The sequence below is a fragment of the Megascapheus bottae genome, chromosome 2 (genome assembly GCF_031878675.1).
Source record: "Megascapheus bottae isolate mThoBot1 chromosome 2, mThoBot2.hap1, whole genome shotgun sequence".
NCBI classification, from domain to species: domain Eukaryota; kingdom Metazoa; phylum Chordata; class Mammalia; order Rodentia; family Geomyidae; genus Megascapheus; species Megascapheus bottae.
This window is the reverse complement of record NC_143510.1, coordinates 51,787,570-51,859,658: the sequence shown is the minus strand read 5'-3', so window position 1 is coordinate 51,859,658 and position 72,089 is coordinate 51,787,570. Positions and strand designations below refer to the sequence as shown.

Genomic DNA, 72,089 nt, shown 5'->3' with positions numbered 1-72,089 from the left:
ACATCCCATGAAACTGAGAAAAGAGAAGGGTTGGGAGGAAAGGGAGGGAATGATAAAGGGAGAAGGTTGAAACAGGTAAAATTTATCACATTTAAATTTACTTAAAATCTGATTTGTTGAATGGAGACTCCTTTCTTCAATTACTTACAGAAACCCAAAACGTTGCTTTTTTAAAAAGTACACAGATATTAAGTTCCTGATGCAAAAATTTGAATAATAAAATCTTAAAAGGTAATAATCCTTTATTCCCCAAAATATTCTTGAAATATTGTGGTTTAATGGAAGCCTACATACATATTTGGTTTTTATCTGAATGATGATTCCAATATCTCCAATGATTTAGTTAGTATTTTTCTGGATATGCAGATTTACAGCTTTTCTCATTTTTGCTGATAAAAACCCATAATCAATTATTTGTCAGCAAGTCTGTCAGGTTGGGAAATAATATGTCTCAATTTAGTAAGTAAAAAAAAATGCTACTAAAAATGTTACTAGCCATAAATTTTCAGTAAGTTCTTCCTCTACTTTGTATGGAAAAATGTCATGGAGCAAATTTACAGTAAAGTTTAGACAAAGTTCTTTTTTTAATCATGCTGAAATATGACACATTCAAAAGAAAAGGGTCAAACTCCACATTTCACAGAAATAGTCATTATATTTTGTTTTACTGTTCAAATGGTTTAATTTGAAAAACATTGCTACTCCACCAAACCTTTAAAGCATAGCTCTTATGTATGACACTCTAACTTCTATGGAACACTTAAAAATATCTTACTCTTACTTTGCATTGCAAGTAACACAGAGCCAAAGACAGATTTCTACTTATTTTTGTTAACGATGCATCAGAGGCTAACAGTCTTTTATTCTCCAGCACTGTTCATAGTTTGTGTACATTGTATTTTAATTTTTACCATTACCAGATCATCTAAGTCCCCATAAGCCTTAGTATTTTATGAACATAATGATAATTATTTTATTGCATTTTGAAGACAAAACTAGCATATTTTGCAAAAACCTGGCAGATTCCAAGAATCAGTTTTGTTCCCTATAATTTCTACTGCATAATTGCTAGAGCCATAATGTTTTAACTTCTTTGAAGTTTCTTTATTCTTTTTCTGGAAATTCAAACTCCCAGCCTGTTTAACACTGTAGAAGTAAATAAATGATATTAAGTTGATTTGCTCCAACTTTCTACTAAACACTAAGTAAGAAAATAAAGTTCCCATTGTGTATCCAACAGTAATAAACATTTTGGGTACATGAAACTCCATGTAGAATGTGTGACAAGTTGAGTCTTGTCTTTCCATAGCAATAGAAAGAAGCAAGGAAAATCTAATCTCCCTGTCTCCCTCTGAGAGAATTTCAAGAGAACAACCACAGGAAGAAGAAAACACAAATGATTTCAACCAGAAACACAAAATACCTTTTTCTGTGTACTCTGAACATGAGGAGAAAACATAAATAAAAAGATTTAAGTTTAGGATTCAACAAAAATCGTAAGCTTAGAAAGATCTCCTGTGTCTTCAAACACAGACCCAGAAGAACTTTATAACTCACTCCATTCTTCTGGCTAATTTTCCAGAAAATAAATCTTAATAATATCCTTGAAATGATTCATTTCATCGAGAAAACTTCAATCCTTTTGGTCATGTGCTTCAAGGCGTCTTTCACTTGTTTGTTTCTCAACGTGTAGATGAAAGGATTCAGCATGGGTGCCACAGAGGTGCTGAGGAGAGCGATGCCTTTGTTTAAAGATACATGTTCCTTGGCAGAGGGCTTCACATACATGAAAATGCAGCTGCCGTACGAAATGGACACAACCACCATATGAGAAGAACACGTGGAAAAGGCTTTCTTCCTCTGTTGAGCAGAAGGGATTCTTAGAATCGTTCTGAGGATGTTGGAGTAAGAGAGAATCACTAAGACCAGTGTAACCAGAAGTGTGAAAATGGCTGAGAAAAGCATCATTAATTCTATTACATCCGTGTCTGTGCAGGAGAGTTGAAGGATGGGCGAAACATCACAGAAGAAGTGATCTATCGTGTTGGCTGCACAGAAGTCAAGCTGGAGGCCCATCAAGAGCGGTGGAAAGATGATGAGGAAACCAGACAACCAGGAAGCAAAGACTAGCACATTGCAAACCCTGCTGTTCATGATGGTCATGTAGTGCAAGGGTTTGCAGATGGCCACATAGCGGTCATAGGACATGGCAGCCAGAAGGAAAAATTCAGTTGCCCCTAAGAGAATAGTGAAAAACAGCTGGGCTGCACAGTCATTATAAGAAATAGTCTTATCTCCTGAGGCCATGCTGACAAGAAATTTGGGGATACAGACAGTAGTAAATGTAATTTCTAAAAAAGAGAAATTCCGGAGGAAGAAATACATGGGTGTCTTGAGATGAAAATCCAGCAGGGTGAGGGTGATAATGGTTAGGTTGCCCATAACACTCAACAGATAGGTGAAAAAAAGGAGGAAGAAAATGATCGCCTGTAATTGCGGATCATTTGTTAGTCCAAGAAGAATAAAGGTTGTCACTCCTGTATAGTTTTTCATAGCTGATTTCTATTTGAACAAGAACAAAAAAGAACGATCAGAAATGAAGCAAATATTCTGAATAAAGCGTTAAATAAGGGAAAATAAAATTATATAAAAGAAAGAAAAAAAACGAAAGGCCCAAATAGACCTTAATGCTTTATTCAGATCATTTTATCTTACAACTTTCATTTGATCTTATTGTTCTTTTCTTATCATTCAGGTGGAGCTTATGCTTTATAAGCTGACCCTGAATTCCCAGAATCAAGTTTTCCTTCTATCTTAACATCCCAATCCTCATGATCCACTCTGACCAACATCTTTTGTAGTCTTTTTGCTGCATTGAATTAGTTTCTTTCTAATTTGTGTTCCTGAGATTGTGTTACAAATATTTATATTTATTAAAAATTTTTATAAGTTGTAATCAAATGTAATAAATGGTTTTGTGTAAAAAAAAGAAATGAAGAAAATATGTCAGCATGAAAAGCACTTTTGTCTCAATATTGTTCATAAACTTGTCCACCCAAAACCCCTTAAGCATTCTGCTATTCAGTTGTAACATGTGAATTTTCCCTATGAATTTTGTTCAAAATTCAGAATGACTGTTAGTTTTGTTTTATTTCCTCAAGCTGCAATCTAAACCCAAGTATTCCAAGCAACAGAAATGCCATATAAGTATGAAATACACAGATGCACAAAATATACAATAATATTTTACCTTTTATCTTCTAGATTATAATATTTAGATTTTCCCAAAAATAAGGACTTTGAGCTGGGAGTATTGCCTACTGGTAGAGTGCTTGCACAGCATGCATGAAGCCCTGGATTCAATTCATCAGTACCATCTACACGCAAAAAAAAACCCAGAAGTGGCGCTGTGGCTGGAGTGGCAGATCGCTAGCCTTGAGTGTCCAAGGACAGTGCCCAGACCCTGAGTTCAGGCTGGTGACACATTCTTCTTTGCTCAACAAATCTTCTCTCTGTTTACTATATTTTTCCATAGACATTGCTATTTTCTTTTTAATATCAGTTTGAATCTAAGGTCTCTTTTAAAATAATCACTCAGTGTAATTAAACCTTGCTAGATTAGATACACTGGGCAGTTAGTATCTTCAAATAACCTTTGAAAACTCTCAGATTTGTCTGTGCATCTACTTTTGGTGCTGTTTTTTCTTTATCCTGAAGACTTTGCTTTCTTTGCTTTTAGTTTCCTTGTGTTTTGCCCTTTGTTTTTACCTTATTAATCGTGTCTTTTGCATACCTATTATTTATGTTGTTTTTGATAGACACATCATAATTGTATACATCTCATTTATTCTGGTTGTTTCCTTTTCTGTGATGTACATCCAAGCAGATAGAAAGCATATTTTTATGCATTGTGACTATATTTGCCATGTATGAATATTTGTAGTGATAAAGAGGGTTCTATGAAATAAAATACAATAAAATGATATCTGGATATCCCTGGTCATTTACATAAGTGATGTTACCTTCTTGCTTCTCCCTGCCACCTCACAGCTTCTTTTCTTCTGTATACCATTCAGATGCCCTCTCAGCTTCTTTCTGGCCTAGCATATAACAGCTAAAATTATGTTTTCTTTCTAATTTTTTATTGTTTTTCCTTTTTCCAGACTATGATTAGATTCTCATGCTTATAATCTCAAAAATCAGTCATCATTTTTCTAAAGAATCACAATACTTGGGGCTGGGAGTTTGGTCTAGTGGTAGAGTGCTTGCCTAGCATGCACAAAGACCTGGGTTCAATTCCTCAGTGCCACAGACATAGTAAAAAGCCAGGAATGGTGCTGAGGCTCAAGTGGTAGAGCTCTAGCCTTGAGAAAGTCCAAGGGAAGTGCTCAGGTGCTGAGCCCAAGCCCAGGACTGGCAAAAAAGAAAAAAAGAAACACAATACTCCTACAAATGATATTTGGAAATATTGTTTTAAAACATTGTCACATTTCATATAATATAATAATATTTTAAAATATCTACATTTATAATAATTAAAAATTATTATAAGTAAGATTTTGTGCTCACCTTTCTTCTCTTTTGATGAGTTTTCCTTATGTCAATATCTTCAACTAGTCAGTTGTATAAAAAATGCTTGCAAGTGGTACTGTGTCTCTAGAGGTAGGGCAGTAGCCTTGAAGTGATGAGTTCAGGGACAGCGACCAGGCCCAGAGTTCAAGCCACATGACCAACAAGAAAAAACATGCTTGAATTTCTTTATTCTGGTCATTTAAATATAATGTTTATTGCATTCATTAATGATTTTTTAAATTCATATTCAATTATGAATTTAAAATCAAAAGGTATAAAAATGTAAACCAACAAAAGATGAGTTAGACAGGACAGCTTCTTTAAAAAAATTAACTTACAGAATCACAAATAACTTTTATAGACTATTTGACAACATTAGTCTGCCTCTTAATCCCATAATAAAAGGCTTGCTAGTAAAATAGTCATGTGCTTCTAGCAATCATTATAGTCTCTAGGGCCTGTATGGTTGATCAGGTAGTTTATTACATAGCTAAGAACTCACTTTAGAATGTAAAAATTGGATTTTTCATAATTTAGAATTGTATTGCATTAAATGTAACTTCTTAATAATTGTAAGTCATAGTCTCAGTTATTCAGGACAAATTTATTTAACTGTCACATTTTACAATACAACTATCATGTACAGTAGAGACATGTTATAGTTATAGTTATAGTTACTAGGAAGAAAATAACTTGACATAAGTTCGTTTACAAACTCTGAAGAGTATTTGTCTGAAACTTGATTCTTGTAAAAAGAAGTTTCATGCTTTCTTTGGTGAAATTGACTTATTCAGCATAAGTTCCAAAAATAAGCTCAGGTTTATTTGATCACTAAAAAATCTTCAACTCTAGTTTCTTGCCTCATTATTTCAATGATTTTATTTAAAAAACTCGTTCTTGGTGTGTAGCTTCGTGTAATAAAGTTTGTATGATTAAAATAAGGTTATAAATTGCCAAATAAATCCCCAAACAATTTCATTCTCCTCTCTCTTGCTGTAAATCCAAGGACAAACACAATTTCTGGATATTTCACATCCAATATATTCTTATAAAGTGTTAACCACATATTTTTCTCTTGACTTTTCATCCAAAACTACACTGGAACCAAAAGCATACACTCAAGATGTAGAAATTCAAAGATTTTGTCATGACAAGAATCCCATGAAATTTTACCTCATGATTTTAAGAAGGGGAAAATGGTCTCCAATGTATGTTAAAATAAATGGAGGAATATTTTTCCTTGGTCATATATAAAATAAGTCTTCTGAAGTTTTAAAGTTGTTTACTCTAGATGTTTCACGATTGCCTTCATGAAAATAGAATGAATTTCATAGTATTTAAGATGTTAAGAGCTGTAATTCTTATGTACACTGTGCCAGTTGTCTCAAGAGGATTTACAGACCTTAAATTAAAAAGAGATGAAAGCAATTCCCTGGAAACCATTGCTCTGAGATATTAAAGTTTATTAAGATCACCTTATCAAGTGGATAAAGTTTTCCCTCCATAAACTAAAGATCGTAAACAAGATAAAAATGGCCTTTTGAATGGTTTTGTGTTATAAACCATTGTAGTTGGAAGTAATTACAGAGCCATATTTTTTAATGTTTGATTGGTTATTTATTTCCACATTGTATACTGTTCAAGATAAATCCAAGACCTTCTGTAGAAGGGATTTAATATTACCAGAATAATAAAGAACTGTACAAAACACATATAATATCAAAATGCTGATTATAGTCCCAAGGACTATAATCAGTAGTCAATTTGAACTTATATGTATATACATGAGGTATTCCAGTAGGAAATTATGAAAACTCTGTGTGTCACATTGTGTTCATTTTGTAACACCAGTGCACCCAAACCCATATTGCTTGCACTTGCCAAAATTTCATGGGAAAGGTGCTATTCTTTATGTGAGTTCCTTGCCAGGACATTTTAAAAAGTATTATTACAGTATCTCACTTTGTTATCTGATATATCGGATATATTTGTATTTGGTTATTTGAAATTGGATAGGGAAGGGGGAAAACAAGATAGGGGGTTGGGGAAGGTAATGGGGACCAAAACATGTGAAAGGGTATCAATGTATGTGAATTAATGCACCTTCTATCTGGCAAATATCATGTAACCCTTTTATTAATTACAATTTAAAAAATTTTAAAAAAGAGGTATCTTGAACTGGACAACTCTAAATATTTAGAAATCCAAAATGATTTCTCAAAGGGATCAGTAGTTTTCTTTGTGTGCCCATGGAATGAAACACACTGAATGAGGAACCTGAAGCAGAGGAGGGTATTTGGGCTACCCTCCTCTTCATACAACCACATCAGCACTGAAGACCATGTATTGGTAATTTTGGAGTCTAATCCATTCATCTTTACCTAGGAAAAGAAAGATGGCCCATTAGTCCATTTTCTGCATTTTTGGTGAAATTCTCAAGATCTTGTAACTTATAAAGAAAATAAATGTATTAGCTTGTATTGGAGGTTCATAATCAGAAACCAGACAATAACCGGTGACCAGGAATATGTTCTATTCATTCAAGGGTCTCTCCGTAGCAGATCCTAGCTTCTGATAAGCTGAAACCATGTAGCATTAATCTCTGGGGGCCGTATTCAAACTGAGTCCAAACCATGGCAGGCATGAACTGGCTCTAGGGACAAACGAATTCTCTAACTATACTTGATCAACAGTGAGTTTCCTGCTGGACACTGGTGGCTCATGCCAATCAGCCTAGCTACTTAGGAGGCTGAGACAGAGACATATTTTTAAGAGGTTAAAAAGATATTGTAGGGCGGGGAGTTTGGCCTAGTGGTAGAGTGCTTGCCAAGCATGCATGAAGACCGGGGTTCCTCGATACCACATACATAAATAAAAGCTGGAAGTGGTGCTGTGGCTCAAGTGGTAGAACTCTAGCCTCAAGAAAGCCTAAGGACAGTGCTCAGGCCGGAGTTCAAGGCCCGGGACTGGCAAAAAAAAAAAAAAGAATAAAAGATACTGTAATAACCCAAAACATAAGAGCAGCTAAGCTAAAGAAAGATAGTTTTTCAGATTGAGAGCTGAAAGTAGTCACCAATTAAATTCAAGTGTGAAAAGCAAAAGGCCTATGTGACAGTAGATAGGCTCTCACTGATAATAGTTTAATGGGTAAAAAGAGCTGACACAATCCCATAGATAACAGAGGCCATGCTCATTCAAAAGCATTTGTTTTTGTTTTTCATATGGAATCATTTCTATGATTCTCTATTTTAGGTTCTCTGATATATTTGTTTAGAATTTAATTTCTACCCTTCAGCTCATCTAGTGAAATTTGACTTTAGATATTACTTTTGATTATATTTTCATTTGCTATTTTTATGCACATGTTTAAATTTTGTGTTGTTATTGTATTTTATTGCAAATGGTATTTAGAATTGACACACATATTTAAGATTTACAGATGTTCCTAATTCCTTTCTTACAGTTTCAGGTTTTATTAAAACCTAGATTCAGCTTCCTTAAAACTGAAGAATGTTCCATGGGTTTTCATGTAGTTACTGACAAATACTCTATTATCTCAAAAAATGATTATTTACCTTCATTCTTTTTGTGTATGTTTGCCTGTCCTGGGGTTTCAGCTTGGGCTACCTGGGTGCTGTCCCTAAGCCTATGCCTAGTTTTTATCTTCATTCTTAAAAATGTATATAATTCTGATAATGACCATCTCTTACTATCACAATTAACTATTCCTCTTTGCTAATTACCTCCAGAGTTCAAGATTCAAGTCGTCAGTTATTCAAATTACTGTTTCTCAATATTCTTACTATGGAATTGTACCTTTTTTTCCTGGTCAAATTAAGTTTTCTCTTTATTTTTCAATGTTTAACTGTTAAGATGTAACAAAGTATTTTTAATCATATTTGGGACTGAGTTATCTCATTGACTGATGACATTCATCAAACTTGAGAACTTTGGGAGCACTGACTCTCAGACTTATAAAATTTCCAAGTTGCTACTGAAAATCAAAAAGGCATTGCATAAATTTCTGTGCTACCACTTGCCAATGCTGTTAGTTCCTTCAATATTTATATTGATTAAATTGAGAAAGGAAGATAGAATTAAGAAGAGAAGAGTATGAGAGAAAAGTTAGAATGGGAGAAAGAAGAAAAAGAATAAGGAGTGAAATGGAAAGGGAGTAAGGGAAGAAAAAGAAGCACTCAGATAATCTAGTTGGTGTTAGATCATATTGAAATTCATGAAAAACAGAAGCATACTAATAAATATACTAGTAAAAGAAGCAATAAATATCAAATTCATTTGAAAATTTGTATCTAAATTGAGTCTTGGTATCATTCAGAAAAGGTCAGTAGGTTTAATGGAAAAAATCCAGTTTAATGCATCTAATCACTTAGTTCATCTCCAGTACAGTTACTTTTGTGATCTAGATTTGAATTTTTGATAATACATGCATCAGAAAAAATCATATATGTATATTTTTATTTTTCTGAACCACTTTTAATATTTCTTTCAGGGTAAGTATACTCAGAGTAAATTTTGAATAATGAGTAATGAATTTTGCTGCTCTGAGTAAGACCAGATAATAGTAATACAGTAGTAGAGCACTTGCCTACTCTTTGAGACGCTCTGGGTTCAATTTCTACCTCTGCAGTACCACCAAAAGCAACAACAAACTTTTCTTGCCTAGTTCCCTTAACATATAGTAAATGTAAACTGTACTTTCCTTTAGGCTTAAGATACATTGTAATACTCATGCCTACATCTTGTTTCCTAAATACACTGGTAGAATATAGTGCTCATTTCCTTGTTTCCTCAGTGTGCATCCATGTATCCTCCCAGGGCCTATAAAAGTTGCTCAGTAAATATTTATTGATAATGAAGTCATTAGAAAAGATAATTGACAGTGAAGTCAGCAAAGTAGAACATGTCCCTTAAGGTATGAAACTGTTTATTCTACAAAGTTTCATGGGATTTATCTTAATGAAACTTCTACGTTCTCAAGTGCACAATTGATTCCATTTGGGCTGGATGAGCTCTTCATTGTATTCTTTTAGTGTAGGTGGTAGTGAAAATTTCTCCTGTTTTCTTTTAGGTAGAGGCATATTGCAGTTTTGCTATAACCCTGTTTTTTCAGCAGTTAACACATCAAGAGCTAATTATCTGAATAAAGTCCAGACTAAATGGTAAGTTGTCCTATTATTACACTCCCTTTCTATCTTATTTTCTCCTTCCTGTCATCCCTTTTTAATTTTTCTTCTTTTCTCTGATTCCTTGATAAATGTATTTTACTTTATTATTTTCTTCTAATTTTCAAAACTGTAACCAGGAAAAATGGCAAGTTTGTTAATTCTGCTTAAGGTGGATTTGTCATGCCATCAGAAAGATTTAGCTTTGGAACAGGAGGTGGTAACAGTGAAGAGTGGCAGCAGAAACAAAAGGGATAGCAACTGAGGGCAACACTGACATTGATTTGTTGAGAAAATGTAGAAAACCAAAAGACCTCAAATAAGTGAATAATTCTTAATCCTGAAGCTAGATTTTGAGAGTCATCTTGTTTTTCTCATGCATGCAGTCATCTACTTAAGGCAATTACCATCATGTCCAGTTTGGACATGATGGCAAATACTTGTCATACTAGCCGAGGCACAAAGATTGAAAGTTCAAGGCCAGCCTAGGTTACACAACCAGGTCTAATTATCTTGGGCTATGTAGTGAGAACTTATCCCAAATAACAAAAATAAGAATACATAGTTAGTAGTAGCTGTAGCTGTGAATAACGGAGCATTTTATGTTCTTATATACTGACCAGAATAGATATTTTTAGATGCATAGTCAGTGTTTCTACCTATCATAACTAACTAACCAGGATAACTAACCAAGATAACTAACCAGGATATGACCTATAAAATAATGTTTTCAATTCTGAAGATTAATTTTAAAAAACCACTTTTCTGCAGGCAAAGTAATAGATTTTACTGGAGTTTGCCTCACATAAATCATTTCAAACTAGTGCTTATTTGTATATATAATCAGTAGCCATTAGAGTGTGTCAATATTGTTGCAGCACCGAAGCAGATCAAGAAAGCTCAATGGAAAACCATACCACAGTGACAGTTTTCATCTTGATGGGACTGACAGAGGACCCCATGTGGAAGGTTGTTCTGTTCCTCTTCCTGCTTCTCACCTACTTGCTCAGCATCTCAGGCAACCTGATCATCATCACCCTTACTCTTCTGGATTCCCATCTCAAGACCCCGATGTATTTCTTCCTGCGAAATTTTTCCCTCTTAGAAATTTCTTATACGACTGTCTGCATCCCCAAATTCCTTGTTTGCATGGCAACTGGTGATAAAACTATTTCTTATAATTGCTGTGCCACACAGTTGTTTTTTGCCTTCCTCCTGGGTGTATCTGAGTTTTATCTGTTGGCTGCCATGTCTTACGACCGTTATGTGGCCATCTGCAAGCCTCTGCATTATACAACAATCATGAACACCAAAACCTGCATCCAGCTGGTTCTCTGCTCTTGGACTGCTGGTTTCCTCCTCATTTTTCCGGGACTCATTTTAGGACTTGGTCTAGATTTCTGTGACTCCAATATCATTGACCATTTCTACTGTGATACTGCTCCTCTGCTGCAAATCTCCTGCACAGACACATACTTGTTGGAAATGATGAGTTTCATCCTAGCTTTGGTGACTCTCCTGATCACTTTGGTATTAGTGATTTTATCATACACATATATCACCCTCACAATTTTAAAGATCCCTTCAGCCAACCAAAGGAAGAAGGCTTTTTCCACATGTTCTTCTCATATGATTGTCATCTCCCTTTCCTACGGCAGCTGCATATTTATGTACATCAAACCCTCAGCCAAACAGAGGATATCCTTGATGAAGGGAGTTTCTGTGCTCAACACCTCCGTGGCCCCACTTTTGAACCCATTCATTTATGCGCTAAGAAACCAGCAGGTGAAACAATCATTTAAAGACCTATTGAGAAGAATTCTATCTTCATCTCAGAAGTAGAATCTTAGTGAGGCATATGTGAAACATGAATTGTAGAAAATGTGGCTGGAGTGATCCCACATTTTCCTATTATCTATGTAACATAAAATTATATTTGTGCTTTCACTTCCCACTGACGTGTTTTGATGTTGCATATATGTCTGTTTAGTTCCAATAATGCTTTCCCTTCCCAAATAAAAAACACTTATTTTTTCTGATCCATTACAAGCATTCTGAAATCTGACTCCTCTCTCTTTTCCCTAAACATGTAGATAATAATCAAAATGTTTTTATCAGCTCAATATGTCAGTTCACTGAGGCTGTTATTTTCAGATAAATGTACATAATCAGTTATTAGATTCAATCTCCTGTCAGATCTCAATATGTTAAAACAATTATGAGATATAATATATTTGCAATTTTGATTTTTCTCCTGGTTATTCTTCTACATGTTTTCTTCTCTCAGATAATTCAAATTAGGAAATAAAAATTAAAGAATACATTATCTTTAAATTTTAAAATAGCCTTTGCATTATGCTAGCACAGAAGACTTATTGTGATATATTTATGCTATATTTTGTCATAATTATATAAATATTAAATCATGTGTTTTCACTTTGTGTGTAGATAACTGCTTTATTATTACTGTACATACATATATTATCCTATGATCATACTGGTTCCTGTATTACCCTAATTCTCCTCTCCCTTCCCCTTTCTCACTTTTAATCCCTAACAGTTGCCCCTTTTACTTCCATGTCCTTTCCTTCTTTTCCTTAAGTCCTACATATGAGAGGAACACACTGATAGGAAAATGGAGAAGAAAGAAAAGGGAACAGGTTGGTCTCTATCTGGACAACTGCGACTGTTTATTGAGCACAGCAGCAAGGCACAGCAACCTTCCCACAGGAATGGAGGTTGTACAAGAAGGTGGGATCGGAGATGGGCTTTTATGGGATCTGATGAAGGAGACAGAGGTTTTCCCACAGGCTGTTAGGGCTGGGAAGGTGGGGACTTTGTTAAGACCCACAATGGAATGTTGGTGGCAGGCTTACGTCAGATTGCCCTGCCTACACTTCAAGCATGTCCACACCATCTGGGTTTTTACCTGGTATCCAAATGTGCTTGGGATAATAGGGTGGGGATCAATCCTTTGTATTCCATCTTTAGATACATAAGAAGATTGGGCCAAGAGAAGAGTGGTAAGTGCTTCACATGTGACACTTGTCTTTGTAAATCTGTCTTTTGTTTTTTTGTCAGTACTGGGGCCTGAACTTTGGGCCTGGGATCTGTCCCTGAGCAATTCAACTCAGGGCTAGATAACTACCCCTTGAGCCACAGCACCACTTCTTGTAAGTCTGTCTTATTTTGTTCAACATGATTACCTTCTTCTCTTCTACCTGTTTGCCCAGAAATAATGAAGCTGTCTTTTTTATGGCTGAAATACAATTCCGTTGCATACATGTAAAGTAGGAGGGGTTCAATGGCTATACCCTTCATAGAACAATTATTCCACCAATGATTTTCCATGAAGCTATAGGTGTGAATTGAAATAGCAATGTAACTATTCTGACCATAAAATCTGAGGGCAAAGAAATAAAATATCCAATATTGGTTTTCAGTGCATTTTTTCATAGTCATGTGAGATATCAACCTCAAAACTATGTTATGTATTGTCTGGGAATGACCCAATTAGTAAATACATTATAGCATAAAATCTATGTTGCTTGCCACTAGAATCAGTTGTTACAAATAAAGACAGGAAGTGGCTAGAATGAGCACTAACAGAATTAGAAGCTGTGTATAAATGTATTGCCTTCGAGAAACAGATATAAAAATGGCAAGATGTACATGTGTATACACAGATGTAGTTCCAGTCTTTCCTCATGAAACCACCTAAAATTGTCACACTCTAATATTAACGAGTATACCTAGAGATGAACAATGTTTAATTTTGTAATAATTTGTGATTTGGAGTGTCAATTGGATTCTATGAGATTCGTTTTCTTTAAATACAAATAATAATTTATGTATGTGGGGAATACATTGTATGTATTTGATTCTAGATTACATAAATCTGTATAAATAACATAGTGATCTTAAAATAGATACCATAGAGAACTTAAGTGACTAATTGATGTTTTAAGTCAAGACTAGCATCATTTATGCTGTTTAGTGACCTTGTTCTGGGTCAGTGATAATGCCTGTAAGCAGGAAAAGAAGAGTGACAGAATGACCAAAACAATTCTGTATTCAGATCTATTTCTACTTCTCCTAGAGAAATGAACATCCAGCTGGAGTGAAATATGTGAATCAAATCCATGTAAAATTATATGGAATTATGAATCTGATTAGATAGGCTTTCCATCCTACATACTGAAGCCTGTTATCTGTGACTTATTCTACCATTACTTTAGTCTCTGAAATGAGTGAATCTTCTATAGAAACAATTCCACTTTTTTTGTTTTCAATAATAAAAGACTTAATATATGAATGGTAACACATTTCTGATTTATTATAAATTGAGGATGTTTTGTAGTTGTGCATGAATGCTGGCAATTTAGTAAGCTTTGACAATTGTTTAAATAATGTAATGTTAAGCTTAGGTTTAAAAAAAAGTTGGTAAACTGGGTCTTTGTCATTGCTATAAAAAAGGAAAATAAATGTGACTGTGTTTGGTGCAAAAAAAACCCCACCTTAATGTTTTTGAGATAATTCTTTAACTAGGACTACTGGAATTTCAGCATGATTATGCAAACAAATGTCTGTGGAACTAGTTGAGAATTGTGGCACCTGGGTAGTTTACATATTACTTATAGAAAAGAAACTAAAAAGCATTCAATTTTACCTTTAAGTAGATAATGTTTTAACTGATAATGAAATGATTTAAAAGCCTGTATTTGTTGCTTTAAGGAACATGACAGGCAAGTGCCAGGCCACTTTCAACTTCCTTGCATCATACACGGATACAAATTCAAGGATTTAAGAATGATTTTGCAATATAATTGATAACTTTATTAAATTAAGCAACATTACAGTTAGGTCGACATTAAAGTAGACTAAGCACCGTTTATCTTTAGCTCCTCCTCCTCCTCCTCTTCTTCTCCCTCTTCTTCTTCTTCTTCTTCCTCTTCCTCTTCTCTTCTTCTTCTTCTTCTTCTTCTTCTTCTTCTTCTTCTTCTTCTTCTTCTTCTTCTTCTTCTTCTTCTTCTTCTTCTTCTTCCTCCTCTTCTTCTTCATCTGGTCTTGGGGCTTGAACTCTGGGCCTGGGCACTGTCCCTGAGCTTTTCAGCTCAAGGCTACCACCCTACCCCTTGAGCCACAGCACCACTTACAGTTTTCTAGAGATTAATTGGAAATAAGAGCCTCACAGACTTTTATGATCCTCAGATCTCAGCCTCCTGAGTAGCTAGGATTACAGGTATGAGCCACCCAGCAAGCCTGGCTCTTCTTTTTGTTGTTGCTGTTGTTGTTTGCTGGTTCTGTACTTTGAACTCAGGGCCTGGGCGTTGTATCTGAGCTTCTATTGCTCAAGGCTAGCACTCTACCATGTAAACCACAGCATCACTTTCAAGTTTTTTCTGTGATTAATTGGAGATAAGTGTCTCATGGACTTTCTTGCCCTGGCTGTATTTAAACAGTGATCCTCAGATCTCAGCCTCTTAAATAATTGGGATTAAAGGTGAAAACCACCAGTGCCCAGCTCACCCTTAGACATTCTAATGTCACAGATTTCCATACCTCAGTGACTTTACTCGATAACCATTTGTCATTGCTCGTGACAGATACTTCTAATGACAGAAACAGGGAACTCCCATATCTTTATGAATCCATGGATCATAAACTAGGCTAAAATAGACTCTACTGGGCTATATCAGTTCAGCTTGGAAAAGTCCTCTTTTTCCAGCAAGCTCTGCTTAACATGCTCACCTGAGAATCATACATATACCAGTGTGTGTGAGGGGGAAGAATGCATGATATCTGACTCTTGCACTCTGGGAATTGCAGCAACTCTTTTGTCAATGACTAAATGTCCTCTTTGCAAAAGAAAGCAAGCCACATGTCTAGAGTGGATTCGAGGACTGAGGATAGACATCAACTTGCAGGACAAGCTACAGTGCAAAGGGCATGGTCATGTTTCTAACCAGCTACCGTATGATCCATGCAGTGCGATCTAATCATTAATCACCTGACACATGATCTAATTACTAATCACCTGGCAAGGAGGCTCTAAATTGGAGAAATGTATCCTCTCTTAGTAAATGAAGCCAGAAGTCTATAATAGGATCTCGACAGAGTTCATTTCTCCTGAGAAGTTCCAAGGGGAAAAAATATCTCCTCTCTTTCACCAATCTTCTTGTGCCACTGCCAATCCTTGGTGTTGTTGGCTTATAGGTGTATCACTCCAAATTTGCTTCCATCTTCATGTAGCTGTCCGCATTGTGAGTAGTGGTGTCTCTGTATCTTCATATTACTCACTATTTTATTTTATTTTTACTGGTCCTGGGGCTTGAATTCAGGGCCTGGTTGTTGCCCCTGAACTTCTTTGTACTCAAGGCTAATGCTGTACCACTTGAGCCACAGTGCCACCTTCAGCTTTTTCTAAGTTGTTTATTTGAGATAAAAGCCTCATGGACTTCCCTGCCTGGGCTGGCTTCAAACCATGATCCTTAGATCTCATCCTCCTGAGTATCTTACCATTTGGAATACCATCACAAGGCTATCACTCATTTTATATAAGAACATTAGTCATTGTCCTTAACACCCTTTCTAATCAAATAGCATGTCATTTTATACTGATTAGCAGTCCTCTACTGTGTGTTTTGCTATATCAAGCAGAAAACATGCTTCCTTTTCAGCTAAACACTTTTTGGCAAGTTTGGAATACATTTTTTCCCAGCCCATTTTTCAACTATTTTATGTTAATTATTAATGTTACTTAATCTCATAATTTTAGACTTTCCTCTTTTATAAATGACCCAAGTGATTTTCAAGTGGTTTCCATCCTGATCAAGGTAGTGAAGGCCAGAATTGGGAAACATAACAGTTTTACTATCACAAAATTAATTTCATGTCCTCAAGAAAGAAAGCAAATCCGACTTACATGAAAATAAAAGTATGGTAATAATATTTCATTCCACATCTAAAGACCCTCTGAAAAGTTACTTATGCCTTCTCTCTGATGTTCCAGGACACACACACACACACACACACACACACACACACACACACACACGGATCAGGGAGAGAAATGTTATTGCTTAATTTATGAGGAAAAGGTCTCCTACCTTTACCTATCATGATGGTGTGTGTGTGTGTGTGTATGTGTGTGTGTGTATTTAGTTTAAATTACATTTCCTTAACTTAGACTCTCAATTCACTTTTCATAACCGTACTCTATTAGTCATATTTGCTAAACTTAAGAACAATATGTATATCTTAATGTCTGATTGTCTATCCATCAAGATTCTTCCCAGAAATTGGCTCTTTCTGAATTACACAGGGAAATAAATATCTTATGGAACTACTACTGAGTGAACAGAGCAGAAAATTGACAGGGAAATGGGAGGGTTAGCCAGTCTCCCCCCCCATAGTGCACCATCCAGATCTGTGCTCTAGGGTCTGTTGTACCACTGCCAGTGCCACAGTGTGGGTTTGGCCATCACTGACATCACAGTGCCCACCTCTGGTCCTGAACCCTGGGCAACACTGGCATTGTGTGAATCCCCACTGCCCCATTTCCTTGCATGCTTTGCCACAATTTGAGATCTGAATATTTGAGCTTATGCTACAGGTCTGGGTCTAAAGTTCTGTACTATTTCCTACATGGCTAAACTACCAATGGTCGGGAGGTTGGGTTGAGCACTTTCTGACTTCTGATTGGCTACCACCAGTTGAGGAGAATTTGTACCTAGGCAGGCAACTAAGTCTCCTATTTGCCTCTTCAAGACAAGAGTTCAAACTTCCCATTGTTTCAAGTGGGTGGCCATATTCGAACCTTCCAAATTTTAGTCTTACCACTTGAGCCTTCCTTTTCCACCAGGCCCTTAAAGAACACACTGGCATGGTCCCTCCAGGATAAATAAAACTAGGGGACCAGGAGCCACCGTTCTTGCTTTGTTTTCACACTCTGAGTTCTGCTGTCCTGAATTCATTGAAAAACACTCCACACAAAGGGATCAAAACCCATCCAGCTTCTTCAGGAGATTCCTAGCAAAGGTCCGCTTGACTGCTCCTTTCATGTCTTTGTTCCTCAGGCTGTAGATAACACGGTTTAACATAGGCGTGATGACAGTGTAGGACAGAGACAGTAGCTTCTTGCTCTCAGAAGAGTAGTTGGATTTGAGTCTTAAATAGGTCAGGCTGGCTGTGGCATAGAAGAGAGACACCACAATGAGATGGAATGAATAAGTAGAAAACACCTTCTGGCGACCAGTGGCAAAGGGCATCTTCAGAATGGTTATTATGATCCGGGTATAAGAAACCAAAATAAGGGAAAAGGGAAACATGATAAACAACAGCATGGATGCAAGGGCTTGCAACTCATACATGGTGGTATCCTCCGTGACCAATTTCAAGACAGGAGGGCCTTCACAGAAAAAATGGTCGATGGCGTTTGGCCCACAGAAAGGAAGGGCCATCATCCAAGCTGTCTGCAGCATAGAAACAGGGACTCCAGATACCCATGAGCCTGCGGCCATCCACAAGCAGAGGGGCCTGCTCATGATGACTGGATAGCGGAGAGGGTTGCTGAGGGCCACAAAGCGGTCATAAGCCATCATAGAGAGAAGAAGCATTGCGAGCTGCCGAAGAAGAAGAAGTACATCTAGGTACCACAGCCCACAAAAGAGATGACTTTTCTTGGTGATACTAGATCCGCCAGCATCTTTGGCTGAGCTTCACTCAGTGTTGTCTCACTCAAAGTCAGACCACTCAGGTAGAGCTAATATTCTACCACTGGAGCCACAACTCCAGTCCATCGTTTTGTTAGTTAATTGAAGATGAGTCTCACAGACGTTTCTGCCTAAGCTGGATTCAATCCATCATCCCGTAGGCCTCAAACTAGTGAGTAGTGAGGATTACAAGCAAAGGACATTCTCGCTCATCTTTACACAATTAAAAATTTTAAGTTAAAAAGTTTTTTAAGTTAAAAACGTTTTTAAGTTAAAAAACATTTTTCTTTTTTAATGGTAAAAGCATCAAAAAAACATTTCTCTATAATAATGATCTTTTAAAATAATTAGATAAGCCAGAATAAGCTGAATAATTGACATATTTTACACCTTAATGGGTTTTGTTATTGTTTTATTTTACTATGAAAAATTCTAAACAATATTGGGAAAATGCTTATGAATAGTACCAACTATTTAACTAACATTATTAATGTCATAAAGTATATTTTCTTTTACTATATTTTAATGCTTAGAATTTTTAATCCTTGGAATTAATCCTTGGAGTTAATTTATTTTCAAGAATCCTCTGCTAGGAGAGTCCTACATGTGTACTATTACAAATGAGGGAAATCATTGTTGTTCTTAATATACTATGCTATTTCTCTTCTCTTTTTATGCCTTTTAGGTAATCCCATATTGTTATTGTATCTGATTTTGTTACCTGGTATATTGTATATATGTTTATTTGAAATAGGAAAGGGAAGCGGGGAAAACAAGATGATTGGGAGGGGTGGGTGAGGGAAATGGGGACAAAAAACATGAGAAGGGGTATCAATTTGTGAGAAATAATGCACCTACTATTTGTCAAATGTAATAGTAACCACTGTATACATTAGCCCGACAATAAAAAAAACAAAATTTTAAAAAATTCACATTGCATTTTGAAGTGTAATGACCAAAAAAAACTCTGAAAGTAACATCCTTCCCTTCATCACAAGTAGATTTGTTAGAAATCCAAATCTTTTAAATACCTATAAACTTACAAGAGCCCCAAAGCAGCACAGTAGGAATGATGTAGGATAAAGTTTAATGAACTGAGGCCGGGAGTTTGGCATAGTGGTGGAGTGCTTGCCTAGCACGCACTCTCAGTACTACATACATAGAAAAAAGCTGGAAATGGTGCTGTGGCTCAAGTATAGAGCTCTAGCATTGAGAAAAGTCCAAGGACAGTGTTCCAGCCCTGAGCTCAACCCCCACGACTGGCAAAACAAAACAAAACAAAAGTCTAATGAACTATGTTGAGAGGGGAAAAAATTCCTTGAAAAGGATTCAGGAGTTCAAGGTCAACTAAGCAGGGTCAGGAGCTTGAATGAATAACCAGACAAGGAGGATTTTTGTGACTGACTTCCTCGCCCCACTCCCAGCAAGAGCTGCATTCTTATCCATGGAGCTCTTGTTCTCTCCTTCTTTATTTCAGACTAGCTCTGCACTGACCGAAGAATCAGCAGTGGTCTCCCCTGAGCCAGGTATCAAGCAAACAAGCCAATGCTGATTCTCTCACAGATCCACCCTGTACTACATGACTATGTTCCCAAATCAATACCTACATGCAAGTCATACTGTGTCTTTAAGATGCTGTACAAAGCACAACTCAGGAGTTTCTCTGTACTACGCTCCAAAAGGATAGCTTGAGTGCCCAATAGGTGTGAGCAGAAATGCACAGAACATATGTGGGAGTAGCTATTAAGGGAGTGTCAGGTGATGATAGAACTTGAACTTGGATCACATTGAATTTACTGATGTGTGTCTGCTAAGCAGGGTTCTGCTTTCAATGTCACAATGCTTGAAGATAAGACAGAAGGGAACAGTTGGGTTAATCTGCTGTCTCAACCATGGGTCAAACTTGCCCTCCTGTGAATGAGCTGGAATGTTCCATCTCCATCGGTTGACCCAGAAGCATAGGTTTAAAATGGTTTAGGGGGATTGGAAGGAAAAAGTGGATTTCTCACATAAAAGTCAGTCACCCACATTGGGACAGTCCGTAAGACAAACTTTCATCAATATTCTTGGAAATAGATTTGTGACAGGAGTTCAGGCATCCCTGAAAATCTCCCTGAACTCTTCCACAAATTCTACCATGGGAACAGTGGTCAACCAATTGAGAAAGTAAATGGAGTGAGAATAATTTTGCTACTCAGTAATCAAATCATAATGGAGAGCAAAGGCAAACAACAAATAAGAGTACTGTCCTTAGAAAGAAAAAACTGTTCCAGCGTCAAAACACATTTACTTATTACCATGAAACCAGTTTTCTAAAGTCATGGGCACAGGGTGCAAGAAGAGGAAAATGAAAGGTTGAGAGATCAAACGATGCTACTGTTTATGTAGAGATGGTTTTTCTTCTGCAGCCAATTGCCAATGGAACAAATGAGGGATGTGTTGCTTCCAAAATCCAAATAGGCCCACGAGGCAGGATACTTCTTGATGCAATAGTTTTATAAACACTATTTTTAGAGGTGGATGCAGCTCTGTTACTTCCACTTGAACTTTCACTGGGTTTGAAGGCCTAGTATTAGTTGGACCTCAGTTTAAACTTTTCCACCTGACTTCCCTAGGTCCCTACTAGAAAGCCACGCAAGTTTTGGATTTCCTCAACCTAATGACAATTCAGTGTCAGTGTCTAGTAGACCACAAAGGCCTGCTTCTTTCAGTATTTCCTATTTTTTTTTCCAGTCCTGGGCTTGAGCTCAGGGCTTGAGCACTGTCCTTGGACTTTCTCAAGGCTAGCACTCTACCACTTGAGCCTCAGCACCACTTCCAGCTTTTTTTTTTTTGCTATGTATGTGGGGTACCAAGGAATTGAACCCGGGTCTTCGTGCATGCTAGGCAAGCACTCTATCACTAGGCCAAACTCCCGGCCCCTATTTCCATGTTTTTTAAACAATGAAAGTTGCCCTGGTAAATGATTTAAGTTCCTCTAGGGAAGAGTGCAAGAAAGATTAACAGTATACATTATAATAGACTGAGGTCCTCACTTCCCCTTTATCCAGGGGTTCTGAGTTTACAAGCTGACTCGGTTACTAGAACTCCTAACCCCCAAACTTGGCTCTCACTTTGAATGCTTGCCTATATTAAGGGGGAGGAAGTGTGTGTGTGTGTGTGTGTGTGTGTGTGTGTGTGTGTGCCTATAAAATGAATTCAAGTTTTGGTGGCCATAGCAGTATTACAGACAAAGCAAAAACCAGGAAATATGCCTATGCCTAAGAACATTTAGCTGTGTACCTGTTAGGGGACCTGGAGGATAGCTTTTCCCTTGGGAAAAGAGTGCCAGGGCCCTTGAGATCGGCTTGTTTTCATTTTCAGCATGGTATTTTCTGTAAGGATTCTAATTCCTCAATTTCCTGGTATAACTCAAGCATGGGAGTTGGTTAAAGTTCAAGCTAGATTTTATTCATTTGACCTAAAGATGTGTGTGTGTGTGTGTGTGTGTGTGTGTGTGTGTGTGTGTGTGTGTGTGCTGATACTGGGCTTTGAACTCAGGGACTGGGCGCTATACCTGAGCTGCTTTGGGCAATGCAAGCATTCTGCCACTTGAACCACAGCTTCACTTCCAGCTACCCTCCGCCCAGCGGTTAATTATAGATTAGAGTTTCCTGGGGTTTCCTGCCCAGGCTAACTTCAAGGCTTGGTCCTCAGATCTCCACCAGTGTCCAGCTTGTAATGTTTAATGACTCAAACATCCCTAGTTATGGCAAGCATCTACACAGTTCAGTGAGTAGTATAGTTTATGGTGGGTATCAACTAAAAACTTAGTCAACTGGAATGTCACTGATGTAACTAACAACAATGGCTTATCATGGCAGTATCAGTTAAAAATTTCATGCCTAGCATGCATGAAGATCAGGGTTCGATTCCTCAGTACCACATACATAGAAAAAAGCTGGAAGTCGTGCTGTGGCTCAAGTGGCAGAGTACTATCCTTGAGAAAAGTCTAAGGACAGTGCCCAGGCACTGAGTTCAAGTGGCATTACTGGCAAAAAAAAAATACTCTAAAACGACTTTGCACTCAGAACATTCATTGCTGTTTGGGGTTTTTTTTTGACATAATCATCTTGCTGCTACCATAATGACACCATACAGTGGATGAAATCCTTATGGTCTATCATCATGCCATCATTTTGGAATTAAAGGAAGTCTGGACGATCAACAGAAAACATATATCTACCTGGTGGCTCTAGGTGTGATCTCCTACTCCTATTACCGAAGGAAATACATTAAGGTTGTGAACAGGAGATTGGTTTTGATTTCATTGGCTCCTGGTTGTCTAATTTCTTACTCATTCTATTCAAATCAAAGTGAGTACAAAATGAAAGCCTGTAGATAAATGGCTGGAAATAGTGTCACTTTGAAGAAGGAAGTCAAGTTTAGAGACTCAGAAGATGGTGCTTGTATTTGTGTTTTACATGACATGTTAATTACCTAAAGCATCTTCCTATGGAATTAGAATATCTATAAAATAAAAAAGTTATAATAGAAAGTGAAAGAGATTGTGCTTGATGAATTTCTGCGAAAAGTGAGCAAGGTGAGCAATTCAAATGAAGCAAGAGTTCACATCCACTTTATTCGGCTTGCCATGTTAGAAGGACTTAGCAGGGGAATCCAAGTGTCTGGGTTCTCAGCTCTGAGCACAGAGTCTAGGCCAGCTGGGTTGCTTGGATTTGATGGATGCCTAGGTTAGATTAAGTCACCATCTGCCTTCTCTGTTGTCCTCATAGGTATCTGTCTCTGAGCCCAGGGAGAGTGTAAACCAGTCTCTCTGCGTTACATTCACATTTGTGGCCTTTTTCTCTCTGGCAGAGTTCCAATGGGTCCTTTTCGCTGTGTTCTCGGCTGTCTACTTATTCACAGCGGGAGGAAACCTCGTCCTCGGTCTCATCTGGGCCTCCCCTGCCTTGCACAAGCCCAAGTACCTCTTTCTGGTGAGCCTCTCCCTTCTGGAGAGGTGAAGATGTACATCTGGGCTACACAGCAGCCATGGCTTACCACTGCTTCGTCGCCATTTGTTCCCCTTTGCATTACATCATTCTGTGCAATTCAGCCTGGACACCATCCTGAGAATCCCCTGGGCAGCCGGCAGATGCCAGGCTTTCTCCACCTGTTCTATCGTGGTCGTTTCTCTGCTCTGTGGCATGGCCCTGTTCACCTACCTGCCACCCAAGAGCACTCACACGCCAGACACCGACAAGGCCACTGCGCCCATGTACACGGTGGTCACACCGGCTCTGAATCCTGTGATCAAGGAGGACGTGAAGGAAGCCTTGCTGAGGAGGACACACCAGAGTCCCATTAGATAAGGGGCCCAATCCAGTACCAGGGGCAGAAACTCACTGCCTCTCAGTGCCCTCATTCAAGGTTTGGTGACCACCCTGTTGCTGGAGAAGTCTTTACAGACACCAGACAACAGGTGGATTCGATCTACATAGCTCAGGGTGAGCAGGCAAAGAGCTGCAGGGTAGTAGGATCGTTCAGCTGTCGAGTCTGTGCTCCTTACAGAACAACTCCTGTGTCACCAGACCATTTGATGACATCGATCCAGATGCATTGTATTCATAAACTGCTTTGCATAAATTATAACTCCCTAGTACAGCTCCACAAAGATGATAAAGTAATAATAATAATAATAATAATAATAACTTTAAAAAATTGATCTTTTAGCCAGGTGTCAGTGGCTCAGGCCTGTCATTTTACCTGCTTAGGAGGCTGAGATCTGAGGATTATGGTTCAAAGCCAGCACAGGCAGGAACATTCATGACACTCATATCTCCAATTAATCACCATAAATAAAAGTCAAAAGTGGAGCTGTGCGTCCAGAGGTAAAGCACCAGCCTTGAGCAAAAAATGCTAAGGGACAGTACCTAGGCCCTGAGTTCAAGCCCCAGGACTGCCACACAAAAATAATCTTTTGTAAATACCATCCTGAAGCTCTTTGTCCTCAAGATCCAGGTAGCCATGTAGACCCCTGTTATGAGAATTCACTGCTTAATATTAGTGAAAGCTAACTGGAGTCTGCTACTGACAGTAACAGACTTATAGAAATGTCCTCAGGGACAGTGAGTAGGATTTTGGCAGCTGGAAAGTATCTGTATTTGGAACACAGAAATAGCAGGAAAGGTCATAGAGTTACTAGACAAGATATTGTCATCATAAGCTAGAAGTTTACTATGAAGAAGTGTTTGTAGGCTTGTATTTGAATTATCAAAAGAGGAAAACTTGTAGGTATTCATTGGTTTTTAATACAGAATAGGAATGTTTACATTAAATAGTTTATGTCTCATATTCTGAATTGAAGGCAAGTAGAATGCCAATTCTCAAAGTCCAGAACTAGAGCTGAACTTCACACAAACTCTTTTTTTTTGCAGGTCCTGGGCTTGAGCTCAGGGCCTGAGCACTGGTCTTGGGCTTTCTCAAGGATAGAGCTCTGCCTCTTGAGCCACAGCACCACTTCCGGCTTTTTACTATATACATGGTACTAAGGAATTGAACCTGGGTCTTCATGCAAGCTAGGCAAGCACTCTACCACTAGGTCAAATTCCCTCCCTCACACAAACTTTTTTTTTTAGTTTTGAAGTAAAAAATATTTCAATATATTCAGAAAAATGAGTATCATACAAATTCATACAACCCTGAACTACACAAAACACTTTAACACATCCTTATAAAGAAGCAACCTGTAGTTAGAAACTTACCACTACTCTAGCAGTTAAAATTTCCTATTCATCCCTCTAAGTATAGTGATTTTTAGATCGTCATTAAATACTCACTGGTGCAGAAACTCATATCCAAGGTCTCCAATACCCCACCGCTTCTCTTCCTTCCATGAACACCATTCTGTTCTACCCTTACAACTGTAAGATGAATGATTGGAGTAATGATAGGAGCTAATCACACAAACTTTTTATAGGAGAAAAATATAATTATGTCCTCATATTAGTTCCTTTCTATGGTTCAACTTTTTCTTGGAGCAGCAATTTTTTTCAAAAAGCTCTAAAACTACTATTTTTTCTGGTCAGCCTTAAAAAATACAAATGTCAGGCCAGGAGTTTGGCCTAGGGGTAGAGTGCTTGCCTGTCATGCACAAAGACCCAGGTTCGATTCCTTGGTACCACATGCATAGAAAAAGCCAGAAGTGGTGATGTGGCTCAAATGGTAGAGCTCTAGCCTTGAAAAAGCCCAAGGACAGTGCTCAGGCCCTGAGTTCAAGCCCCAGGACCAGCAAAAAAAAGAAATAAAAATGTCACATTTAAAAATGATCAATGGGCAAGCCAGGAGCTGGTAGCTCACACCTGTAATCCCGGCTACTCAAGAGGCTGAGGCAAGCATTCTACCACTAGGCCAAATTCCCAGTCCCTATACAACCATCTTAACCCCCAAATAAACTAATTTTAATTTTTACTAAATCACATGAATGAAAAAAAATGAGGAAGGTAAAAAAATTAAGAAAGAAACAAATGTGGATGATACCTGCATTAATTTTTTTTACTCCATCTCTACTCTTTTTGAAATGTAATCACTTTAGTTTCTTCTGTCAGATGTCTTCATAGGACTGAAACATTCAATGATTATTTTATGCATTTTATGAATTAAAATAAATTTCAGTAACTCTATTGTTGAACTAAATAAATCTAGTACATGTGTATTACAATTAAGGTTCACATATAATGGCATAACTAATTCAGAGTTGTTAATTTGTTTAGGAAAATGAGAAAGAGAATTCTTTAAATAATTTTTTATTGTGATTAATAGAAGGGTTACATTATATTCACCAGATAGAAGGTGCATAACTTCACAAACATTGATATCCGAGAAAGAGAATTTTTTATGCTGGTATCAGGACTTGAACTCAGGGCTTGAGGGCTGTCTCAGTTTTGTTTTGTTTTTTTTTCACTCAACTCTGGTTTTCTATCACTTGAGTCACAACTCTACTTTCAACTTTCTGCTGGTAGTTGGTGATAAAGGTCTTATTGATTTTCCTACCCAGGTTATCTACAAACAAAATCCTCAGATTTCAGCCTCCTGAATAGCAAGGCTTATAATGTGAACCACTGATGCCTAGCTTATCTATATTTAATTTTACTTTGAGGCGATCTATTTAAAAATCTTATTTTTACCTTCCAGAGAAAGAACATGCTGCAAAACTAAGCTTCCTAACAGACTGAACTAGTCTAGTATCTAAACATTATTCTAAACATATTTTTTTCTTTTTCCTGTACTGGGAATCTCAAGGTCTTTTCATGTTAGGCATACACAATACTCGTACCTTGGACTCTTGATTATGAGTTAATTTTTGAAATTCTAAAACAATACAGGATGCTCAAAGCCTTTTCATTTTCTGTGAACAATTACAAGTCCCTAAGAGCAGCTTACAAATACCTGTTAATAATTATTAACTGATCTACCAAGATCAGTTAATCTGGTGACAATAATAATAATAATAATATTGATAACTCAGAATAAAATTTGAAACACTTGCAAAATTTTACCACATTAAATCTTTAAATATTATTTAACAACTATCAGATAAATACATTAAAATATAGAAAATAACGACATTAACTGTTTATATCATGGTTAGTTACAGAGTCTCAGGCAGTTTGATGCATTTGAGGATCAGATGAGTGACATGCATATGAAAAGCTCTCCAGCAGTGCCATCTGGTGTACAGAACTCATAATGCTTGCATCAGAATGTAAGTCAAGCCTACACACTTTAAATAAATCTGACAGGTTGTGTTTTTTAGCTCTCAAAATAATGTACTGAGTTTAATTTTGTTACCAAAAGTACTATAATAGAAGTTTTTAAAATATACTCAAATACCATCATTTGTTTGATTCATTCCATTTTATGTGTCTACCAAATGTAGCATATGACATATATGATTGGTATTTCTGTTGTCTAACTCTATTATGACCCTGTAGCCTATTTGCATGCACCTATCTGCAATAAGTCACAAGATACTTGAACTTCTGCCATAGTCACAAATGATTTCCATAATATTTATGGGAAAAAGCCCATGGATTTTGGTCATCATCCTAGGATGGAGATGGCACTGTATAAATACTTTTTAGGAAATGAATGAATGAGTATTGTGTTAAATTCTAAATGCCTGGTAATACAGCAGAGTAAGTTTACAGGATTGGCAATAATGCCATTTTTGGTAATGATATACAAGGTTTGAGGAGAGTTAACTATTACACAAGATGATTCCATTCATTGTCTTTGCACACTTATAGGAGTCACAGAAGAATTGGACATATTCTCAAGGACACAAACAATAGGCCTTGAAGTGAGGGAAAGAAGCCATGAGAAAGTACCTTTCTGCTTAAAATGGGGAAAACTTTTCTAACAGGCACAGCTTTTTGAAAATGAGATAATTGCCTTCCAAAGCATGAGATTCACCATTAATGAAATGATTCAAGTATTTCCTGATTGACTATTGATTTAGAAAGCATATATGTAGGATTACTTTGCACTGATACATGAGAGCATTTAAGACATATTTATAGCATAAAAGAGTGTGGTTTTTGCATCAGATGGATTAAATACTACCAGAGAGGTTCTAAAACATAAATTTCACTTTTCCCCTTCTACCTTTAGTCTTTTCACTGTATCTTAGGGAAAAATATTATTTCTAACATTTGTGTGTATTCTTTAAATTTATGCATGATATAGCATAGACAACTCAAGGCTCTTTAAAATAATTTATATATCATATAAATTAATTTTTTTCATTTAGCTAAATATGACATTAAGAGTATCTACTTTGGAGAGTATATTTAAGATGCAAAGCACTATTTCTTTCTGAAAATAAAAACTCACCTTATCTATATGTGATTTGAGATTCTGAGAAATACCAAAGTGGGAATTTGAAATATAAATTAAGTATTGACTATTCAGAATAGTTTCAACCAGAAAAATGCTTTCTTGTAAGAAAGCAGTGATTAGGGTGGGAGTGTGGCCTAGTAGTAGAGTGCTTGCCTAGCATGCATGAAGACCCAGGTTCGATTCCTCCGTACCACATACATAGAAAAGGCTGGAAGTAGTGCTGTGGCTCAAGTGGTAGAGCACTAGCCTTGAGGAAAGCCCAAGGACAATGTTCAGGCCCTGAGTTCAAGCCCCAGGACTGGCAAAAGAAAAAAAAAGAAAACATTGATTAAAGTAGCACCTGTTTTCCTTTTCATTGATTCTGGAGGAAAGCTCTACTGTGTTATTTTTGGTGGATTACAGTGGACCAACATATGTAGCAATTTACTCTCTAGTACTTCAATCAGGGAAGGAGTTCCTACTAATTATCTTCCCAGTGTGGTAAGAGGAAAGATTTAAAGTTGATTGAGAATAAGAGATGGTTTTGAAAAACTTCAAACCATACACTGTATTTTGATAGCCATCTTATGCATGATCAGTTGTAATTAAGTTGATTTTAATGCTTTTTTAAAATTGTATTTTATTGTCAGGGTGTTGTATGGAGGGGTTAGAGTTAACTCATGAGGTAGTGGGTACATTACTTCTGGAACATTGATACCCCTTCCCATGTTTTTCTCCCATTTTCCTCCCCCCTCCCAATCATCTTTTCCTCTTTCTTTCCCCAATTGACATCGAGGCAAAGGAATATTAATGGTAAAGTGATTTTATTACTGTGGTGTGGCTGCTCCGGTTAAAGTATGAGCTGCGGATAGTGTTAGGTACAACCTGGTCCCTAAACTCTCAAACAGAACTACTCTAATCAACTAACAATAGCTTTGAGTGTGCATGCATGCAGTGTAACTATACAGCTGAGATTGCCTAAAGGGGCTGCTAATGAAATATATTACCTTGATAATATATTAGTGAATATTGTAGTGAACTAAGCATGATTACTGGGATAAGTAAGGAATAGAATGCTTGCATGAATAACTAATGTAGTTATGTTTTATCTTGCCACTCCAAGTAAACATTTTAAAAGAAAAAATAGAATTAAAGATGTCAAGGAATTGGGTAAAATATCATTTTACATGATTGCACTAGAAGTAAGACAAATATAGTTCAAATATAGAAATTATTTTAGAAAACAAGCTTTTATGTTTTTCCTTTTATGCTAGATTATGCTTGTTCAACCTAATAAGTATAACATTTCTACTGAAGGAATTATATATGCATACCAACTCTAACTTCCAAGGATTATAGAATTCTCAGCGGTATAAACTAAATGATATAAACTACTCCTTCAAGTAGTTTAAGAGAAAAACATTATTAAGAGCAGATGTAATCCATGGAAGGAATCAAAATAGTGCTTGTACTTATATGAAAATCACTTTAAAACATGATTTTTCTGGAATTAAAATCTCCAATACTGACATCTGCCCAAGGGATTCTTATGCCAGCATGTGTATGTATGCAATTCAGTTGTGAAAACTTAAAACATTTACCTCTGACTCCGGAGTTGTTGACATTTAATGCTCTTGTTAAAGCTATTCCAAGCTTGAAATGCCTTATAATCATCTATCCAGGGATTTCTCAGGAATGTTTCTAATTTTATTCCTTTCTAAATCCAATTGTTAATAAGACCCAGTGAGACTGATTAAAACAGTAAGGCATTTTTCATGGACTTTATTGAAGATAGCTCACCACAGAATATAAAAGTTTCATTTCACCCTTTGGGAATTCCCGTAGTTGCCCTAATGCAACTTGTAACTAATTATGGCAAAGCCAGATCAATTTGGAAGTGAGGTAAAGAGGTGAGGAAATCAGCTTTCCTCCTCCCCAGTTGCAGTGGGGACCGGTAGGGTCTCATCTTGCAGTACCCTCAAGGAAAGAAGCTTGTCTCTCAGGGCTCTCTAACTAACACAGTTAACTCTGGACATGAAGTATTCATTTGAACCTCCAGTGAAAATCACACCATTCAGAAACCATAAAGCAGTACTGGCTCAAAACAGCCTTGAGGATGGCTTCATCATTAGTGGGAAATGTGTAAATATTCTCGATGGACAAGGATAATTAATGACAGTTATAGTGCCTTGTAAGTTTGTGTTTTAAGTCTAGGATTGGCTGCATTGAAGATGCAAAGTTCTATTGGTTAACCAGAAAATATCCCAGACACACGATAAATGAAAAAAATAGTTTTTTCTCTTTTCCAAGAATGAAGATAAGACTCTCTTAAGTTAATAAGAAAATGTTCACTTCATTTTTATAAATTCTCAGAAGACAAAGCAGTCAGTAAGAAATATTTCTTCTTTTATCAAACTACATGCAAGGTGTTGTAAACGAAGCATAAAATCCATAGCAAGGGGATTAGAATTATAGTGATGAATTTTACCCACAAGAAGTCTGAATGGGTAGAGTGTCTGCCTAGTAAGCATGGGGTTCAAACCCCAGTACCACCACCCCCCAAAAAAGAGTCTGGATATGGGCTAATAAGTACTTCATGTTTTGTGAATAGCATGTAATTTTATGTATACCCCTCCAGACTTTACCTGACAATATCTGCTGTAGAGAGAAATGCAAAGAAGTGTAAAGATGAAGAATAAAACCGTGGTTCCACAATATAGCCATTTCATGTGGTTTTTGCAGTGAGCATAAGTTTAAGAACTAAAAAACCATCACTTTGTGAGTAGTGATCACCAATAAATTATAAAATGGCCCTTAATAAATTTTATATTACAGTGAAACATGACCTCTTGCAGTTCTTATGCCCCACCCTACAGGAAGAGAACACAAATGAGTACAGGAAATATGCTAATTTTTGCTTATGTTATTGGTCAAAAGCAGCCTATGCAGTAAGTTCATCATTTAGATTTCCTTTGCTGAGAATCAACTTGAAGGAGTGATTTGTTCTGGCTCATGATTTCAGAACTGGTCTCATAGTTCCATGGTCTCTGGGACTCCCGGAAGACAGAGCAGCATGGTAGCCAGTGTGGGAGTAAAGCTGCTCACCTCATGGCAGCCAGGAAGCAGAGAAAGGAGAGAGATAAAGGAAGGGGCCATGAACAAAATACCCCATTTGCAAAGGCTAGCCTCAAGTGACCAGCTTCCTCCGGTGAGGTCTCACATCCAAAAGATTCTGCCAGTAGCTCATAGGAAGCCATCAATAGATTTAATCATAATCTCAGAGCCCTTACTTGATTGCAGTTGGAGCCAAGCTTTCAACGTCAGAGCTTTGGGAGATATTTCAAAAGTCAACACATGACAAAGGTCAAAAGTTGTATGAGACAATGTCACCTATGGTTTATTGTCGTAATTCTAACTGCTTGGGAGGCTAAGAAATTGAAGATCGTGATTCAAAGCAAGCCCAAGTAGAAAAGTTCATGAGATTTCTCAACCCCACAACTAGGCAAAGTGACTTGTTCCTCTCATCCCTAGTGCATATGTCAGGATTGAGACGATTTTACCATGCTAGGCCAGGCAGGAAAAAACCAATAGCATTTTGTCCCGTGGAGGGGAAGTGGGATGCAAGGACATATGTCTGTGATTCCAGGAAACAAACAGTAGGTAGCCTAGAGTGGATGGATGAAGCTGATCGTGGCTCAGACAAGTGGGCAGGAAGCAAAATCCTATCCTAAACATAAAAATTGAGAAGTAAGGCTGGAATTTGCAGCTCAGCAGTATTGCAAAATATGAAGTCCTGCATTCAAACTCCAGCACTGTCAAAACAAAACAAAACAAAAGACATACACATCTTCAATTGGCCTGGGGGTTTACACCCATAACCTACAACCTCTACATTGTTTATTGGAACTATGTAACTACATAGATATATGAAGACTGTGTATCTATACACTTAACACGTACACACACCTATATATACACCCTTAAATGGTAATTTTATTCATGTATATGAATAAAAATTATACATGAATATATATTGTATATATACATCAAATTATATATAATAAAATGTATATATGTATATAAATCTTATTCACTTATTAGAAAGAATAAGTAATTTTCAGGAAAATAGATGGACCTGGAAAACAAACAAACATCATATTGACTGAAATAAGCCAGGCTTATAATGACAAAGAGAACATTTGCTCTTAGATATGGATGTTAGACGACAATGGTAAGAATCAATGAAGACACATAAAGGGCCACCTTCATATGTTCAGGCTCAAATCAACTAAAGTGTGGTCTACATAGGAGCAACATTTTAGTGCAACAGACAGGGAATCATTTTTAGCAGACAGTTTAAGAGCAGAACAACCAGAAGGCTGAAACACGTCATGTCTGAGTGGAGTGGGTATTAAGAAGGAGACAGATGAATGACGAGGAATAGTGTAATAACAAAAATACTCAGTGCACAGATATAACTAGGAAATATGATGAGATAATGGAGTTAAGTTATATGGGGAGGAGAATGAGGAGAGGGGCGACTCTGATGCATTGTGCACATACATGGACATGTTATATTGAAACCCTTTTGTGCAATTATCTGAAGACAATAAAAAAGTAAAAAATGACAGAAACATTTTAAGGATTAAAAACGATTAGCAGTTGGAAATAAACAGACCAAAGAATGCATAAAACATATGTAAAGGAATATATTAATAGACTTATTTAATATAATAGTCCATTAATTTCCTCACATTATAAATTTAATAATTTAATGTATTTCTTCAAACTCCCCTATTTAGAAACTAACAGAGTATGAAAAACACCTAGACAAGGCCATTGCATTGCCAAATCTGTCTCATAAGAACCTATCAGAGGCATAAAGGTCTTCTAAGGAATGTCTTGGTTGGTAAACTGTGGTTGTTGTGGTTCTTGTTATTATTAATTATTAGTCATTTTCAGTTCTTAGAACACTTAGCAGCTACCCATCATCATTTTCAGCTCCAGGGTGGGCAGGCCTGTGATTCTAGAATACCTCACACACAGCTTGCAGGAGACAGACTAAGCAAAGGGATTCCGTCCTTTAAATATCCCAGATCCATTGTCTAACACTTGAAAGCTTCTGGTCACAGACTGGCAGACAAGGCTTGGCCACTGTTCTTGTACCTTCCCTAATGGTTGCAAGCCTCTTTAGTCTAAAGGTAGTAGTCTGTCTATCATATATCCTTACAGTGGAGCATTATTCAATTTACAGAAGTCACATACAGACACAGAAGAAAATACATGAGACATAAAGGCATATGTCTTATCTGGAAAGTCTGCATACTTTATGATCCCAAATATCTGACTGTTGAGAGACAAGTGTGGGGTCAGATTGACCTTGGACCTGCACTGCTGATTAGAACTAAGTACACAAGGAGAAATCTGTTATCATGATGACTTTGGGCTATGTCAATCGCTTCTTGTTTAACTTTTCTGAGACTTGATAGCTGTTTTGTATGAATGTAACCCCTGGCAGTATCTTGGTTTTAAGAAAAGTATTTAAGATTGGAACTAAAATTAAATGGAGCCACAGTCTTAAGCTCACAGCCTTAGGCTGCAGTCTTAAGCTTACAACCTTAGGCTTCAGTCTTGGACTGCTGACTTAGGCTGTCCAGACCCCATCTGTTTCTTGTCTATTTCTTTTCTAGTCCTCACCCCCTAAATCAGGAACCCCGACTTGTTGCCGGCTGGCCACAGCATCTGACAATCTGAAAAAGAGACAAAGTGTGAAAACAATCAAATGAGCTGTCTCCAGGGGCTAAAGGAAAGGAAGTGTGAATAGAAAAAGCACAGACGATTTGAGCACAATGAATCACTTGGTGTATTACTTGAAGAATGGGCCCACTGCATGGAATTATGTATTTGTTTAGAGCTATAGAGTTTATACCACCAAAAGTGGATCCTAACATAAGCTATGGACTTTGGCTGATAAGGGTGTGCCAGTGTGGGCTTTTTAGTTTTAGTGGATGATAATGGAGAGGAGGTGTGCATTACAGTGGCATAAGGAGTAGATGGGAAATTCCTGGGCCTTCGTTTTGATTTTGCTGTGAATCTAATGCTACTGGAAAGAAAACATTGCTGGGCACTGGTGGCTCATGCCTACTTAGGAGGCTGAGATCTGAAGATCAAGGTTTTGAAGCCAGATAGGGAAGAATCTCCAATTAACCAGTAAAAATCTGAAATGCTGGCTCAAGTGGTAGAGAACTGGCCATGGTGACCGCACCTGGGCCCTGTGTTCAAGCTCCAGGGTATACACACACACACACACACACACACACACACACACACACACACACACACTTCCTTTAAGGGACACATGTGTTCCAAAGAGTGCATACACTAGGTAGAGGGAGAAAAAGTGATTCCATAGAAGAGACAGCTGGATGCTCTCTCAGCTAGGGATGAAGGTTATGTTGTTATAATGTGTGTCCTTGATAATGGCATTTCACACAGTGATCTTGCCCTCACATAACCAATTACGCCAGCCTCATCTTGAAAAAAATTATGAAACCCAAGATAGAGAGGCATTCTGTAATACCTGAGTATTATTTCCCCAAACTGTGAAGGTCATAAAGAAAAGGAAAAGCTGAGAGACGCTCAGAGTCTAGAGAAGACTGGGGAAGCATGGAAATAGAATGGAATGTGATTTTCAAGAAGGACTGTTGGAACAGAAAAAGAAAAACAGAAAGGAAAAAAGTACTGAGATCTATAGAAGTATGGACTCTCATTTATTTAGAAAGTATTCCATTTATAATCTCCAGGAACTTGCTTGTTCTCCTATGATTGTTTAGATTCATGTTGATTAGGTACTATTTCTTTGTCTCATAATATTATTTTGGATAAATAGACCATTTTTTGTTGATGAAAAAATGACCATTTTTCGTTATCCTATTGATAAATGTTTGGTTTATTTATGAAGTTTAAAATGCACCAGCCATGCTTTTATGGACATTCTAATGCATATCTCCTCCATTACATGTGCAGAGTCAGCTTCCAGTTATCTCTCTGGAAGATGAATTGCTGAACAAGGTGATGCAGAAAGGTCACAGTGCAGAAGATGGTAACACTTAGATTGTTTTTACCTATTCACAAATGCAGTTTAAAGTCCACCTGTAAACCACTTTTTATAAACTTTTTAATAAAAATAAATAATATACAACAAATACATAAACATATAAGTGTATAATACATAAATCTTACATTACATATTATATATTATACATAAACATAACAATGTATAAATACTAAATAATTATAAATAATTATTTTGTCAGTCATGGAGTTTGAACTTGGGGGCTCGATGCTGCTGCCCCTGAGCTCTTTTTGCTCAAGGCTAGTGTTCTACCACCTTGAGCCAAAACCCCACTTCTGATTTTCTGGTGATTAATTGAAGTTAAGAGTTTCTCGGCCTTTCCTGACCAGACTAACTTTGAATCACAATCCTCAAACATCAGTCTCCTGAGTTGCTAGGATTATAGGCATGAACCACCAATGCCAAGCCCATTTTATTTATTTTTCATTATTACCCGAGAAGTTCTTTTTGTATATTCTTTTCTTAGTGAATTTCAGTATTGCAAACATGTCCATCTATAACATATGCATAAACATTTTATACTGATATGTAAATAAAAAGATATGATTTCACAGAAGCCTGTGCATGGGAATAAGATGTTTCTACTACACACAGGAAACAGTTTCTCCTCAAGGAAGTATCACCCCTCTGAGTTGTCTATGGAGACCAATTCCTGTTAGCTCGTGGCATGTTTCAAACTTTTAATTATTTTCTAGTAGAGCTACATAACATGGAAAATTTCATGTCATTTCAACTTCTGTTCCTCAGATTACTACTGCTATTAAAATTGCCGGTACATCTTACTGTTTGTTCTTTCATGAAGTATTTGTTCATGATTTTCCTGTTTTCAATGGGGTGGCTATACTTTGCTTCAAAATTTATAAACATTCTATATATAATCTTATTGGTTGAATGTACTGTGAACTTTTTCTTTCTTCTTTTATTTTATATTTTTAAAAAATCAAATGCTGTTTCTACAGCTATAGAGATAATGTTCTAAAAAATCTTTTAATCAACTTTCAATTATATTTAAAACTTACAAAAACTTACATAATTCATTAAAATAAAAACAGAAAGTAGTGTAAATAACATTCATAATGTGAATTTAGAAAAACAAAGCAAATCTAGAAATCTTAGGAAAATAAAACAGTTACATGAATAAGAAAATAAATATGAAAGTAATATATTAATCTATTTCATATGTCTTAATTTTCAATTTTAGTTTCAATTTTGAATATAGTGAAGTAAAACAAGCCAGATGTATTTGATAACTAAATATCATACCCCAAAATATTTTACAAATAGATACATAACTGAGCTAAAACTAAGAGTCTAATCAAGGGAGAGACACTAGATGAAACTGTCAAGTAAAACACTTGGCCAGGTGCCTGTAGTTCATGCATGTAATCCTAGCTACTCAGCAGGCTGAGGTCTGAGGAATGAAGGTCAAAGCCATCTGGGGCAGGAAAAATTGTGGAACTCTTACCTTCAACTAACCATTATAGAGGCAGAAGTGAAGCTGTGTCTCAAGTGTAGATTGCTGGATTTGAGCAAAAATGTTGAGAGCAGCATCCAATTCCTTACTTCCTATCCCAGGACTAGCATGTGCGCACGCAGACACACACACACACACACAGAAACTGTGCCTAACCGCAGACAATGAAAGGATTAAATTATTACAAAATATTTTATGGAATTCTATTCAACAATTGGTAAATCTTGAGAAAGATGAGGATTCTCAAACATTATGAAAATGATATAGGAACATAAAAACTAATTCAATAAACATAGGTAATACTGCTTGTCACAGATTTATTAAGAGCTCCATGAAGAGATAGGTTTACAACAATTATTTCACAGTCACTAATTAATTTTTATGAAATCACTAGTACAAATATGCTTCAAAATATTGTTAGTGCAATATTCTTACCATTACTTTATATAATTATTGAGTGAAAGCAATAAATTACATTACCATAGCTCTATCAATTCTCATTTACAAAGATTGGACAGGGACATACATTTTTACTATCAAAGAACATAAAATATTCAGTAATGTCTCTGGCTCTGTTTTTCTCCTAATAACTGAATGAACATATAGATGTTTTATACATAAATATGCACATGTAGTCTATGATAAATTAATATGTGAGTTAATTCATTAATTTAATAGTGTTATATTTTAGCTACAAATTCAAGGCTATGTAATATGTGGAGATCATCCTATTGTTTTATAGCTAGAAGTATCAAGATCCCTGTGTTAGTTTTCTAAAGGCCTCTATAAGCAGTTAAAATGTAAAACATTTGAGTCACCAAAATATTTAGATACCTTCTTTGGAAGTATTCCACAATAAATTGCGAATATAATTGCTTTCGGTGATTCATCAATCTTAGGGGTGGCTGAAAATCAACGAATGGGAATTTTTCTCAGTAAGATCCTCTTCAAAGCATCTTTCACCTCCCTATTCCGTAGGCTGTAGATGAGAGGGTTCAGCATAGGAATGATGAGCGTGTAGAACACAGCCACGACCTTGCTTTTCTGTGGAGAGGACAGGGCCCCGGGCTGGGCATACATGAAGAAGACCGTGCCGTAGAAGATGCTCACCACTGTGATGTGAGAGCCGCAGGTGGAGAAGGTCTTCCTCCTGCCGTGGGTGGAGGGGATCTTCAGGACAGTGGAGAGGATGTACCCATACGACGCCACGATGACGGTGGTGGTGGAGAGGATGATGAGCGCAGAGAGAACGAACAGCACCACCTCATTCACAAAGGTGTCCACACACGCGATCTTGATCAGGGCTGGCACATCACAGAAGAAGTGGTCCAGCCTGTTTTCCCCACAGAAACGTAAGCTGAAGGTGAAACCTGTCTGTATCATGGAGTTGAGGCACCCACAGATATAGGAGCCTACCACCAAGCGGACACAGACCTGCGGAGACATGCGGACAGTGTACAGAAGAGGGAAGCAAATGGCTGACAGGCGGTCATATGCCATCACAGCCAGGAGGAACCCCTCCGTCCCCACAAAAAGAGCAAAGAAAAAGAACTGGGTTGCACATCCATTGTAAGAGATTTTCTTTTCGTGGGACAAGAAAGTAGCTAGGGTTTTGGGTGCAATGACTGTGGAATAGCAAAGATCTAAGTAGGACAAATTTTGGAGAAAGAAATACATAGGTGTGTGAAGTCTGGAGTCTATTCTAATCACAACTAACATGCTGATATTTCCAACTACAATGATCAGATAAGTAAGTAAGAACAGTAAGAAGAAAAGCATCTGTACTTCCCGAGATGTCCCAAATCCCAGTAGAATGAACTCTGTCAACTCAGAGTAATTCTTCCTCCATTCACTCTTCATAGCAAGGCTCTATCTGAGAAAATAAATGAACTATTTGAGAAGCCAGTGGAAAACTATGGTCAACTAACTCTTCAGTCCTGGAATCCCTATTAAAAAAAATTATGAGTGCAAAAGGAGGTTTTCTTCTCAGCATGTCTGCAAAAATGGTTCTACTTTCTGTGGAATATACAGTGAATTCATAGATGCATTGTCCACATCAACTGCTTTGTGAAAAGGCAAAAAATGAATAAACACATAACCTAAAATTAAGATAAGTAAGAGAAAGAGTGGATAGGGATGAGTGGGTGAGAATGTTGTAAGGTATAACATGAATCAAGATTCACTGTAATTATAAACTGCCTCGATGAATGGCACACACCTTTTACAAATACTTAAAGCTGATAAAAAAAATTCCAGAAAAAGAAAAAATGGGGATGTGAAAGGTCACAGAAATGACTGAGTTTAATAAAATAGTACCTATAAAGTATTATTTGACAATCACAGATTATGCCACCTGCCATGTAATAGTTACTGTAATTATTTATGATTCTGTTTATATGTAAGAACACTACAAATTTATTTACTTTTTGTCGATAAACTTTATTATATTTAACACTAAAAGTAGAGTTTTGGGTCAGTTGGGTTTTGTCCAAGTTTTACATCTTCTCTTTTAAAAGATGCTAAGATAGCTACATGCACTTTCAATGCATTGACAAATCCTCTGTGGTCAAGAATAATATATTATTATCCGTACTATAGATAATATCTGTATTCCATAGGTTTGTTGTGAGAATTTAATGTAACAGCATGAAAAGCAACATTTACAATGACTAACACATGTTAGATACACACAAATTGCTCAAGTAAGTTTATAAGACAAGTAAGCTATAAAACTATTTTAAATTTAGAAATGGAAAGTTGGTGAGTTCTGGTAACCACAAAAGGCTGTTAACATGTCTCTTTGATAACATTCTGTTACATTAAAGACATTAGGGTACATGGGACTAGAGTTTCTTTTTTTTTCTTAATTTTTTTGCTAGTCCTGGGGCTTGAACTCAGGGCGTGGCACTGTCCCTGAGCTTCTTTTGCTCAAGGCTAGCACTCTACCATTTGAACCACAGTGTCACTTCGGGCCTTTGTTTCTGAGGAATCAAACCCAGGGCTTCACGCACGCCAGGAAAGCACTCTACCACTTAGTCACATTCCCCGCCTGGGTTAGAGTTTCTTAAGGTAGAAGTACCAGACTAGAAATTATCCAACTTCTATGTCAGCCTCTTGTCCCCTGTGGACTAAGCAGAGGATGAGAAATCTTTGTGAAATTAAGGAAAATATCTCCAGAAAACATAGGATCAAAAAATGTTACCTGAAATCCACTTTCTTCTCAAGAAACCTCACTGAAGAATTTAAAGAACTTATTGTTCTTTCAAAAGAAGATCTAGGGGCCAGGAGTTTGGCCTAGTGGTTAAAGTGCTTGCCTAGCATGCACGAAGGCCCAGGTTCGATTCGTTGGTACCACATACATAGAAAAAAGCTGGAAGTGGTGCTAAGGCTCAAGTGGTAGAGCTCTAACCTTGAGAAAGTCCAAGGACAGTGCTCAGGCCCTGAGCTCAAGCCCAGGACTGGCAAAAAAAACCAAACAAACAAACAAAAAACAACAAATCAAAAGAAGATCTAAGAGCAAAATTATTTCACAATGCCTATGGGTTTGTAAAACTATGTAAGTTCACTCAAACAGTCCACCTATTTGTTTCTGAGTCTTATACACCTCCTATTGTTAGAGCCAAATTACACTTACACTGGGTTTTTGAACAGTAAAAATATTTTACTCTTTATATTACATAAAAGCAAAACTAAGATACCTCCTATGTGTTGTACATATATATTTTTCTGGTGTTTGTGGAAGGACCCTGGAGTTCAATTAGGTCAGTGTTCCCTCGACTTTCTTATTCCTCTGAATCACCAGGGGAAGATTTGTTTTGTTTTTCTTTAGTTACTTATTCCTGGCTCACATCTCATATGCAACTGTCAGTAAAGAATAATGCTTCTTTCAGAGCTTATAAACAATAAACAAATGTTTTGAGTCCATTGATTTTCTTAGATTAATGTTTTGGGAAGTAGTTTTAAAAAAACTTGATTTGAAGCTTAGAAATTTGGGACAACTGAAAATCCAGGCTCGGTTTGGTTCACTGTAAGCGCTATAACACGATTAAGCCAAAATGTAAGATTTCCTTTAGAAACCTTCGAAGAGGAAATAGCCCAAGGGCTATGCAAATTCCTCCTCATAATAAAAAAAGAAAAAGCCTCTATCTCTTCATGATAAATCTTGCTGGAATTCAAAATGTGTCATCATTAGAATAGAGAGCATGAATAATGCCCAGACTTGATACTGAACCCAACAAAAACCAACAAACTACATCACAGGAAAAGACAAAATGTACTTTTGCATATTCTACCTGTCCTGTTTCTGAAAGAGTGGTGTCATCGTACAGGACTTTTTTTTTTGCTTACAAACAAAAAGGCAGAGGGAAATTCACACAGTGTTAATTTTCAGTGAAACACATGCTGAGGGAAAGTACAATTGGAAAGGAAAATAAGTAGCTATGGAATAGATGACATTCTGAACACTGTCCTGAAAGTATCCATTCTGTCACAACATCCCCAATCCATCTCAGACTTAATTACTGTAGGTAAGAGCCACCACATGGCAGCAAATTGAAAGTAAGTCTAGGATTTGCATGAGGAACAAGCATTTCAGAAATGTATATACACTGTGACCGCTAATCCACCTCATAAGAACACTTTAGGAAAAGGATGTTTGGATCTTTTTGGTTGTTGTTGTCAGAACAGGAAATCACACACACTGGCATATAAAATGTACAGTACATTAAGCAAAATTGATCATTACAATTTAGTGTTATAAGAAACAAAGCCAAAAGAGATAGCAGACTGGCTCAAGTGGTAGAGCACCTGCCCAGAAAACATGAGGCCTCGAATTCAAACAAACAAACAGACAGACAAAACAGAAATAAGCAAAGCAATGTAACTAGAAAAACCTCTCATCTCTTCAATAATAATGGAGAATAATTTCAGTTAGGGCCTCAAGAACACAAGAAAAATTAACTCATGAATATGAATATATATAATGTGAAATCATTAAAATTAAAATGACCTGACTTTTTGTGAAGGTACATATATGTAATAAACTTTGATAGCACAACAAATAAATCTAAATGCAATGTCACACTGCTTCATACATTGATAAAATGTTAAAAGGAAACAGAGTCAGAGAGCATTTTTATCACTAATGACAGAAGGACAAATACACTACAGCCTTGAAATTGTCTCACAGTTATACCTCTGTAAAGCAATGGCTGCTAGGCTATCTATGTTGTGCAATTAAATTTCACTGTGATATGCAATAAAAATCTGTATTGGAAAGGATTTGAATAATTATGGTATTGAAGTAAGTCACACTGGAGTTTGACCCAACCAAGTTTCTTAAGCTCCTTGGACTTACATTTCCTGAATGAACCACAGAGATAAGATTAATCTATGGCGTATTGTGGTCTCTTTGTATTTGTCTTCTTATTTTATAATGGATTGTTTTATATTAAGAGTAGAATGATGGAAAGTAAAATGAGAGGGTATTGTTTTGAATAAATTTCACAATTTATCCCATGCCTAAATCTGTGGATATATAGGTGTGGAAACTCTAAGGGTGATTGGTTTTAGTCCCAATCTGCAGATCCAGATTCCTGAGAAACATGAAACCTTGAATCCAAAAGTATTCTATATCATTACAATCTCATGTCACCAGAGCAATTCACTTCACTATTAAAAATAGAGAAATAGTCACAATTCTGGCATTATTTTTAATAATCCCATACTAAAAATTGACAGTTACTTTGAAAACTAACATTAAAATAGTATATATGTTTTCATATCTACTGGCAAACAATAATGTTCTATATGTCTACAGCTTTGGAATGACTATTTTATAGAATATGGAAATGATACTTCTTGTCAAATATGAACATATAGTTCACATCCTATAATTTTATGGGAAGAATTTCATGCAGATAATCCTAACAAAACAAACTTTTCCATCTAAACATCACTGCAAGGACCATTTCCCACATACGATTCTTTTCAGTGCATCTTTCACATCTCTGTTTCTCAGACTGTAGATCAGAGGGTTCAGCATTGGGATTATAAGTGTGTAGAACACTGCTACAATCTTGCTTTGTTCTGGAGAGGACAGGGCCCCAGGCTGGGCATACATGAAGAAGACAGTTCCATAGAAGATGCTCACCACGGCTATATGGGAGCCACAGGTGGAGAAGGTCTTTCTCCTGCCATGGATGGAAGGGATCTTCAGGACAGTGGAGAGGATGTACCCATAAGACACCACGATGACAGTGGTGGTAGAGAGGATGATGAGCGCAGAGAGAACAAACAGCACCATCTCATTCACAAAGTGGTCAGCACATGAGATCTCCATCAGGGCAGAGACATCACAGAAGAAGTGGTCCAGCCTGTTTTCTCCACAGAAACGCAAAGTGAGAGCAAAACCTGTATGTATTGCAGAATTGACACATCCACAGATATAGGATCCAGTTACCAGCTGAACACAGACTTCGTGGGACATGTTGACATGATAAAGGAGAGGAGAGCAAATGGCTGAGAAGCGATCAAATGCCATTACAGACAGAAGGAAGGCTTCTGTGGTGACAAATAGAGCAAAGAAGGAAAATTGAGCTAAACAGTCATTATATGAAATTTTCTTTTCAGTACTCAAGAAGTTAAGTAAGGTTTTGGGAGCGATGTCTGTGGAATAGCAGAGATCCAGATAGGACAAGTTTCTCAGGAAGAAGTACATAGGTGTTTGCAGCTTGGAGTCCATGGAAATGACAAGCACCATGCTGACGTTTCCCACCACGATGGCCACGTAGATGACCAAGAACACGAAGAACAAGAGGATCTGGAGCTTGGGAGCAGTCCTAAATCCCAGCAGAATGAACTCGCCAACCTCTGAGAAATTCCTACTGGACAAATTGTCCATCATGATGTATAGGCAAAGCTGGTGGGATGGAAAAGTGATATAAATGACTGACTATAGCACTTAGTTCAGTACAAAGAAAGAAGACTCCTAATTAAAACAAAGCAATATTGATGCAAATATACTGTACTATTGTATTAGTCTAATATTTTATATAACATCACTGGATACCAAGAGTGTTAGTAGTTTTAAAAATTCTTTCTAGTGTTTTCAATATAGTGGTCCTTTTTTTCAGTTACATATCAATATTCTTAAAGGATGTTTTGGGAGAAAGCAAGATTTCAGAAATGTATATGGAATCATTAAAAGTTTATTATTGCCATTAAGTTTCCTCACTTAGTTGAAGATATTTGAAATGGAACAGTAATCTATCCCAGAATATTAAATAATAAACAGCACAAAAATATGATCAATATGGTATATAACCATTGTTATAATTTGTATAATGTAATATACTTCATAATGTTAAAATTATATCACTTGTTAATCTCATTTTATTTTTAATTGTAACCTACTTTTTCCATTTAGTGTAGAAAATCACATAAGGCAAAGTAGAAATTTTTTTTTTGCTAGTCCTGGAGCATGAACTCAGGGCCTAAGCACTGTCCTTGGGCTTTCCTTAAAGCTAGTGTTCTACCACTTGAGTCACAACACCACTCCTGACTTTTTTCTATGTATGTGGTACCCAGGAAATGAACCCAGGTCTTCATGTATGCTAGGCAAGCACTCTACCACTAGGCCAAATTTCCAGCCTCGCAAAGTAACAATTTTATTTACATAAGTAGAGCCCTGAGGTCCTCAGCAAAGATCCACTATTTTGTAAATTTATCTTTCATTGTTCTTTTTTCTATTATTTTCATCCCTATGATGATATTAATTTTTTCTGGCATAATTGATCCATTAAAAATTTTTCATGGGCTTTTCACTAGTATTTCCCATATCCAATGAAATCCAGTTTTACATTTCTTCCTTTCTTCTTTCCATTTTTTCCTTCCTAGCATTTTTCCTTCTTTTCTCCCTGTCAACCTTTAATTTGATGAATAAATTAAATTATAAATGTAAGTATAAAGTGAATTATAATTTTCTTGAATTTCATAATTTTTCATATGTTTTTATTGTAATTAATAGAAGGGTTACATTATATTCACTAGATAGAAGGTGCATCACTTCACATACATTGATACCCTTTCTCATGTCTTGGTCCCCATTTCCCTCTCCTCACCCCCGCCCCTCATCTTGTTTTCCTCCCTTCCCTATCTGTCTTCAAATAACTAAATATGCATATATACAATATATAAGATAAGCAGGTGAAAGAATTTCATAATTTTTGTTGCTGACATTGGTCCTATTTTCTCTTTGTCTGAACATAGATAGGCACATGTAATTTTCTAAAATCTTGGCAATATAGAAAACTAAATCTAAACGAAATAATAAAATGGACCTAAGCAACTTAACTGGGTTACATTCAGTAATTTAATAAACCAGCGAGGAAATATCAACATCATTAATCTATAACATAATATTGGATTGTTATTTTGCCTGTATTGAACAATGCACTAATTTCTAATCATAGGTTTATTCAAATGGGGTACTTATAGCAAAATTATACATTTATAACGTAAATTACATATATGTTTAAAATATAAGTTCTATATTAAAAGAATGGTTTTATATTTTTCATTATTGTTGTGATGATTGAACTCATGTTCACATGCTAAGGCAGTTTGCACCTTTGCAAGTATGCTACAATCAGATTGGTTTAGGTATGATTAAATCTCAAGAAAAATGATTGGTAGAAATAAATGCTGATCAACATTAGAAAACAGAGAGATGAATACAGTTACCTACAGCAAAGCGTCTTGACTATAAAAGTTCATGTTTTCTTTAAATTTATGTTTGACATGACCACGACTGCAGTTTAGGAATTTAGGCCAAGCTGTGTAAAAGAACAGACTGTGGAGGGATCCACCTCCATGTCAGGTGTCTACAATCCAAAGCATTCAAAGAACAGCTGAAGGATTTTGATTCAAAGCCAACATGGGCATCAAAGTTAGAAACCCACATCTCCACCTGTAAGATGCGTTGTAGACTGTGTTTGCTGAAGACATAGATGAGTGGCTGTCAGTGTGAGGGCATCCTCAGAAAAACACAAGGCATTATTCAAAAACAACTACAGCCTAAAGAGTTGGGGTTCAAGTGATGAATATGCCTGCTAGCAAGAAAAAAGACTATTGAGCTCTAATTAAGAGATGAAGACAAAAGTCTAAAAATTCATATAGGAGGTATTCATCATCATTTTGGTTACTTATCCTTGCAAAGTATACCATCTGTGAATTCAAGTAAAATTCCTCTCCCCCACAAAAAAAAATATCATGAGAGAAAATAAAATTAACAAACCTTTGTTTAATGGGATGTTTTCCAACAATAGATTACATTTCCTCCCAGACTAGATTGAGACTGAAACTCAGTAGCAAGCCAAATGATAGCTCATGCCTTGCACTTACAGTACTTGTGGTTTCCTGGTCGAGTTCACAGAATTAGTGAACAAACAGACCTGGGGCGAATCCTGAGAGAAATTCTCCCCTGGGAAGCCAAAGAGGTGGGCATTCCTTCCATCAGGGAAGGCATTGGCTTGGAATTCAATGCCTCATTTACTAATAGCATATCTTATGTCATAATGGGGGAAAAATGAAAAATAATTAGAGAAAAACTTCTAATTTGTAAATGTGGCAAACTTGGTGATATTTAGTTTTTATTATATTTGTGGAAGATGGAAAAGTCCAGTAAAGCACCTAGAACTTTACATGGTTCATTTATTACACATGCTCTTATTGCATATCTATTTTGTGTGGTTTACATACTAAGCAAGGTTTTATTCACTATAAATAAAGGACATTTTCAAGGCAGACAGTCTCTGTAGTTAAAGAATTTACATTAATAAAAAGGGAGATATTAAAAATGAATTACAGGATTCATGCCTTATTATAATTTTTGGTAAGTGCTGTAATGGAGAAGTTTAGAGTTCCATGAGATCATAAAAAAAAAAATAAAAGGCCATGGCTGGGAGGGTGACCTAGTGGTAGAGTGCTCACACCTGTACTCCTAGTTACTCAGGAAGCTGAGATCTGAGGATCATGGTTCAAAGCCAGCCTGGACACTAAAGACTGTGAGACTCTTATCTCTAATTAAGCATTAGAAAAATGGGAAGTGGCTCTGTGACTCGGGGGTAGGGCTGTAGCCTTGAGCTGAAGATCTCAGGAACAGGGCCCAGGCCCTGAGTTCAAGCCCAGGACTGGCAAAAAAAAAAAAATTGTTGGTCATGGGGCTTAAACTCTGGGCCTGGGCACTGTCCCAGAGCTCTTTAGCTGAAGGCTACCGCCCTACTCCTGGAGCCATAGTCATACTTCTTATTTTCTAGTGGTTAATTGGAGATAAGAGTCTCAAGTTCTTTAGTGCGCACGCACCTGGCTAAGAAAAAAACTTAAAATGACCGGAAACAGATTAAAAATTGTCTTATGATGAACATTTAAATCAAGATATAAATAGGTATTATCAGACAATGAAAATGTGGATTGAGATTCTGAAGGGAAATGAGTCTCCATGTTGAAGGAAATTTTCTCCAGAACATTTGTACAAATAGAAACCATTGAGCGAAATGAAACATACAGGTTTCCATGAAAGGAAAAGAAATACTGTAACAGCACTAGGATTTAGGTGATACCTAGTGCACCATGTAATAGACAAAGCAGGGAGAAAAAAACATTAAACAGGAAATCCATGGCATCCCACAGCATGTATGAGAAGCAAAGGAGTGGAAAATCCTGTAAAAGATTTGGTCTAGAAAAATAAAGTCTTTGCTAGGTTTAGGAAAGATTGATATTTTGAAGACAGAAGTAAGTATAACACTTTCCAAAAGTATGTTTCAAGATTAAGGAACATGCGTCTATAGAAGGTGAAGGTAAAAGGAAGGGCCAGGAGTTTGGCCTAATGGTAGAGTGCTTGCCTGACATGCATGAATACCTGGTACCACATACATAGAAAAGAGCCAGAAGTGGTGCTGTGGCTCAAGTGGTAGAGCTCTAGCCTTGAGAAAACCCAAAGACAGTGCTCAGGCCCTGAGCCCAAGCCCAGTACTGACAAAAACAATAACAAAATTAGAAGATAACAGGAATAAAATAATAATTGTATATATAGGCCTATAAAGTACATGTTATATTCTTTAATATATGGTTATACTTATATTTGTCTTCTGTTAAATGATAGAATAATGTTTTCTGCAAAAAACATGTATCATTCTTTTATCATAAAATAACAACTAAATAATAATTTTATAAGGAAAAATGATACCTCTACTTATAAAAGACAAGCTATACTTATTTGTTAAGCTAAACAGTAGAAAGATGGCCAACCAATACAAATGATGCATATTTTTCAAAGAAAAGTTGATATAAACAATAGATAGAAAGATAATAATGATCACCTTATTTCTATATTTTAAGTGAGTTCCATTTCTGTTGGAAAGGGGAAGCCTGAATTTAAAAAGTCATAACCAGTTTCATAAAAAATAAAAATCAGTGTTTAATATGGTAACTCACAAGCTTTCATATAGGGATGACAGGATTTTGTACTAAAACCTATTAACTTTTAACCTATTAACCTTTTAACTTTCAAAGATGAAGGCAGAAAGATAATGTATTTTGGAATAACATACCAAGCAGAAGATGAAATAGCATATAGGAGGTGAGATCAAGAATATTAAGAATGGACACATGAGCAGAGCAGTGATGGTTCATATCAGTAATTTTAGTTGCTCTGGAGGCTGAGATAACAGGCTTTTCAGAGACAGACCAGACAAAGATCAATCAGAAGAGTTATGTTAAGCAAGTGTCTGAGGTCTTGAGTTCACAATTTTTAATGTGAATTTGCCTCTTGTATCATACACTGTGGGTCTGTAATGAACCTATGAGATTCCTTCCTCCCAGATAAGAGACTATGGAAATTTTAAAGCCCTGTACCTTTAATTTCTTTTTTTAAAATAAGCATTAAGATTTTTATTGTAATTAATAGGAGGGTTACAGTTATATTCACCAAATAGAAGGTGCATTACTTCACAAACATTGATACCCCTTCTCATGTTTTTGTTCCCATTTCCCCCCTTCCCTCCCCTCCCCTCATCTTGTTTCTCCCCCTTCCCTATCCTATTTCAAATAAATCAATAAACATCTATAAAATATACCAAATAACAAGGTAAGATACTGTAACAATATGAGATAACCAAGGGACAACAAAAGAGATGAGAAATAACATAATACATTAAAAACAACAATCACACATTATATGGTTCTTGCTTCCATATCCTTTTATTTAGCCTCATCCTATATGGCCTTATGTATCTAGGTTTTGTGCTATTGTATTCCTCTGCTAGGAGAATCCAAGGTTTGTACTAATTATTACAAATGAGGGAAACCAGTGAGCCTATGTTCCTTTGAGTCTGGATTACATCACTTAATATGATTTTTTCCAAGTCTTTCCATTTCCTTCCAAATGAGACAATGACATTCTTTCTGATGGCAGCATAGAATTTCATTGTGTATAAATACATATCTTGTTGATCCAGTCATCAACTGATGGTCATCTTGGTGGGTTCCATATCTTTGCTATGGTAAATAATGCTCTGTGCCTTTAATTTCAAAGTTCTCTAAGTCACCACTGCCCTTACATTTTGCAACACTCACAGTGCAGTTCAACTTGTAAAAAAGATACAGATTACACATGAGGTATGCCTTAATAACTCTATTATAACAACAGTATCCATTAATAAATAATTTATCAGTTGGTCAACAGTGGATCATGCCTGTAATCCCAACTACTCAAGTGGCTGAGATCTGTGGACTGAAGCTCATTGTGAAGTCAAATGAGACATGAGACTCTTATCACCATTTAACCACCATAAAGCCAGAAATAGAGCTCTGGTTCTAGCAGTAAAAATGCGATTCTTCAGGAGAAAGGCTCAGGGGTAGTGCTCAGACCATGAGTACAAGCCACAGCATTGGGTCCCTTCCCCACACCACTGATAACAATTATTTTGTTGATTCATATTGAAAGTAACATTTAAGAAATTCTGGGTTGGAAGATGGCGCTGAGACAATAGAGACCCAGCCTAGCTCTCTCCCACAAAAAGAGAGAATCAGGGAATCCCACGAGCCAACTATCTTTTTTTATTTATTTTTTTATTGTAATTAGTAAAAGGGTTACATGATATTTGCCAGATAGAAGGTGCATTAATTCACATACATTGATACCCTTTCACATGTCTTGGTACCCATTTCCCTCCCCCCCCCACACCCCCCACCCGTCTTGGTTTTCCTCCCTTCCCTATCAAATTTCAAATATCCAAATACAAATAAATTCAATATATCAGATAACAAAGTGAGATACTATAACAATATGAGATAACCAAGGGACAACAAAGGAGATGAGAGACAACACAGTACATTAAGGCAACAATCATTCATTATATGGCTTTTGTTTCAGTATCCTGGAGGTCCTTTCAATTAGCTTCACATTATATGGCCTTATGTATTTAGGTTTTGCTCTATTGCAGATCTCTGCTAGTAGAGCCCAAGGTTTCTACTGATTATGACGAATGAGGGAAACTATTGGGACTAAGTTCCTTTGAGTCTGGCTTACTTCACTTAATATGATTTTTTCTAAGTCTTTCCATTTCCTAACAAATGGGGCGATGTCATTCTTTCTGACAGCAGCATAGAATTCCATTGTGTACAAATACCACAACTTGTTGATCCACTCATCAACTGAGGGACATCTAGGTTGGTTCCATATCTTTGCTATGGTGAATAGTGCTGCAATGAACATTGTTGTGCTAGTGGATTTAGTATGTCTTGTTTCTGGATGGTTGGGTAAATGCCAAGTAGTGGAATTGCTGGGTCATAGGGGAGTTCTATGTTTAGCCTTTTGAGGCACTGCCACACTGCTTTCCATAGTGGTTGAACGAGTTTGCACTCCCACCAACAGTGTAGTAGTGATCCCTCCTGGCCACATCCCCTCCAGCATCTGTTGTTATTCGTTTTCCTGATCCGAGCCAACTATCTTAAGAAACCAACAACTACAAATTCAAGAAGCAACAGAGAAATACACAAACTGGAAAAGAAATCCAGATAAAGCTTATATCCAATGTTCTCAAAGAATCCGAAAAATGAGGACCCCTCCCCCACCCCTCGCCACCGACTGCAAGCCCTGACCTCCAGCAATGCCAGCGAGCAGCAGAATCCAGACGCAGGAAATCCACACAGACTGGGCGTGGGCAGCACAGATGGCGGCAGAGACCAGAGGGGAAGCAAATAACCCCCCAACACCAGCGAACAACCCCCCCAACACAGTGGAGCAGCTCACAGCCAAACCCAGTCATTAAGTAGTCCAGTGAGTTCCCCCACACCTACTGGGAAAGCAGAGCTTGTGGCGAGCTACAGAACCCTCCCACCCCACCCAAGAAAGACTGGCAAGTGCAGGGGTGGGGCAAGGAATTCAGAATCCCTTCCCCCAAGAGACCCCTCCCCCAGGCCATTGACTGCAGACTGACAGGTTGGCTAGCACTAAGATTCACACCTCACCAAAGGGGGCAGTTGTCCCTGCTCCCATCTTCCCAACAGCCTCCTCTCCCAGGCTACTGAAACTGGAGATGGAGGGGTGCTGAGACCCTGCCTTCCAACAGCAGGTGGGGGTGTACAGGAGTCTGGGAGCCAGCATCTGACTGACCCAAACCAAGAGGGGCACCCGCCTGCTGGGAGCCTCCAGCAAGATAGCACCAAGGGCCCTGCCCCCACCAAGTCACAGAAAGACTCTCAGGCAAAATAGCTGAAACACAGCAGGGAACTGAAGGGCAGACCTACAGGGGCCGAGCTTGCCCTCTGAGAACCAGAAAGGCCCAGCTCCATCCTCCCAGCCCATGTCCTAGGCTGGGCCCCGCCCCTGGGAACAGGGTGAAAACAAGTAGGGCTGGTTTAGCTGAGAGCTCTCAGAAACTCCCAAACCCCAGGCACTTGGCTGGGCCCAGCCCCTGGGAACAGGGTAGGCAAACTAGCCATCTGCCGGACTAGCTGAGACCGCCGAAGTGTGCAACTCCATCCTATGGTCCACTGTGGGGCCACTGGTTGGGCTGAGAGCTAGCTATGCAGTGGCACACAGCCTCTGGGAACAGGCCAAACACCTGTAAAAGCTGCAAACTCTGACCTAGTCAGTGGCAGAACCAATTTGGCTGAGAACCACACATATACACAGATTCCCAGAACCACCAGTCCCAAACCAAGGAAAGACTGCCACCGACCTACCACAGAATGAACCTACAACAATCCCCGATGCCTCGGAAAGCCCAATGAAGAATTATGACATATATAAATAACCAAAATTCCACACAAAGCCCAAAAGGAAACAAGAGTGAAGGTACGAGAGAGATGTCACCATCCCAAGAAATGGCACCTGAAGAGACAGGACACATAACTTTATTCAAGGAGATGATTGTGGACATGACTAAAAACTTAAAGTAGAGTTACAAAAAAAATTCCAGGGATATAAGCAGAAAATTACCAAGGAGAGCCTCAAATTCAAAAGAGAAATGGAAGAAAAGATTAATACCCTCTCAGCAGACATGAGCAGCTCAATGTCCACAATTCAAGCAAAAATGGATGCATTAAGCAACAGATTGACTGAGATGGAGAATAGGACATCAGGAACGGAAAATAGAATGCAAAAGCTGGAACAGAGAATCATCAGTCTGGAGAAAGCAGTCAGAATTCACCAAAGAGAACTCCAGGACCTGGCAGACGCAGCCCAGAAATCTAATCTTCGTATAATAGGAATCGATGAAAGGGAGGAGTACCAGGACTAAGGAATGCAACCTATATTCACCAAAATCATAGCAAAGAACTTCCCCAACCTTAAAAGGGAAAATATTGAAGGGAAACATTATGGAAGATTTCAGAACTCCAAACAGGGAAGATCCTAGAAGGAACTCATATAGACACATCATATTGAAAACACCAGACCTGAATACCAAGAGGCTGATCTTAAATGCTGCAAAAACAGAGAAAGAGGTATACTACAAAGGGAAAAAAAATACAATAACAGCAGACCTCTCCATGGAAACCCTAAATGCAAGAAAAGCTTTGAAAAACATCATTTATGTCCTGAAGACCAACAACTGCCAACCCAGACTGATATATCTAGCAAAACTAGCATTTACATTTGAGGGAGAAACAAGAATATTTCACTCCAAAGAGAAGCTATATGAATATGCGCACACTAAACCAGCATTACAAAAAATATTAAATAATCAAGAACAAATTGCAGAACAGCAAGAACACTCATAAAGAAGCAATTACCTATAAATCACTAAACACAAAAGGGGGAAAAAGAGAGAGAAAGAAACTTAGAAGTAAAAATAAAAAATGACAATGGACACTGACCACTTCTCCATAATTTCCTTAAATGTGAACAGGCTGAACAATCCAATCAACAGACACAGAGCAGCAGTCTGGATTAAGAAACAAGACCCATCCATATGTTCCCTCCAAGAGACCCACCTCACTGCCAAAGAGAAACAAATTCCAAGTGTAAGGATGGAAACGAATTTTCCACTCCAATGCACCGTGCAAAAAAGCAGGAGTAGCAATCTCAATCTCCGATAAAATTAACTTCACAGTAAAATCAGTAAAGATAAAGAGAGCCACTACGTATTAGAAAAGGGTACAATCCATACCCTCAATATTAAACTTATAAACATTTACTCCCCAACATGGGAGTACGCAAATATGTCAAGCAAACTCTCTTAGAATTTCAGAACAAGATAGACTCAAACACAATCATAGTGGGAGACTTCAATACACCACTCTCACCAAATGACAGGTCAACTCAACAAAGTTAAGCAAAGACGCCATTGACTTAAATGAAACAATAGCCCAGCTGGGCTTAACAGATATACACAGAGTCTTCCATCCAACAGCAAAATTTTATACATTTTTCTCAGCAGCACATGGAACACACTCCAAAATAGATCATATAATAGTTCATACAGAAAACTTAAGCAGATACAAGAGGACTGATATAATCCCATGCATTCTATCTGATCACAGTGGAGTCAGACTAGTTCTGAACAATGCACTAAAAGTCAACATTCAAACACTTGGAAGCTGAAAAATACAGTTCTGAATAACTCCTGGGTTACAAATCAGATCAAAGAAGAAATTCAAAACTTTCTTGACAGTAATGACAATCAGGAGACATCACAAAGGAACTTATGGGACACAGCAAAGGCAGTTAGTTCTGAGGGGCAAATTTATCACACTAGGAGCGCATATTAAAAAGACAGAAGAACATGTAAATAACCTAAAAAAGAAATTGAAGCACCTAGAGGAGCAAGAAAATGTTAACTCTAAAACAACTAGAAGGACAGAAATAAGAAAAACAGAATCAGAAATATCAGAGATTGAAATAAGATCTACTATACACAAAATTAATAAATCAAAAAGTGGTTCTTTGAAAGAGTCAACAAAATTGACAGACCCCTGGCAGGATTAATCAAAAAAAAGAGGGGAGACTCAAATAAACAAGATTAGAGACCCCACGGGAGCAATCAGAATCGATATCCAAGAAATTCAGTCCATTATGAATAAGTACTACCAGGGCTTATATTCAAAGACACAAGAAAATCTAGTAGAAATGGATTATTTCTTAAATAAATATAGGCTACCCACATTAAACAATGAAGATGTAAACAAATTGAACAAACTGATTTCATACAATGAAATTGCAGAAGAAATCAGGGAAATGCCAATCAAAAAGAACCCAGATCCAGATGGTTTCTCTGGGGAATTCTACATGACCTTTAAAGATGAAGTAACACCTGTACTCTTGAAACTCTTCTGAGAAATAGAAGCAGAAGGAGCAATACCAAACTCATTTTATGAAGCTAATATTACTCTCATCCCCAAACCAGGGAAAGTCCCAACAAAAAAGAAAACTACAGACCTCTCTCTCTAATGAACACAGGTGCAAAACTCCTCAATAAAATATTAGCCAACAGAATCCAGAAAAAACACAGATGCAAAGCTGGTTTAACCTTCGCAAATCAATCAGTGTAATACATCACATCAACAGAACTAAGGATAAGCATCATATGATAATTTCTCTGGATGCAGCAAAGGCATTTGACAAAATACAACATCCATTCATGTTGAAAGCACTCGAAAAAATAGGCATAAGAGGTACATTCCTTAAAATAATCAAAGCCATATATGACAAACCTACAGCCAGTTTTATACCAAATGGTGAAAGACTGGAACCATTTACCTTAAAATCAGGAACTAGACAGGGATGCCCACTCTCTCCACTTCTCTTCAATATAGTGCTCTAACCCTTAGCCAGAGCAATAAGGCATGAGAAGGACATCAGAGGGATCCACATAGGGAAAGAAGCAATTAAACTATCCCTATTTGCAGATGACATGATCCTCTACTTGAGGACCCAATAAGCTCCATTCCCAAACTCCTAGAATTAATAAACCACCTTATCAAAATGTCAGGATACAAAATTCACCTTCAGAAGTCAGTAGCCTTCTTGTATACCAACAATACACAAACAGAAGGCCAAATCAAAAAATGATCCCATTCGCAATAGTCCCTGAAAGAATACTTAGGAATTAACTTAACCAAAGATGTAAAGGAATTATTTAATGAAAACTATAAAAGCCTAACAAAAGAAATTAAAGAGGATACTAGGAAATGAAAAGACATCCTATGCTCATGGCTAGGGAGAACCAACATAGGGAAAATGGCTATACTGCCAAAATTAATGTACAAATTCAATGCAATCCCCATCAAAATCCAAAAGACATTCTTTACTGAAATAGAAGTTACAATCTAAAGGTTCATATGGAACAAAAAAGACCTAAAATAGCCAAAACAATGTTAGACAAAAAGAGCAGTGCTGGTGGTATTACAATACCAGAATTCAAAATCTACTATAGAGCCATAGTAACAAAAACAGCATGGCATTGGCACAAAAATTAGATCAGAAGATCAATGGAACAGAATAGAAGATTCAGAAAGAGAACCACATACCTACAGTCAATTTGTATTTGATAAAGAAGCCAAAGATATACAATGGAATAAACATAGTCTATTCAATTATTGGTGCTGGCAACTGGGCAGCCACATGCAGAAAACTAAAAATTGACCCTAGCCTTTCACCATGCACAAGAATTAACTCAAAGTGGATCAAAGACCTCAATGTCAGGCTGGAAACCATGAAATTGCTACAGGATAGAGTAGGAGAGACACTGAAACTCATAGGCACAGGCAAAAGTTCCCTAAACAGAATCCCAGGGTCACAACAGATTGGAGAGAGACTTGATAAATGGGACTAACTAAAAATAAAAAGGTTCTGCACAGATAAAATCATAGCCACAAAAGTAGAGAGACAGCCAAGCAACTGGGAAAAGATATTTATCAACAATACATCTGACAAATGCTTAATATCCAGTATCTACAGGGAACTCAAGAAACTAATCCCCCCCGAAACCAACAAACCATTCCCTAAATGGGGCAGGGAACTAAAGAGAGACCTATCAGAAGAAGAGATTAAAATGGCAGAAAAGCAGATGAGAAAATGTTCATCATCCATGGTCATAAAGGAAATGCAAATAAAAACAACACTAAGATACCACCTTACCCCAACAAGAATGGCCAAGATTTTGAACACAGACAATGACAGATGCTGGAGGGGTTGTGGAGAAAAAGGAACCCGACTACACTGCTGGTGGGATTGTAAACTAGTTCAGCCACTCTGGAAAGCAGTGTGGAGGTTTCTTAAAGAACTGAAAAATGACATTTGCAGGGAAGTGGTGAATCTAGTATGAATCATGTTGAGTGAGACAAGCCAAGGCCAAAGGTGCATGATATCCATAATACGTGGCTATTAGATCCAAACAGTACAAGAGCAAGGACTCAAAAGTTGCATACCCAATGCTATGGACATGGCATTGGAAATATAAACACAACTACATAGTCATAAAAACTTATGACTGTAGACATAATGCTTGATTATATAGATTATTATGTATCTATGTCATACAAACCCACAGCCTAATTTTGATTATGTTCTAAAATCTAAGTGCCAGTGATTGTATATAGAGATTCCCTTCTTGAATACCTGTTGGTTAAATATGTTATTTGAAATATGATGTAAAAATCAATGTCAATAAATTCTTTTTTTAATATTTTTTATTGTAATTAATAAAAGGGTTACATGATATTTGCCAGATAGAAAGTGCATTAATTCACATACATTGATACCCTTTCACATGTCTTGGTCCCCATTACCCTCCCCCCCCATTTTGGTTTTCACCCCTTCCCTATCCAATTTCAAATAACCAAATACAAATATATCCAATATATCAGATAACAAAGTGAGATACTGTAACAATATGAGAGAACCTTCTTTAATTAAAAAAAAAGAATGTCTGGAGGCCAGAGTTTGGCCTAGTGGTTGAGTGCTTGCCTAGCATGCACGGAGACCCGAGTTCGATTCCTCGGTACCACATATATAGAAAAAAGTCAAAGTGATGCTGATGCTCAAGTGGTAGAGATCTAGCCTTGAGAAAGTCCAAGGACAGTGCTCAGGTCCTGAGCTCAGGCCAGGATGTCGAAAGTAAGAAAAAAAAGAAAGAAGAAAGAAAGAAAGAAAGAAAGAAAGAAAGAAAGAAAGAAAGAAAGAAAGAAAGAAGGAAAGAAAAAGAGAGAGAGAGATTCTGGATATTCATATGAGGAAGGCAAAATAATGATATGTGCATCCATATTATTAGAATTTTTGCATATCCATATTTATTGCAATAGGTGAAAAACTTTAATAGCCTATAACTTCATAAGAACAAGAGTACAACTCATATAATATAAACTGTACCCAACACAATGACTTTCTAAACATCACTGCAAGGACCATTTCCCACATACGATTCTTTTCACCGCATCTTTCACATCTCTGTTTCTCAGACTGTAGATCAGAGGGTTCAGCACTGGGATTATAAGTGTGTAGAACACTGCTACAATCTTGCTTTGTTCTGGAGAGGACAGGGCCCCAGGCTGGGCATACATGAAGAAGACAGTTCCATAGAAGATGCTCACCACAGCTATATGGGAGCCACAGGTGGAGAAGGTCTTTCTCCTGCCATGGATGGAAGGGATCTTCAGGACAGTGGAGAGGATGTACCCATAAGACACCACGATGACAGTGGTGGTGGAGAGGATGATGAGCGCAGAGAGAACGAACAGCACTATCTCATTCACAAAGTGGTCAGCACATGAGATCTCCATCAGGGCAGAGACATCACAGAAGAAGTGGTCCAGCCTGTTTTCCCCACAGAAACGCAAAGTGAGAGCAAAACCTGTATGTATTGCAGAATTGACACATCCACAGATATAGGATCCAGTTACCAGCTGAACACAGACTTTTTGGGACATGTTGACATGATAAAGGAGAGGAGAGCAAATGGCTGAGAAGCGATCAAATGCCATTACAGACAGAAGAATGGCTTCTGTGGTGGCAAATAGAGCAAAGAAGAAAAATTGAGCCAAACAGTCATTATATGAAATTTTCTTTTCAGTACTCAAGAAGTTGAGTAAGGTTTTGGGAGCAATGACTGTGGAATAGCAGAGATCCAGATAGGACAAGTTTCTCAGGAAGAAGTACATAGGTGTTTGCAGCTTGGAGTCCATGGAAATGACAAGCACCATGCTGACGTTTCCCACCACGATGGCCACATAGATGACCAAGAACATGAAGAACAAGAGGATCTGGAGCTTGGGAGCAGTCCTAAATCCCAGCAGAATGAACTCACCAACCTCTGAGAAATTCCTACTGGACAAATTGTCCATAATGCTGTATTGGCAAAGCTGGTGGGATTGAAAAATGAAAAATGATATAAATGACTGACAATAGCACTTTGTTTAGTATAAATTAAAAGACACCTAATAAAGCAATGTCTTTGACATTATGCTGCATTACTGTGTTAGTCCCACTGTTTTGTAAATATTGAATATCATGAGTATGTTATTATAAAAAATATTAATCTTCCGAAGGAACAAAAGATTCATGGTCTCCTTGATATGTGATATTAGATCCAAACAACAGCAAAGCGATGACTCAATATTTGGGTTCCCAAGGTCATTGACATAAACTTAGAGATATAAATGTAACTATATAGGCATATAAGTCTATGATGGGATATATTTTGTAGGCATATTGATATATAGATAGATATGTATCTATGACATACAAAGATTCAGCTTCATTTTAATTTTGTTCTTAAATTTATGTGCCAGTGATTGAATATAGAGATTCCATTTTGAACATTTGCTTGTTAAATCTGACATTTGAAATATAATGTAAAAATCAGTGTTAATAAAATATTTTAATAAAAATATTCATCCTAGTGAGTTCAATCTAAGGGTTCCTCCTTTTCAGTTATACTTACCTGCAAGAAATGAAGGTCAACAGTGTAAAAGATGTTTGGGGAGAAATCAAGATTTTAGGAATCTGTATGGAATTAGAAGACATATGTAATTCTTACATAATTTAACAATTGCCATTATGTCGCCTCTTTAACTCAGTGAATATATAATTATTGAAGGGATTACAGTATATACATAATATGCAAATATGATTGATATGCTATATTATCATTAATATAAATTGTGTAACATAAAATATTTCACAATGTTAAAATCAATTGATAACCTCATTTTATTTTTAATGGTTACCTAGTTTTTCTACTGAGTGGAGAAAAATAGCATATGGTGTTATAACTTTTTTTTTTTGCTTTTTCTGTGTTCATAGTACCGAAAAATTGAACCAAGTGCTTCATGCATGCTAGGGAAACACACTACCACTAGGCCACATTCCTGGCCCCAATAACATATTTTATGTAAGTAGAGCCCTGAGGTCTTGAGCAAAGGGCTATTATTTTGTACCCTCACCTCTCATTGTTATTTTTCCCATTATTCCCATTGCTATGATGGTATTAATTCTTTCTGGTATAATAAATCTACTAAAACTTATTCATAGTGCTGGAAGAGTTGCCTAGTGGTAGAATACTTGCCTAGCATGCCTGAAGCCCTGGGGTCAATTCCTCAATACCACATATACAGAAAAAGCCAGAAATGGCACTGTGGTTCAAGTGGTAGAATGCTAGCCTTGAGAAAGACCAAGGATAGTGCTCAGGCTTTCAATTCAAGCCCCAGGAGCATCAAAATAAAAAGTGTTATTGGGCTTTTGCTGATATTTTCTAAATTCAAGAAAATGAAGTTTCATATTTCTTTTATTTTTTTTCTTCCTGGTATTTTTTTTTCTTTTTTCCTATTTGTTCACCTTTAACTATGTTAACTATGTTAACTATGTTAAAGGTGAACAAAACAGGAATGTATAAGTACATTTAAATTTCATAATTTTTATTGCTGGCATTGCTCCCTATTTTCTTTGTTTTTTTAACTAGGAGATTTCTAATATCTTGGCAGAGATTTCTTTCCCCCTTTAGAAAAGTAATTACAAATGTAAGTAGGCACATTTAGTTTACAGAGAAAATAATCTCTAGAGATTGAGATTTTCAAATTAAAAATGAAAGGAAGAAATATGTACTTTAAAAAATTGCATATATGATTTACTTAGCCATGTTATTATTATGACTAAAAAGTATTTTTATGTAACATACAATGCAAACATTTTGATTCTAATTTTACAAGGTTGGAAACTAAAAATAAAAGGGACTTAAGCAATTTAAATGGGTTACATTCAGAAATTTACAATAAAACAGCAGGAAAACATCAACAATGTTCAATCATATAATTTTCAAATTTTTGAACTGCATAGAAAATTGTGCAAGTTTCTAATAACAGGCTTATTCAAATGATGTAATTATAGCAAAATTAAATATTTATAAATAATGTATTTATAGACATAAATTCTACATTAGAATAGCAGTTTTATAACTTTTATTGTTATCATTGTATTGGTTGCATTAATTTTGACATTTTTAGGCAGTTTGTACCTTTGGAAGAACATTATAATCAGCTTGGTTTAGGTTACTGTATTAAATCTCAAGAAAAATGATTGACAGAAATCATGGCTAGTCAACATTAGAAGGCAAGGAGATGGAAACAGTTACCTGTGGCAGGACATCTTGATTACAAAACTGCATGTGTTCTTTCAGTTTATGTTTCACATGAGCAAGTTTCTGGTTTCAGAAGGAATATTGAAACACAAGATAGAAATATTGAAACAGTTTAGAAATGCAGGGCAAACTATGCAAAAAAATGGGATGTGGAGAAATGTAGCCTGGTGTCTCATGTCTATAAACCAAAGTATTTAAGAGAGAGCTGAAGGATCTTGGACGAATAGTGGGCTGTGTTTGCTGAGGACATAGATAAGTAGCTCTTCGTTTACTATCACCCTGAGAAAAACAGGTGCTGTCCCAAACAACAACAGCCCAAAGGGGTGATGTTCATGTGGTGAAAGTGCCTGCTAGCAAGTTCAAGACTATTGTCAAGGAATGAGACAAAAAAAAATATCTAAAAATTCAGTGAGGAGGCATTCTTCATGATTTTTATTGCTTATCCTTGTAAATGCCATAACATCTGTGAATTCAAGTACTTTCCCCCAAAGAAAAAAAATATCATGGGAAAAAGGGAACAAACCTTTGTTTAATGGAATGTTTTTCTACAGCAGATTACTTTTCCTTCCCGGCTAGACTGAGACTGAATCTTAGTAGCAACCCAAAATATAGCTCATGTCTTGCACTTACTGCACCCCTTGTTTCCAGTTCAAGTTCATGCAATCAGTGAACAAACAGACCTGGAGCGAGTCCTGAGAGGAATTCTCTCCTGGGACAGGAAGCCAAAGAGGTGGGCATTCCTTCCACCAGGGAAGGCATTGGCTGGGAATTCAAGATCTCTCTCACCGGTAACCTATTTTATGTCATAAAGGGAACAAATAATCACAGACAAACTTCTTTGTAAATGTACCAAAGTTGGTGACATTAAAAAGATAAAAGAGCTCTCTAGAGGATAACAGGACTAAAGTTCTACGCAAAAACCTAAAACAGTTTTTTGAGAAATTATTTTTCCCCCTTTATATTCCTGAATTTCATTAATCCTGAGATTCCCTGGAGTGGGAGATGTTCTGAACACCGGGGAAGCATTTTCAATGACGGGCTCTCCCACACTGTCCTCCAGTTTATAATTTGTGCACAGAATTGATGTGTGTGTCACCTTATTGAGCAATTGCCCTGTGTCCATGGCTGTACTTTAAAAACCCACAATCTAATGGGGGAGAGAAATGGTGGAGCACAGATGCAAAAGTCATGTGGTGTTGAATGCGAGGCCAATAGGAGGGCAGGCCGAAGAACATAAGGAAGGAGCAGGTGAGCTGATGCATCCTCGCAGACAGTGATGATACACACAGGAGAGTGAAACCAAGAACCGTGAGGGGATGAGAATCTGGGAGAGATGAAGTGCAGAAAGATGGAGAGGCGACATAGTGGCATGCATTGTACGTGCAAACTGACATGCTGAATTGAAACTCCTTGACTCACAGATTTAAAAATGTCATAAAATGAGCATTTATATAAAGGCATCACATTAAACAGGAAATCCATGACGTCACACAAGCATGTTTGAGGAGGAAAGGAGTGGGGAATCCTGTAGAAAGACTCAGTATAAAAAAATCAAATCTTTGCTGAGCTTGGGAGGGACTTGATATTGTGAAGACAGAAATAATTATAACACTTTCCAAAAATATATTCCAAATGACTTTTCTCCAAACTTTAATGACACTGTGAAGTTAAGCACATGATTTTTTGTGTGTGCTGGAAAAACATACCTGTTGGTGGGAATGCAAATTAATATAGTAATCAAGGAAAATAGTATGTGCTTTTTAACGGTAGAAAAATACACTATTCGTTCCAGTTATCTGACTAGGAAAATAACCAAAAGAAATGAAATGCATATATTAAAGTGAAACCTGCATTCTATTTATCTTAACTTTGTACTAGTATATATTAGTTGTGCAATGTGAGAGTTTTTATATTTATATTGTATATTTATGTTTTGATTATAATCATCCATTCTAAAATTACTTTTATTTGTTTCCTTTCTCATTTAAAAAAATTCCTCAGGTTTTAAATGCACATACAAAGGAGTTCATTCATCTTCTTCTCTTCTATTCTCTTTTCTCTCTTCTACCTTGCATTGCTATGACCATACAAACCCACACGCTTGTTCAAGCCTTCCTTAACCTCTTAAATTAAGAATTCACATTTTAAAAAGTCATATGGCATCTATTGCTATGCGTCTCATTCCTTTGAATGCCCTATGAATAATACAGAATCATTTTTTAAAGCTGATAATAATACTTCATTGTGTAAATGTAACACATTTATCTTTCCTACAGATCACTGATTAATCTGTTGATTGGCACCTAAACTAATTATATAACTTGGTTTTGTAAGTAGTGTTGCAGTAAACAAAAAAAATGTTTGTCATAGTATTCATATATAGACATGCATATGCAATATGTCTATGTACATACTAATGTATGTAATATATACATATATGTGTGTGCACGTGCACACACACACACACACACACACGGATAGCAAAATGAAACTCTCATATCTTATCTCTATATTTGAAAAAAAATTGGTTAAGGGGGAAGATGAACTTGAGCTAGAGCTTCATTTTTCACCATAAAAAAGAAAATTTTTATATTAATTCAATATGAGTGTAGGCTTAATAATGATGAAAAATTTAGTTTGTTATAGGACTTACTTTATGTCTTCACCTCTGTTCAAAAATAAACATTTCACAGTTGTGCAGTTATATTTCCTGACTATTCCACAGTTACTAGAATGTGGATAAAGAAATAAATATCTGAGTGTGGAAAATAAAAATAAAAATTTGGAAGCAAGATTCTCACAAATTAGTTCATCTATCTTCGTATTCCTCCACTTAAAAAAATGATAATAACTGGGACAGGAGTTTGGCTTAGTGGCAGAGTGCTTGCCTAGCATACATGAAGACCTGGGTTCAATTCCTTGGTACCACATATGTAGAAAAAAGCAGGAAGTGATGTTCAAGTGGTAGCGCTCTAGCCTTGAGGAAAGCCCAAGGACAGTGCTCAGGCCTGAGTTTAGTCCCCAGGACTGGCAAAAAATGGTAATAATCTATGCTACATATTCTTTGGTTATTATGTATCCGGTTTTTGAAACCATATAATCCAACATTTGAAGATAATGCAGAAATGTGTCTTAGTAGACTGTTATTGTTGGAATTTTTAACATGAATTAGCCTCTTGTACAGTACCCTGTGGGTCTGTCATTAACATATGTGCTTCCTCCCAGGATGAGAGGGTCTGGAAACATTGGAAAGCTGGCTTTAACTCAGAAGTATTCTATATCATCATTGCCTTTGCATTTTGCCACAAACACAGTGCATTTCAAGCTTATAAAAAGGATAATGATTGCTCATGGGGATATTGCTTTATATAATTATTGTATAGTCATAAATCATGTCATTTAAGAAGCAATATTTCAGCTGAGTTCAGGTAGCTCATGCTTCCAATCCTAGCTACACTGGAAGCTGAGATGTGGGGACTGTAGTTCAATGTCAAGCCAGCCTAGGCATGAAAGTCCATGATGTTCTTAATCTCCCATAAACCCCCAGAGGCCAGAAGAGAAGCTTGGGGTCTAGTGGTAGAGAGTTAGCCTTCAACACAAAATCTCGGAGACAACACTCAGACCAAGTTCAGCCCCAAGACTAGTTCTCTTCACCCCCAATAAAAGAACCATTTCATTACTTCTTACTGAAAGTAACAATAAAGTAATTATAGTTACTATAGCAAAAATAAGGCTATTTATGCTAGGAAGGCAAAATAATGACTGCATCAATGTTATTAGAATTATTATTTCATAAAAAAGAGAGAATTAGAGTTGGGAGTTTGGCCTAGTGGTAGAGTGCTTGCCTAGCACACACAAAGACCCAGGTTTGATTCCCCCGTAGCACATACATAGAAAACTTGGAAATGGTGCTGTGGCTCAAGTGGTAGAATGCTAGCTTTGAGGAAAGCCCAAGGACAGTGCTCAGGCCCTGAGTTCAAGCCCCAGGACTGGCAAACTAAGAGAGAAATTTATTCATTACAATAGATAAAAGTTTTGCTAGCCTATAATTTCATAAGTACACTGTAACAGTAGGTCAAAGGATAAACTAATGCAACAATGATACTTGACACTGGGATTGGAGATGAACCTTACCACTTGCTGGGGAAGGGTGGTAGGGAGCTGTAAGTGGGAGAAAACAAAGGATGGGGAAACAGTGGTTAAAAACAAATGTAATCATTACCCTACTTATGTAACTATAACCCTCCTGTTCACCTTTCAATGAGGATAAATAAAAGCTGAACCATAAGAGTAGAACTCTTATGAAATAAACTGTGCAGGAAACAATGGCTTTCTAAATATCACTGCGAGGATCATTTCCCACATATGATTCTTTTCATCGCATCTTTCACATCTCTGTTTCTCAGACTGTAGATCAGAGGGTTCAGCATTGGGATTATAAGTGTGTAGAACACTGCTACAATCTTGCTTTGCTCTGGGGAGGACAGGGACCCAGGCTGGGCATACATGAAGAAGACAGTTCCATAGAAGATGCTCACCACGGCTATATGGGAGCCACAGGTGGAGAAGGTCTTTCTCCTGCCATGGATGGAGGGGATCTTCAGGACAGTGGAGAGGATGTACCCATAAGACACCACGATGACAGTGGTGGTGGAGAGGATGATGAGCGCAGAGAGAACAAACAGCACCATCTCATTCACAAAGGTGTCCACACACGCGATCTTGATCAGGGCTGGCACATCACAGAAGAAGTGGTCCAGCCTGTTTTCCCCACAGAAACTCAAGCAGAAGGTGAAACCTGTTTGTACCATGGAGTTGATACACCCACCAATGTAGGATCCAGTTACTAGCTGAACACAGACTTTGTGGGACATGTTGACATGATAAAGGAGAGGAGAGCAAATGGCTGAGAAGCGATCAAATGCCATTACAGACAGAAGGAAACCTTCAGTGGTGACAAACAGAGCAAAGAAGAAAAATTGAGTAGCACAAGCATTGTAGGAAATTTTCTTTTCAGTACTCAAGAAGTTGAGTAAGGTTTTGGGAGCAATGACTGTGGAATAGCAGAGATCCAGATAGGACAAGTTTCTCAGGAAGAAGTACATAGGTGTTTGCAGCTTGGAGTCCATGGAAATGACAAGCACCATGCTGACGTTTCCCACCACGATGGCCACGTAGATGACCAAGAACACGAAGAACAAGAGGATCTGGAGCTTGGGAGCAGTCCTAAATCCCAGCAGAATGAACTCGCCGACCTCTGAGAAATTCTTATTCAGATCACTCTTCATAGCTCTTGTTTAAGTAGAACTGGGAAGATGGTAAAAATGGAACAAATAAAAGATAACAATACTTGTTTTGGTAAAACAGATCAACAACAAAACTAGAAACTTGGCATAGGAGATAATTCAGTCTACTGATCATGTTCTAATGTTTTATCAAACACAACTGAACATAATAATATGTTGATTTATATATATGCATATATTATCTTTAAGTAGTGGTACAAAGGAGTTGCTTTTTCAGCAATGAAGTTTATGAATGCACAGCATCTTCATCTGTATCACTCCTTTCCTCTTTCTCCCCCATCTCTCCCAAGCCTACTTTTCTCAATTTTCTTAATTTTGTAGGATGTGCATTGAATTTTATATTTGCATTCCCCTCACTTCACCTGTTCATTCAGCTACTCCATCCTCTTGACCCCACCCCTTTGATGATGGTTTTTTAAATATTTTTTGATGAGTTCAATCTGATTGGCAAGTCTTTTCACTCATCATAACTTGAACTCAATACAGAACGGTCCTCAAATTGTGCTTTAGAGCAATGGAGATTCTAGGACAATAATTATAGTCAGGAGAAGGATTTCCTTTTCCTTCCTTCCTTCCTTCCTTCCTTCCTTCCTTCCTTCCTTCCTTCCTTCCCTCCCTCCCTCCCTCCCTTCCTCGCTCCTTCCTTCCTTCCTTCTTTCCCTCCCTCCCTCTTTCCTTCTTTCCCTCCTTCCCTCTTTCCTTCCTTCTTCTTTCTTTCCTTCCTTCCTTCCTTCCTTCCTTCCTTCCTTCCTTCCTTCCTTCCTTCTTTCCTTCCCTCCTCCCTTCATTTCTTGCTACTAAAATTCACCAACCACAGTAGAAGACATTTGGCATAAACACTACATTCCACCCTGCAAGATGTCACTCATGTAAGGAACAGATACATCACTGAATTGTCTCAGAATTATCCAGTACAAAGCAAGTTCAGTAGTTCTCATTTCATTCTTTTGCCAGTCCTGGGCCTTGAACTCAGGGCCTGGGCACTGTCCTTGGGCTTTCTCAAGGGTAGAGCTCTACCACTTGAGCCAGAGTACCATTTCTGGCTTTTTTTCTATGTATGTGGTACCAAGAAATCGGACCTGGGTCTTTATGCATGCTAGGCAAGCACTCTATCACTACTCTAAACACCCAGCCTCGTTTCATTTTTAATGTTTATTGGGCTTATAATATACTAAAGAAATGCAGTGCTCTATCTTCTTTGTTATATAAGAGAGCGGGTCTTCAAATCTTGACAAAGCCTTCATCTTTTGCCTATTTTTGTCATATCATTATCTTTCCATGATTTTGTCCCTGTTATGGTTTAAATTCTTAGTAACTAAAGTGATTGGCTGAAAACAGTGATAGATTTTGCTTTTATTTTCTGTTATGAATTAATACCCTTCCTCTGTCCCTTCTTTCCTTCCTTCCTATTTTATTTTCTTCCTTCATGCTAGTTTTCTCTAATTTCCTTTTCTTTTCACTAATTTTTATTTAATTTTTGTCCACATTTTTATTAGTATCGTTTTACACATTTTAAGAAAAGAAATGCAATTGGGTATTGCTAAAATCTTATATAGATTTTTTCTTTTTATAAGGAATTATAAACACAAACACAAGGCTATATGCATACATAAATTAGAAGAGCCTTATGATAATATTAGGTAGTTGCGAATGAAAAATTTCCTACAAAAATATGTATTTAGAGCTGAGAGTTTGGCCTAGTGGTAGAGTGCTTGCCTAGCATGCACAAAGACCCAGGTTCGATTCCTCAGTACCACATACATAAAAAAAAGCCGGAAGTGATGTTGAGGCTCAAGTGGTAGAGCTCTAGCCTTGAGAAAGTCCAAGAACAGTGCTCAGACCCTGAGCGCAAGCCCAGGACTGGCAAAAATAAATATGTATTTAAACAAGTTTAATTATATTTACTTTAATGAATGCTATTTCATATCACTATGAAATATTGGTAAGTAAAAGACAATAGGACCACAGACAAAAGAGAATTTTTATTCTTGTATCTTTGTACCCACCAGGATGATCTTAATTAGCTCCAAAAGTCAGACAAAATCTGGCCCATTCAGTGTATGGAATGTCTGTGAAAGAGATTTTTTTTAATGATTTACAAAACTAAGATATTAAAACAAATTTAAGGGATATACGTAGAATTAAGAAATTGAGAAAGCATGCTTGTTTCTTGTCCACATCTCTCTTAAATGAGAAAGAAAACAAAATAAATTAAATCACATGTTATTGCCATGTTTTATGACTATGTAACTATATCAATTTTCAACTCTACATTTCTATTTAAATTATATAATTATGATAACTACATTACATACAAACTAAAACAAAATGAGTTACAATATTTTGCATTTCTGTGACAAAAATTTCATTCATATGTTAAGTATGAATTTAGAATTTGAAGTTCTTCTACAATCAGACTGTATAGCATAGAAGTCAATATTCTTGAAAAGTAAAGAGGAATACTGATTGGTCAATACTGTTGAATACAGAGGATTGGTAAAAATAAGCTTTAAACTTGTACATTAACTACAAAGTGCATGTTTTCTTTAAATTGGCATTTTACATCAACAAGCTCCTATTTTCAACAGAAATATTGAAGTGAAGTTAAGAAATGTAGCAAATACTCTCTAAAATGAAGCAGTACATAGATTAAAAAAACTGAAAGTACTGGTTTTTCTATGACATAATGATGACTTTCCTTAGCAAACATGAGACCATATGTAACTTCCAGTACATCCATAAAGAGACAAAAATATGAAAAGAATTAAACCTTTGTTTAAGGTCAATTTTTCTTCAATGGAGTCTAATTCCTTACTCATCCGATCCTGACTCAAATTGCATAACATGGATAAAACTCAGCAAAATTGAAGTACATCTTGATACCAGGCTTACTTACTGCATTTTGGTTTCATGAGCTAGTTTATTTTTCAACTAAAAAAAAATTAACCTTGAGTTGAATCCTGAGAGAAATTCTCTCCTGGGGAGGAAGACCAAAATGGTGTCATTCTCTCCACAAGAAAAGCCTTTCACTGGGGATTAAAGGTGCCCCTCATCAGTAAAAGATAGTGCATTGAAAAAAAGGGAGAATTTTCCAAACCATTGGAAATTTAAAAGAGCTATATGAGGGACTGGGTAACTAATGTTTTTTATATAGAACAAACAAATTAAACAGATGCTGTTGGATAGGTGTTTATTGGTGCCTTTATCTTTGATTTACACAGAACAGTATTCAATCATTTCATGGGAATGGATTATAGTCTTTATTATTTTAGAAAATTTTCTCTTGCTACTACTGTATATACACTGGAAGATTAACACATTAGTCAGAGGAAAATTAATGCAAGTAACTGAATAAAATAACTGGAGTAAATCTGGCTATTAGAGGAACAAAGAGAATAGCTAGATGTACAGTCATGCCATCATCTTTGAATTAAAATATAGGAAGAAATGATAGTAATAAAATGTTCCAGAAATCTGAGAGTTTCCCTAAGTGTGAGAATCGAAGTAATTTGCCCTTCAGTTTCCTAAACCAAAACCAGAAATCTCCTCATTTTGTATATTCAAAATGAAGGAAAGAACTTCTTCCTAAGTCCTTGACTCATGTTATTTTGGGATTTTGTAATGTGAAAATAGCCATAAGACAACTCAAAATGATAAAGTACAAAACAGTAAACTTTGTAGGTCCCTACTCTACCATTTGAGGAAAGAAAGAAACTTACAGAAACATTTTCAGAACTTCCTGTAATAATAGAATTCTTAGCATTTTGTTACACTACCTCTCAGGTACTTCGGTGAGAGTTTTAATTTTCCCTGTGTCAAAACACTGTCAAAACACTGCAAAATATGAGAGTAAGGACAATGCATTGTTTTATAATGAAATCTACAAGGAAGATAGCATGTGACTAAATGTTTTGCTGGAAATGACTTCCATGTTTTATTGGAACAAACACAGAGCTAGTGAGCAGAGGATGACTTAAAGAAAACCTACACAACTCATGTTTGTGACTGGAGTATGCCCCAGATGTTTGCTGATCTAGTGCATTTCAAATGTTCACAGAAGGTTATCTCATATTGTTTCACATTTCCATTGATGTGATTAAAATGTTCTATTACAGAACATGAATAATGCAATGAATAATGTACAACAGAAAGATATAGGGTGAAAAAAGAGAAAGAGTCTGTGTGAGTGAATGAGGACAGAGAATGAGGTTAAGCTAACATGGAGAATGAAGAAGGTTGAAAGTTATTATTTGCAACTGTTGAAATTGTTGAATTTATTTCAGGTATTAGGGAAAGAAGAGTGATAGAGTCTGTCATACTGATTGGCATACATTATAAATATGTGAAAATATCACAGGAAATCCCCCCAATATAACTCATGTAAGCCAATTAAAAATAGTTAAAACATTCTGTACCTGTCCACTATTTTAAAACTCATTTTCACTTTTTTTTTTTGGTCAGTAGTGGAGCTTGAACCATGGGCCTACATGCTATCCCTGAGCTCTTCAGCTCAAGGCTATCTATCACACTACCAGTGATACACCGCACCACTTTCAGATTTCTGGTGGTTAATTGGAGATAAGAGTCTTACAGACTTTGGTGCCCAGGCTGGCTTTGAACCACAATCCTCAGATCTCAGCCTCCTGAGTAGCTAGGATTATAGGCACCGAGCTAAGTCTGAATTTTAATGAGTTTTTGTTTAGGTTCTAAGTACCACCCAAATTTGAAGATACATGATTATTTACCTGTTCTCAAGAAAATTCATATAGCACTTGACACCTGAACATGGATCTGATGGGCCCAAAAATGAGCTGGAAATGGGCTGAAGAGGAGCGTCTGTGAAAGAAATTCTGCTGTATTCCCTGAAAGTATTCTGCCAAGGGCAGGATTACAGAATAACTATGTGGTCAGTTGCATGGCCATTGCTGTGAGTGATAAAATGGACAGTCAATGCTGTGCTGTCTTTCTAGAGGGAAATTATTTTCTTAAAGGAGAAACTGCAGTTACATACCACTAAGTTACATTCTCTATTCTGCTCATTTAGTTTCATCAATTTGTACCACCATCTGATTCATTCAACTTCAAAACTGCAATCAATATTTCTTTTGTACACTGTTGCTTTATTAATCAGTTTATTACATAGTATTTGTTCCTTTTTTTCATTAACATTAGTACACATGACCCCCACATTAGTAATATGATCCACTGCAGTAATCTACCCCCCCAATTCCAAACTCATTCCCTTTTTTGTGTGTGCAAGTCCTGGAACTTGAATACTGCCCCTGAGCTTCTTTTGCTCAAGGATTGGGCTCTATCGTTTGGGTCACATCTCTATTTTTAGCTCTTTTGGTAGTTTATTGGAGATAAGAGTCTCTCAAACTTTCCTGCCCTGGCTGGCTTTGAACTTTGCTGTCCTCCGATTTCAGCCTTCTGAATATCTAGAATTATAGACATGAGCTCCTGGCACCTGGCTTAGCCTTATTCTTTCTAAGTTTCTCTTACAAAGATGAACTCATCTGATTGCAGTCTTGTTAATTGTGGGGATGTAATTGTGTGGCCTAATTGCAAACTCCTTAATTAGTACTTATTTAACCCTCTTCCTATCACAATACAGAACATTTGCAGAAATATTAAGAAATTAATGAAAAATTTTAAAAAATGTCCAGAGGGTTAAATTTCAGATCACACTATTTTGATGACTTCTTTACTT

General features: G+C 37.0%; 6 protein-coding genes and 1 pseudogene across 6 annotated transcripts; 1 reads left to right on the top strand and 6 right to left on the bottom strand.

The window, feature by feature from the left end:
* Window positions 1-1,614: 1,614 nt before the first annotated feature.
* LOC150066970 (olfactory receptor 6C74) lies at window positions 1,615-2,556 on the bottom strand. The gene has a single exon (XM_090356523.1). The coding sequence runs from the start codon at window positions 2,551-2,553 to the stop codon at window positions 1,615-1,617; it is 939 nt and encodes a 312-aa protein (XP_090212649.1). The 5' UTR covers window positions 2,554-2,556.
* An 8,093-nt stretch (window positions 2,557-10,649) lies between these two features.
* Window positions 10,650-11,597, top strand: LOC150066969 (olfactory receptor 6C76-like). The gene has a single exon (XM_090356522.1). The coding sequence runs from the start codon at window positions 10,659-10,661 to the stop codon at window positions 11,595-11,597; it is 939 nt and encodes a 312-aa protein (XP_090212648.1). The 5' UTR covers window positions 10,650-10,658.
* Window positions 11,598-17,755: 6,158 nt separating this feature from the next.
* Or10a7 (olfactory receptor family 10 subfamily A member 7) lies at window positions 17,756-20,411 on the bottom strand (annotated as a pseudogene).
* A 17,440-nt stretch (window positions 20,412-37,851) lies between these two features.
* On the bottom strand, window positions 37,852-38,799 carry LOC150066967 (olfactory receptor 9S13-like). Its single transcript, XM_090356521.1, has one exon. The coding sequence runs from the start codon at window positions 38,797-38,799 to the stop codon at window positions 37,852-37,854; it is 948 nt and encodes a 315-aa protein (XP_090212647.1).
* A 4,093-nt stretch (window positions 38,800-42,892) lies between these two features.
* LOC150066966 (olfactory receptor 9S13-like) lies at window positions 42,893-43,843 on the bottom strand. Its single transcript, XM_090353480.1, has one exon. The coding sequence runs from the start codon at window positions 43,841-43,843 to the stop codon at window positions 42,893-42,895; it is 951 nt and encodes a 316-aa protein (XP_090209606.1).
* A 13,925-nt stretch (window positions 43,844-57,768) lies between these two features.
* On the bottom strand, window positions 57,769-58,782 carry LOC150066965 (olfactory receptor 9S13-like). Its single transcript, XM_090353466.1, has one exon. The coding sequence runs from the start codon at window positions 58,780-58,782 to the stop codon at window positions 57,835-57,837; it is 948 nt and encodes a 315-aa protein (XP_090209592.1). The 3' UTR covers window positions 57,769-57,834.
* Window positions 58,783-65,425: 6,643 nt separating this feature from the next.
* On the bottom strand, window positions 65,426-66,361 carry LOC150066964 (olfactory receptor 9S13-like). Its single transcript, XM_090356519.1, has one exon. It carries the CDS (start codon window positions 66,359-66,361, stop codon window positions 65,426-65,428), a length of 936 nt encoding a protein of 311 aa, XP_090212645.1.
* Window positions 66,362-72,089: the final 5,728 nt, after the last annotated feature.

Bases quoted from the DNA above. Each gene is read 5' to 3' on its own strand.
- LOC150066967 (XM_090356521.1), bottom strand. From the start codon at position 38,799: ATGAAGAGTGAATGGAGGAAGAATTACTCTGAGTTGACAGAGTTCATT.
- LOC150066969 (XM_090356522.1), top strand. From the start codon at position 10,659: ATGGAAAACCATACCACAGTGACAGTTTTCATCTTGATGGGACTGACA.
- LOC150066964 (XM_090356519.1), bottom strand. From the start codon at position 66,361: ATGAAGAGTGATCTGAATAAGAATTTCTCAGAGGTCGGCGAGTTCATT.
- LOC150066970 (XM_090356523.1), bottom strand. From the start codon at position 2,553: ATGAAAAACTATACAGGAGTGACAACCTTTATTCTTCTTGGACTAACA.
- LOC150066966 (XM_090353480.1), bottom strand. From the start codon at position 43,843: ATGATGGACAATTTGTCCAGTAGGAATTTCTCAGAGGTTGGCGAGTTC.
- LOC150066965 (XM_090353466.1), bottom strand. From the start codon at position 58,782: ATGGACAATTTGTCCAGTAGGAATTTCTCAGAGGTTGGTGAGTTCATT.